The 72,089-nt window shown below is 41.8% G+C and overlaps 1 protein-coding gene across 1 annotated transcript; it reads left to right on the forward strand.

The window, feature by feature from the left end:
- Window positions 1-11,450: 11,450 nt before the first annotated feature.
- LOC121576014 (V-set and transmembrane domain-containing protein 2-like protein) lies at window positions 11,451-55,697 on the forward strand. Its single transcript, XM_041889313.2, has 4 exons — window positions 11,451-11,769; window positions 52,038-52,204; window positions 54,690-54,731; window positions 54,890-55,697. Exons 1-4 carry the CDS (start codon window positions 11,652-11,654, stop codon window positions 55,202-55,204), a joined length of 642 nt encoding a protein of 213 aa, XP_041745247.1. The 5' UTR covers window positions 11,451-11,651; the 3' UTR covers window positions 55,205-55,697.
- Window positions 55,698-72,089: the final 16,392 nt, after the last annotated feature.

Raw genomic sequence — 72,089 nt, forward strand, 5'->3', positions numbered from 1 at the left:
AGCTAGCTAGCAGGCTCAGATAAATACAATTTCCGCTAGGTACTTTACCACAGTATATCTCATAGCCACATCTCATAGCCACGTCATGAGATTTGGAAATGAAAGAGGACTAGGTTATTGCTATTGTTACGTTCCCACAAAACAAACTCAATATGCCGCTAATCTTTGATTTTTATTAGACATTTTTGTGCATAACAACACAGTGGAAAATCAGGTCCTGATGGTGAAAATCTAATATTGAAGGTGAATCTAGCTCAGAAACCATGTAGCTAGGTAGCTAGGTCTAGGCCTAATTGTTTTGTTATCTTATAAATGAAATGTATCAATTGCATTACATTTGTTGTTATTGCCTTGAGACGTAGAATATGAATTGCTTTGCATTAGCTGTCATTGCATTTGTTCTTATGTTATGTTTCCTTGACTCTTATCTCTGTTTAATAAGCTCTCCAGCTATCTGTTTAGTAAGCTCTCTTATCTTTGTACTGAAATGTGTGCGGCTGGTGGATGCTGCTGGGAGTGAATATGATGTAGGGGAATGAAAATGGAAATGTAAGACAAGTTGCTGAGGTGGAAACCATTAAGTAGAAACTTCAGGGGGAGGAAACTCCCGATTCAAGGTTGCTGTGTTTATGTTAGGGGAATGTAGTGTGGGTGATACCTCGGTACAACTACAAACGATTCAAGGTTGCTGCGGTCATGTTAGGGAAAGTAGTGGGAGTAATATTTCGGTGCAACTCCATATGATTCAAGGTTGCTGCATTCACGTTTGGGGAAAGTAGCGGGAGTGATACTTCAGTGCAACTCCAAACGATTCAAGAGATTACATGTTACCCCAGGAAACCCTTTACGGGTGGTAATTGTAATAAAGTCTATATTTTACCCCAGGATACCCATTGCTGGCGGTAACTATAGATGAAAAGGTAGCTTTATTTACAGCAACAAAGTAACTTTATTCATGTCAGGGGAATTTAGCAAAACAAGGTACAGTGCCTAGTGAAAGTCTACACACCCCTTGCACATTCTTCGCATTTTGCTGCCTTTCAAAGTGATAGATAGTTATAGAACAGTTTCCAACTTAATAATACATTTAAAAAACGAAGAGGTCTTGCGTATGTCTTCAGACCCCAGAGTTAATATTTGAATTTTCTCCATCTCCTTAGCTATCATACTCTAATTCCACCGGGCATTCCACTGATTTCAAAACTCGGTCCTCCAGCATGTGGAGAGCAACACTTTTGTAGTTCTACTACATGATATCTTTTTTAAAAATATGGGTTAGAAAGGATTACCTACACATACTGACCAGCTCATGTTGTAGACAGAAGCGTGCTACATAGCACCAATCCAAACTCATCTCTCGGCATGTCCAGCCCATCCATTATCTCAGCCAATCATGGCTAGCGGGAAGGTTCCTGTCTCTTATTTGTATTTACAGATGGCATACAAGTTTGATATTAAGCCACATGAAAGTTAAAATGTTCCAGAAGGCATTTCTGCCAAAAAAACGTATTTTGATTAGAAAAAAAGGTTTACGTTCAAATGCCTCTCCTGTGAAGTAGTGAAGTGCGACATACGCCTAGTTTCCTGAAACGTGTCACATATGTCCATTGCTTTTGTCAAAATTGCTCAAGCTCAGTAAATTTGTTTGGAAATCATTGATGGACAGCAATATTCAAACCTTGTCTCTGACTTTCAAACTAATTTAAGGACTGAGACTAGACCACTCAGGAACACTCAACATGTCTTGGAAATGCTGGTGTGTCTTTGGCATATAAATGTGTGTAATTGTCTCGCTGAAAAATAAAACTCTATCCCAGGGTTAGGTTTTCAGAAGACTGAGTCAGGTTTTCCTTTAACTTTACCTGGGCTTTACTCCTTTCATATTTATTTTGATCCTTACAAACTCCCCAGTGCCTGCCGATGACAAGCATATCCATAACATGATGCTGCCACCACAATACTTCAAAATACATGGTTGCTGTAATGGTTGCTGTGTTCACGTCAGCGGAACATGGCAGGACTGAAATTTAGGTGCAACTCCATACGATATGTGGTTCTGTTGACGCCAGGGAAACTAAGAAGGAGTTAACGACTTCGGTGAAATTCATAGCATTTTAATTTTCGGGTGTTGCAATTGCATTCAGTAGCATCTATGAGTCACATGATTATGAACTAAGGGCACAGATGGTTCCTGATTTTGTGAGATTCTCTCTGGTGTTTACAGAACAACTGGTGCAGTGAGATTAGGATATCAGGATTAAAGGATGCTGTGAGATTAGGATGTCAGGACCTGCTTAGACAAAGCAATTGTAACAGTAGAGCTTGAGATGTCCCCCTCCTCTACCTCATCCCAATCCTCAACAACTTCATCCCCAGACTAATGTAATGCACTGACTGCTGACATTGCTGACAGGTTAGGTCAGACAGAGACCTGTCATTTTTGGAGATTGTTAAGAAATATGTATCTTTGTGTTTCTCTAGGCCCCGTGTAGCTCAGTTGGTAGAGCATGGCGCTTGCAATGCCAGGGTTGTGGGTTCAATTCCCACGGGGGGCCAGTATGAAAAATGTATGCACTCACTTAACTGTAAGTCGCTCTGGACAAGAGCGTCTGCTAAATGACTAAAATGTAAAATGGGTGACCTGTGACGGAGTGTCACTGGACATGAGTCGTTGTCTTCCAGAGGAGGAGAAGAGTGACCTGGAAGAGAATGCTGAAACCCTTCTAATGGTAAGACAACGTGAAAATAGTAGACCTATCATAATTATGCTTTTGACGTCATACTTTATTAGTTAATTATGGAAATTTACATAACAATGTCCTGATCCAATATGTTTTCCTGATCTCATCAATAATTGTAGATTTGTTTATGTTGTTGTTTTCCCCAATAGACTCGATGATGTGGCCCTGAAGGTGGTTCCTGCCATTCTAACACCATCGTCATACAGAATAGATGGAAGGGAAATGATTTGCCCCTAATATACAACCTGTAAGTGTATAGGCTAAATAATAACACATAATATGACAATTTCTATAACGCAATCAACCTGACCTATTAGTGCAGTACAGAAATGCCCTTATCCAGGTGATGTGACAAATGCATTTCCTAGCAGACGTTCTTGTTACTTTTAAGGTTGGAACCAACATGCAGTACCTCCAGCAGACAGAGAGGCAAGAACCATTCATCCGCCAGCTCAGAGACACGCTACGATGTTCACAGCCCTGTGTAATGTTCAATGTAATTGCGTTGCTTTACTTTTTGAAACTTAACGTATTTGTATTGTTTTAACTTTTTAATTTGGCATCCCATGGGATAGGGAGGTTGATAAGTGGGGGTGGGGTATTAATGGGAAGGGGTTTCAAATGTACAGATAAAAGGAAATGTATGGTTTAATCTTTTTATTTGTTTTAGCTGTTAGTGATAATTCCTTAAGTGTTAATACTTTGTGTTTGCATCAGTAAGCCCTTATGTATGTGTAATGAATGACCAAAGGTGTCTGACTTTATAGTAAGTACAGTGTCATGCGATATAGAGTCTTTATGGATGTGTTATGAATGACAGAAGGTGTGTCACTTCAAACAAAGTATTACAGGACTCTACATATAGCGTCAATAAGTAGGTTATAAATGTTCTGCTAATTTATGAACGATTCCATGATCCACAGGTTACTGTAGGGTGTGAGAGGTATTTAGATGGGTTGATGGACCTGCAAAGCTTGTGTTTGTGTGTGTGTGTCTGTCAGAGCCAAGATGATTTGGAGTAGTCCAACCTGAGACTACCGTACCAGGTATTCCTCTTCTGTTCCCATGCTGGAGACCAGGGCTTGATTACAACCTGTTACAATGGTGGCAACATTTTGGGGCTGATCTTTCAGCGGGGAGAGGGTGAATGTGTCAAAGACCTGCACCGCATGGTATGGCTCGTTATATTGTTGTGTGCGTGTTTGTGTACTGAGGAACATATAACTTGGTTCTAGAAGAAAAATACTTTCAATTTCCTTATGTTGGGGGCTTTCATCAAGGTAAGTGTTGCCTGGTGTAATGTGACTAACATGACTTAACTTTAGAGCGTGTGTCATCCTGCAGCACAACATGTCAACCTTCATAAAGTACACATTTATGCCATAGTCGACATAGTGGGTTATGTCACATTTGTCATAGATGATTATGTGACACAGTTATGCCACATTTATGAACTTTTTATAAAGCTTGACATACGGTTATAGATGATTTGTGACACATGAGATTTCAAAAGGGTGATTCATCGATCATTGAGTCATATAGAGTCCATGTCAGCGCCTCCACTGAAATTGAATTAGCATAACAAATTATATTAATCTAAATCGGTCTGTTCTAGAAATATCTGTTTTTTGCACTGAATCTGCGGTAGAAGGTGGCAGCACTACAGCTGTGTTTGTCAGACCAGGAGATATCTCAAAAAGCGGTATTCTCACGAAAACGTCTGTAGCATCAGTACGGTTTGGCCTACAAACTAATGACCCCTCTATGGAAAGATGAGACTCTCACGAACACGATGGTGTTCTCCATTTTGTTACGACCCCCGGAAGCATCAGGGGACTCATCTGAAGTTGGTACCGCCAATCTGCCAACTTCTGTCTGTAGCGTCCAAACAGTTTGGGCTACACACTAAATGAACCCACCATCGAAAGGTGAGACTCTCACGAACATGTACATATATGTTGTTTTGCTCTAGGATGCCCCAAAGCCTCACAAGACTCATCTGAAGGTAGCCCTGTACCAGTTTTAAAAAATGAATGGAGGTATACGCTGAGTGTACAAAACATTAGGAACACCTTCCTGATATTGAGTTGCACTCCCTTTTGCCCTCAGAACAGACTCAATTCGTAGAGCGTGGACTCTACAATGTGTCGAAAGTGTTCCACAGGGATGCTGGCCCATGTTGACGCCAATGCTTCCCCCAGTTTTGTCAAGTTGGCAAGTTGGTGGCCCTTTCTTGATACACACAGGAAACTGTTGAGTGTGAAAAACCCAGCAGCGTTACAGTTCTTGACACAATCAAACTGGTGCGCTTGGCACCTACTACCATACCTCGTTCAAAGGCACTTAAATAAAAGGCTTAAACATATTTATTTTTACAGCACCTAATGTCTCCCCCCTTCATCACTGATTGAAGTGGATTTAACAAGTGACATCAATAAGGAATCATAGCTTTCACCTGGATTCACTTGGTCATGTTTTGTACACTTAGTGAGTATGGAAGTAATTTAGTGCCAGAAAAAATAGATTAATATGGGTAAAATGTCTCTCCGATATAGGACCGACACTTCAAAACGTACTTCTGTTTGATAAACTTTTTACTATATGTTTTGCCATGTATGAATATGTTATTCAATGTGTTTCTATGGGCTAATAGCAATAAGGCCAAATTCAATGTTTAATCTAATTTCTACATATTTTTTGTATACTTACAGGGTACTCAAATTCAAAATCAAATAGCTAAATGATCCTTGGTATGACCTTCTTAAAACAATTCCATATGTTAGCTTAGTAGAAACCCAGCCGCGGGTCCTTAGACCTTAGAGGAGTGTAAATGAGGTGCAGTAATCAAGCACAGCAGTGTCGGAACAACTAATTTACTTGTGGTATAGCCTATGTTGTAACTTCATAAACAGTTAACACTGTAATACACGTACTGTAACAAATGCATTTGTCTCTTGCTTGTCAAATACAAGTCTTGTAAGATTCTGTGTCCATCCAACTGCCAAATGTATAGGGATACACTGCCCAAGGGATGATCTGTGGCAAGGCTTCAATGGGGCCTAAAGTGTTTATAATTATTCATATATGGACAAACAAGACCATATATGTCTCCCCAATGCAGTTGATGTGATGGAATGTCAATTTTGATGCATAATGTTCCCGAACAGCCAGAGACATCATGCCGGATGCGTGTCATGTGTGGTGCATTCATCACAACCAGTGGCCTCTTTTCATAGCCGTATCCATATTAATTTCATGTCTCTGTCAAGCCACATTAGCCCCTGGGAGGAAGGCAGCGAACGCTAAAGTAAGTTAATGTTCAGAAACTCCAGCTGCTGGGTGGCTGGTTGACATCTCCTCTCTCTGAGGCAGCGGGTTGAAATTGCTCTGGAAATGAACAGCGAAATACCTACTGTTGTAGTCAGTGAACCAGGAAATGGCAGCAAGGTTTCACCCTCATATAATTTTTCTTGAACGGTCAGCCCGATGACAAGCGGAGACAGAGGAAGGGGATGACCAAAGCAGCTCCTGACTGGAAATTGATGGGTCTGTTGGGTTGTGAAAAAACATGTATTCCTTCTGTTGAGAATTCGTGTGAAAATATTACGTTATTTAGAGGTCATGTTGGCAAATGCATCACCGTAGCCAGGACAGCAATGCAGCAGTAGACACAGCCTATATGGTCTGTCAGTTGGATGGCCCTACAATACAAAATACATAGATTGTTTAGCATGTAGAGGATTTTAGACTACACAGCAATGGAGCCCTATAATCAAAACGACTGCGCAATGTTAAATCGTTGTTCTAGTTGACTATAGAATGATATCGCTATAACTGACATATTGTAAATGCTGAGTAATTAATACCGATTTAGTCATACAAGTGCTGTTTTAGTGCTATAAAAACAATGTACTGCCACTTTCCTTGAATTGCAATTCGTACTTCCCTCCCAGGTTCTAAAATAGAAAACCAGGCCTCCACACATTTACCCCTGTTTATGTTCCATTATGCTTTTCAGTCTCTCACTGACCCGAGATAAACTCTCCTCAAAGTGTAATCCCTGCACATCCTTACCTGTGCAAAGTTAAATTTCCCACTCCCTACATTTGACTGACAAAATAGTGTCCGTTTTGGAGGTGATACCCATGTCATTTACAGTGCCTTCAGAAATTATTCATACTCCTTGACTTATTCCACATTTTGTTGTGTTACAGCCTGAATTCAAAATGTATAAAAATGTACATCTACACACAATACCCCATAATGAAAAAGTGAAAACATGTTTTTAGAATTTTTTTACAAATGTATTGAAAATTAAATAGAGAAATATCTAATTTACATAAATATTCACACCCCTGAGTCAATACATGTTAGAATCACCTTTGGCAGCAATTACAACTGTGAGTCTTTCTGGGTAATTCTCTAAGATCGTTGCACACCTGGATTGTACAATATTGTCCATTATTATTTTCAAAATTCTTCAAGCTCTGTCAAATTTGTTGTTGATCATTGGTAGACAACCATTTTCAATTCTCTTCATAGATTTTCAAGCAGATTTAAGTCAAAACTGTAACTCGGTCACTCGTGAACATTCACTGTCTTTTTGCTAAGAAACTCCAGTGTAGATTTGGCCTTTTAGGTTTTAGGTTATTGTCCTTCTGAAAGGTGAATTTATCTCCCAGTGTCTGGTGGAAAGCAGACTAAACCAGGCTTTCCTGCTTAGCTCCATTCCATTAATTTTTTTATCCTGAAAATAGGTGCCACTTCTTTGGAAGGCATTGGAAAGCCTCCCTGGTCTTTATGGTTGAATCTGTGTTTGAAATTCACTGCTCGACTGAGGGACCTTACGGATAATTGTATGTGTGGGGTACAGAGATGTAGTCATTCAAAAATCATGTTAAACACTATTATTGCACACAGAGTCCATGCAACTTATTATGTGACACATTTTTACCACTGAACTTATTTAGGCTTGCCATAACAAAGGGGTTGAAGACTTATTGACACAAGACATTTCAGCTTTTCATTTTAAAGTAATTTGTCAACATTTCAAAAAGCATAATTTGACTTTGACATTATGGGGTATTACATTTTAAATTCAGGCTATAACACAACAAAATGTGGAAAAATTCAAGGGGTGTGAATACTTTCAGAAGCCACTGTACATGATTAAGAGAAGCCATTTTCAAGACAAACTGCAAATTCCCAAGCCTTTTTGGAATATCAACAAATGTAATATAACTTCAAAGCCATCAGAAGTCCCTCAGAAAATGCTTACTAGTTCCATTACTTAGCAGAAAGTCTAACATATAGCCAAACACATTTATGCCTACACATACTGACAACATGTCTTTGAGAAAGCGAACGATGTATTCCATCATGTGTACAATGCCTACAATCATATTTTTTTCAAGCCAGAGTACAAGTAGAAGAAGTATGCATGGTTGAGAGAATTCAAGAGAATAACCATTGTGTTCTACCTGTTGATGGTGCACTGGCCTTGAAAGTAAATTAGCCTCATAAATGTAAAACCTGTCCTGTACAATAAATATTGTATTCAAATGCAGCAGTAAAAAAGTCAACCTATAGTAATGTCTCAGAAACTCAATACATTCTGAGTTTAATGACCATGGAAAAGCCACAGCTTTGACATTCTTCCAGTTCTACACACAAACACGCACACGCACCTTTCACATCTCTGGATGGGCTGTCTCAAGCATTTAGTGCCAGGAGGTGTGGAGCTCAGGGCTGCCAGGCAGGTGTTTTGTCCTTCTCAGTGCCTCACGTCTGCATACATCAGCTTCACTTTCCCCCACAGCTCCCCCGGCTGCAGCCTGGAGCTGACACCTCCAGGAAGAGAGCAGAGAGGAGTGGAGCTCCTGGGGAGAAGAAAAGACATGGAGTATGAAACGTTTTTGGACCTGACACAAAGTCAAAATGAAAGAGTTTCTGCAAGACCCTAAAGGTGAACTGCTTTTCAAGGCCTTGACAGGATTTTTTACTTCTCTTCAAAGGGGATGTTCAAATCCTACTGTATGTCTTATTGAGAGAAACAAATATTTCCAGGTTTGATATAACATAGACTGCTGTATGTTAATTAAATGCTCAAATAGATGATATTCAAACTGAAAAATGTATATCATGTAATCAGATAAAGCTAAATATAGAATATACACTGAGTATACAAAACATTCTTTCCATGACATAGACTGACCAGGTGAATCCAGGTGAAAGCTATGATCCCTTATTGATGTCTCTTGTTAAATCAACTTCAATCAGTGTAGATGAAGGGGAGGAGACAGGTTAAAGAAGGATTTTTAAGCCTTGAGACAATTGAGACAATAATTGTGTATGTGTGTCATTCAGAGGGTGAATGGGCAAGACAAAATATTTAAGTGCCTTTGAACGTGGTATGGTAGAAGGTGCCAAGGCGCACCGGTTTGAGTGTGTCAAGAACTGCAACGCTGTTGGGTTTTTCACGCTCAACAGTTTCTTGTGTGTATCAAGAATGGTCCACCACCCAAAGGACATCCAGTCAACTTGACACAACTGTGGGAAGCATTGGAGTCAACATGGGCCAGCATCCCTGTGGAACACTGTAGACACCTTGTAGAGGCTGTTCTGAAGGCAAAAGGGGCTGCAACTCAATATTAGGAAGGTTCCTAATGTTTTGTACATTCAGTGTAAATAAAACCACTTCACTCTCATTGACAGGAATATCTTCATATTGCTGTCTGAAGTTCAACCTCATATAAAATCAGAAGTTCAATATTTGAAATTAGATTGGTAAAATTATGAATAATCTTAATCTGCAAATAATATTACTGACTCATAACTGCATAATTTTCAAAACTCTACAACAAGTGTTCCTAGCAGTTTGTCCCCCACATTGAACATTGTACCACAGATGGAGTTTTGTCAACAGGAGAAATAGTCCTACTTACTGCTAATGGTAATGAAATACACTCTCAAGCAAAACCAATAAGTGTGAGGTCTGCATATCAAGTTAGGCTGGATTACACTCTCCTGTAGGAACCAGAGACATAGCCAGCTATTAGTCTAATTATTTGTAAAAGTTGTTCATTTAATCAGCTGCAATATACTTCTTAGAAACGTATAGAGCTAAATAGGTTTAATGTCTTGTTAGGCCTACTAGCAGGTCGGTATGTTTAGTTTGTTGAATTGTTAACAAGAGAATGCTGATTCCTCAAGATACATTATCAATACATGTATTATTGTATCCAAGCCTTGGTAAGTATGTAAACTAGTCCAATAAGATAGCACGTTCTGTTTTCGTGCCTGCCTACTGAACACAAACCTGTTGACAATTGAAATGCTTTGAAGTAGATCTCCTTAATGAATTAGTATATTGAAACTGGACAATGAAAATGTATCTTTGCAATGTGCTGTAAAGCTTTCACAGATAGCACAGATCGTGAGAGACGGAATGAAGAGGGTAGGCCACTTATTAGGAGACTTTATGTTAACTAAGCCACTGTTGTTTCTGTGAGAGTTGGGACATTCAATGAATTCCAATTGTAAGTACACTTGAAGCTCAATCTTGTGTTGTGTGTGACTGTAACCAGAGAATCAGAAGGTCAGAACAAATTTTTGTTAGCTTGTGGCTTGGTGAGACCTCATGACTGTAGGAATTATGTTTGCTTGAGCAGTTCTGTCAGCCATAGGTTGCTAAACTAAAACGTTCACACACATACTAGGCTGTACAGTACAGTAAGCTGCAAAAACTCACCTTTTCTTTAAGAGAAAGGATTGATTTGCCTCTATAGGTGGGCAGAACCCTTATTCACTTCTGTAGAGACTAGCATTACCCAACGTAGCTCATTCAGTATGACGAACGAGGCTCGCATGGTGTTTTATTAATGCCCTGTGTAGGTGTTCAACTACACTATGTGTTCAACCACACTTGTCCATTAAAGAAGAGCCTGCGAGCTCACTGCATGCCATTATGAGCCCCATAGGAGGAAATGTACGGCCAGGCTAACAGCTGTAGTAGCGTTGTAGTAGGTTAATAATGCTGTAATGCCCTGTGTTAATTGTGATGACAGCTGGTTAGTTGATGTATTCCTCCAGTGGTTGGGAAAAGGACAGTCTCGCATAAAATACAATTTCTATGGGATCAATCTCTTTGCAGTAGACTGAGAATCATATGCCTAACCCAATATCACATTTGATCAAATATCCCAAATATATATATTATTTGGGGAGATTTGAAAACATATCATGGTCCTTCTTGAATAAACTGATGAATAGATAGATTGCTATGCCATGCTATGTATATGGAATGCAATACAGGCTAACTGCAATTGTAAACTTTGCCTGTCCTCAGACAAAATACACCTTAGGCTACTTTTTAGAGTTGCCTATATAACAAGTTAAAAAAGATTATACAGAGGTAAGAATAACAGTACAGGAGCTTTGAGCATTGAACATATAATATAATATAATATAATATGCCATTTAGCAGACGCTTTTATCCAAAGCGACTTACAGTCATGCGTGCATATATTTTTATAATGAATATTCTGAAAAAAAGGATGTTAAAACCTCAGATCCCAAAATATAACTTGTTAAAAAAGTTGTTAACAGTAGGCCTATCATTTTTCTAGATCCCCCGCCTAATTTACTTTCTCTGCAAGCCACTGCACTCTCCATGTATTTCTCTGTCCGCCTCTGCTGGAGGTGCTTGCTTGCAGAAGCACAGGGAACCAGTGCTTGTAATATCCCGCAGCCGACTAGGCTACACCTTGCGCGTCATAGCGCAATTGTTATCCGTCGCTATTTTGTATTTCGGAGGGGGCTGTCATCCAGGACGTATTTGGATACTATTTAGTGAGCGTGCTCTGCCTAATGTGAGTTTTTCGTCCTCGACTTCAAACAAGAACAAAAGAAATGGGAGCATTTGGAGTGATCATATGGATTTTACATTATATGGGACACTATATTCAACTTAACGCCGCTTACAAACCGGCTGTGCACACCGAGGTGGACAATCATATATCTGGAAATGGTAGGTTTAATGCTGTCGGTAATTATGTAACCTATACATTATGTTGCATATTTAAAACAAGTTATACATTGTGCCATGCACTCGCGACTAGTCTGATTGGGCGGGGTTGACTGATGTCAAGATGGTGATGATAACTGCGACTATTGTTTCGAATATTAAGTTATCTGGGACACATATTAATAGTGTCTTGTAAGCCCATGTGGGCTGGGCACTGGTAGCTAGGTGTATGACACTTAAATAAAATATATAATTCAATCATTAACATCTTTATGACAGAATATAATTTTGTCCATACAATAATGAATATCAGTAGGCTATGATAGAAAATGGGTTCATGAATTAAATGAGCTCAGAATTTTCTGTATTTAAAAATAAATAAATAAATACATGTGGCTCTTAAGATAACTTCCCTGGACTGTTTATCCTGTATCTGTGAAGATTGCTTTGTTATTATAATACATTAATGATGTGTGAAATTAATGAACACAACAGTCCTTTATATGGCAAGTTTGAGTATTGAAAATCAATGTTCATGTCCCAAAGCTATAAATCATCCATGTCATTTTAAGTTTGTTGGAGGATATATGTTCTATTTCAACGTTTGCTTAATTTGCCTGCTGTTAAATCAAGGATGGCAGGGGTGTGCATTGGTGGGATTTTTATGGGGAGGATTTTTGGAGGGAAGGTGTAGATTGGTGGAAGGTGATTCAGACCAATATATGGCAGGTGTGAGGACTCTAGGCATGGTATGTTGAGGGTTAATTTATGACTTACTCAGGAAGTTACTATGGGAATAACAGGTGAAAGGGGACTTCAATCACATAGGAGTGCAGTGTGCAGAGTCTAATTTCACCTGTTCAGAGACAATGGGTGTGTGTAATCGTTCCCTATTCTAAGGTACTATGGGAGACATAGTAATGGGTTAGACAGACAAAGCAATAGTTTAAAATCTTTATTAATCCATTTTGATCCATGTTATCTAGAAAATGTGTTTTCAATATGTTCATGAGTCACTACCCTGAGACCCTGGAGTTGAATAAACCAATGTATCTTATCAAGATTGATGGACTTTTTTAAATGATTAAATTATTTTTTAAAGATTTATTTCTGATCCCCATTAGCTGTTGCAGAAGCAGCAGCTATTCTTTCTGGGGTTCACACAAAACATAGAACATGACAAAATACATAACACTAATGGACAAGAACAGCAATGATCTGTTGATGCATTATTTTAATAGCAGTATCTTACCAGCAATGAGCTCAGTAGAAGCTTATTAATTGGTGTGGCACGGCATTTTTGCCATATTCCCTATCAACAAAATGTTTCTACAGTATTTGGGCTCTAACTGCAGGCTGCTATACGATTTTATTTGATTATGTGCAATAAACACTTTATCATTGTGTCTCCCCAGCCTGTCCCAGGAGCACTCTCTCTCTCCTTAGCGCATCAGCTTTAGCAAAATCAATATGAATGAGTGTGGCGTATACTGGCGCTGGATGAATTGACAATCTTGGATGGGTAGAAAAATCTATTACGCGCATCATTCCCAGAGGGAGTTAATTAAAATGGGGTTTAACTGCAATGTTCTCTCCCCAGTCTTATGTCAAACCACCTACAAAAGAGACTGGCTCAGGGTGGGAATTTCATAAAAGGGGAAAGCACATAATTTCAAAATAGGCTACTGTAGCGTAGCTATAACTCAGGTCCTACTATCTTCATTAGCTGTTCTCTGTTTGGTGACCTGGAAAAATAGCCTTTTGATTCACTCTTGGAGGAGACTGGCTCTCTCGACCCAAATGAGAGCTGCATCCCTTTGAGGTTAAGTCATCCCTCAACGTCATTTTTATTTCAAGTTAGTGTACTGTTAGCTAGCTAGCTGACGTTAGCTGGCTGGCTCGCTAGCTAGCGTTATTTGTATGAGATCTGTGTAGTCTCAGAGCCATTTGCATTGCTAGTTATAGCCTAATGTTAGCTAGCTAACATTGAACCTGGTTGGTTAGCTACCTGTAGATCCATGCAAGGTATTAACATTATGAGTTGGGATTATGGTTAATTGTTTAGCTAGCTAGCTACAGTGCCTTGCAAAAGTATTCATCCACCTTGGCATTTTTCCTATTTTGTTGCATTACAACCTGTAATGGACATACACAAAATAGTCAAAATTGGTGAAGTGAAATGAAAAAAATTACTTGTTTCAAAAAATTCTACAAAATAAATAACCGAAAAGTGGTGCGTGCATATGTATTCACCCCCTTTGCTATGAAGCCCCTAAATAAGATCTGGTGCAACCAATAACCTTCAGAAGTCACATAATTAGTTAAATAAAGTCCACCTGTGTGCAATCTAAGTGTCACATGATCTGTCACATGATCTCAGTATATATACACCTGTTCTGAAAGGCCCCAGAGTCTGCAACACCACTAAGCAAGGGGCACCACCAAGCAAGCAGCACTATGAAGATCAAGGAGCTCTCCAAACAGGTCAGGGACAAAGTTGTGGAGAAGTACAGATCAGGGTTGGGTTATAAAAAAATATCAGAAACTTTGAACATCCCACGGAGCACCATTAAATCCATTATAAAAAAAATTGAAATAACATGGCACCACAACAAACCTGCCAAGAGAGGGCCGCCCACCAAAACTCACGGACCAGGCAAGGAGGGCATTAATCAGAGACAACAAAGAGACCAAAGATAACCCTGACGGAGCTGCAATGCTCCACAGCGGAGATTGGAGTATCTGTCCATAGGACCACTTTAAGACGGAAGAGTGGCCAGAAAAAAGCCATTGCTTAAAGATGAACATGAGCAAACACGTTTGGTGTTCGCCAAAAGGCATGTGGGAGACTCCCCAAACATATGGAAGAAGGTACTCTGGTCAGATGAGACTAAAATTGAGCTTTTTGGCCATCAAGGAAAACGCTGTGTCTGGCGCAAACCCAACACCTCTCATCACCCCGAGAACACCATCATGCTGTGGGGATGTTTTTCATCGGCAGGGACTGGGAAACTGGTCAAAATTGAAGGAATGATGGATGGCGCTAAATACAGGGAAATTCTTGAGGGAAACCTGTTTCAGTTTTCCAGAGATTTGAGACTGGGACGGAGGTTCACCTTCCAGCAGGACAATGACCCTAAGCATACTGCTAAAGCAACACTTGAGTTGTTTAAGGGGAAACATTTAAATGTATTGGAATGGCCTAGTCAAAGCCCAGACCTCAATCCAACTGAGAATCTGTGGTATGACTTAAAAATTGCTGTACACCAGCAGAACCCATCCAACTTGAAGGAGCTGGAGCAGTTTTGCCTTGAAGAATGGGCAAAAATCCCAGTGGCTAGATGTACCAAGCTTATAGAGACATACACCAAGAGACTTGCAGCTGTAATTGCTGCAAAAGGTGGCTCTACAAAGTATAGACTTTGGGGGGGTGAATAGTTATGCACGCTCAAGTTCTATTTTTTTGACTTATTTCTTGTTTGTTTCACAATAAAAAATATTTAGCATCTTCAAAGTGGTAGGCGTGTTGTGTAACTGAAATGATATAAACCCCCCAAAAATCCATTTTAATTCCAGGTTGTAAGGCAACAAAATAGGAAAAATCCCAAGGGGGGTGAATACTTTCGCAAGCCACTGTACATGTCTAAACAAAAGACTCCATTATGCAAGTAACCATTTCAATAGAATGTTCATGATGTCACTGCGACAACTGTCGATAGACGTAACTGGTCAATTCGCTCTGGCTATTTACGCCGAATTCAGATTACTCTCGTCTGAGTGTGCCAGAGCGCAGAATAACTGACGAATTTACGAACGCTCAACACCCGTTGAATATGGCCGGTGTCAGTAAACTTTGGCAAAAAAGCGTAATTAAATTGTTGCCAGCAGCAGAGTTGGAGTCACCAACGCTCTGGACAACATAAAAACAGCCTAACCAGCTCTGCTAGGGCGAGTAAAATGGTCAGAGTGAGCTATTTTCTAATATGTGTCTGGAAGTAGCTAGCAAGCTAGCCAACGTTAGACAGTTAGCTTGGGTGCGTGAATGCTGTTGTTTGGTCAGAACACTCGTACCAACCTTACTCCTCGGCCAGAGCATCCAGTCCACGCTCTGAATGCTCAGAGATCGAAACGCTCTGAATTTACGAACGGACAATCTGACAACGCTCTGAGTTTACGAACTCTCAGAGCGCACTCAGAGCACACTCTGGCACTCCAGATTACATTTATGAATACAACCGTAGTATAAACCAGCCTTTAGTCTTGAAATCTTTGGTTGTTTAGGACATGGCCTCACATGTGAATCCTTAAAGCGATGGGTGGGGCTAAGGCTTACGAGGGTGTGAACGATGCTGAATGGGTGTAGACAAAGAAAAGCTCTCCAGTAGGTGTAACAAAACATTCAAGGCCATTTTTTTCAAAAGTGAGGTTACAAGTTTATTAACTTTCAAAGCAGAATTACTTTCCCACTGTTCCTCAACTGTAGTGTATGATATACAGTTGAAGTCGGAAGTTTACATACAGCTTAGCCAAATACATTTAAACTCAGTTTTTCACAATTCCTGACATTTAATCCTAGTAGAAATTCCATCTTAGGTCAGTTAGGATCACCACTTTATTTTAAGAATGTGAAATGTCAAAATAATAGTAGAGAGAATTATTTATTTAAGCTTTTATTTCTTTCATCACATTCCCAGTGGGTCAGAAGTTTGCATACACTCAATTAGTATTTGGTAGCATTGCCTTTAAATTGTTTAACTTGGGTCAAACGTTTCGGGTAGCCTTCCACAAGCTTCCCACAATAACTTGGGTGAATTTTGGCCCATTCCTCCTGACAGAGCTGGTGTAACTGACTCAGGTTGTAGGCCTCCTTGCTCGCACACGCTTTTTCAGTTCTGCCCACACATTTTCTATAGGCTTGAGGTCAGGGCTTTGTGATGGCCACTCCAATACCTTGACTTTGTTGTCCTTAAGCCATTTTGCCACAACTTTGGAAGTATGCTTGGGGTCATTGTGCATTTGGAAGACCCATTTGCGACCAAGCTTTAACTTCCTGATTGATGTCTTGAGATGTTGCTTCAATATATCCGCATCATTTTCCTTCCTCATGATGCCATCTATTTTGTGAAGTGCACCAGTCCCATGATGCTGCCACCCCGTGCTTCAAGGTTGGGATGGTGTTCTTCGGCTTGCAAGCCACCCCCTTTTCCTCTAAAGATAACGATGGTCATTATGGCCAAACAGTTCTATTTTTGTTTCATCAGACCAGAGGACATTTCTCCAAAAAGTACGATCTTTGTCCCCATGTGCAGTAGCAAACCGTAGCTTTTTTATGGTGGTTTTGGAGCAGTGGCTTCTTCCTTGCTGAGCTGCCTTTCAGGTTACGTCGATATAGGACTCGTTTTACTGTGGATATAGATACTTTTGTACCTGTTTCCTCCAGCATCATCACAAGTTCCTTTGCTGTTGTTCTGGGATTGATTTGCACTTTTCACACCTAAGTATGTTCATCTCTAGGAGACATAATGCATCTCCTTCCTGAGCGGTATGATGGCTGCGTGGTCCCATGGTGTTTATACTTGCGTATTATTGTTTGTACAGATGAACGTGGTACCTTCAGGCGTTTGGAAATTGCTCCCAAGGATGAACCGGACTTGTGGAGGTCTACAATATATTTTCCGAGGTCTTGGCTGATTTCTTTTGATTTTCCCATGATGTCAAGCAAAGAGGCACTAGGCCTTGAAATACATCCACAGGTACACCTCCAATTGACTCAAATTATGTCAATTAGCCTATCAGAAGCTTCTAAAGCCATGACATCATTTTCTGGAATTTTCCAAGCTGCTTAAAGACACAGTCAACTTAGTGTATGTAAACTTCTGACCCACTGGAATTGTGATACAGTGAATTATAAGTGAAATAATCTGTCTGTAAACAATTGTTGGAAAAATTACTTGTGTCATGCACAAAGTAGATGTCCTAACCGAGTTGCCAAAACTATAGTTTGTTAACAAGACATTTGTGGAGTGTTTGAAAAACAAGTTTTAATGACTCCAACCTAAGTGTATGTAAACTTCTTAAAAAAATTATTTAAGCTCTGTCAAGTTGGTTGCTTATCATTGCTAGACAGCCATTTTCATGTCTTGCCATAGATTTCCATCCGATTCAAGTCACAACTGTAACTAGGCCACTCACGAACATTCAGTGTCATCTGGTCAGCAACTCCAGTGTATATTTAGCCTTGTGTTTTAGGTATTGTCCTGCTGAAAGGTGGTTTTTTTCTCCCTGTGTCTGTTGGAAAGCAGACTGAACCAGGTTTTCCTCTAAGATGTTGCCTGTGCTTAGCTCTATTCCGTTTATTTTTATCCTAAAGAACTCCCTAGTCCTTGCCAATGACAAGCATACCCATAACATGATGCAACCACCACCACCACCATGCTTGAAAATATGAAAAGTGGTACTCAGTGATGTGTTGTGTTGGATTTGCCCCAAACATAATGCTTTGTATTCAGGACATTATGTTAATTTATTTGCCAAATGTTTTGCCTTAATGCAAACAGAATGCATGTTTTGGAATATTATTATGCTATACAGGCTTCCTTCTTTTCACTCTGTCATTTTGGTTAGTTTTGTGGAGCAACTACTATGTTGTTGATCCATCCTCAGTTTTCTCCTATCACAGCCATTCAAATCTGTAACTGTTTTAATGTCATCATTGCCCTCATGGTGAAATCCCTGAGCAGTTTCCTTCCTCTCCGATTATGAAGGATGCATGTATCTTTGGGGGATTCTAAGCTGACATATGGAATTGTTTTAAGATGGTCATACTATGGATCATTTACCTATTTGATTTTGAATTGTAGCCCCAAAATATATTAAACATTTATTTGATAAAATATTGAATTTAGCCTTTACTACTATAGCCCATAGAAACACATTGAATAACACATTCATAAATGGCAAAAAAGACCGTCCAAAAATAAATCATAAGAACAAGGTTAAGAAAGCTTACACATATTTAACACCTTTTTTGTGTAGACACAAAACTTCCTCTATACTTATATTACATTTTTAAAGCCGGTACCGGTTACCTTCAGACGAGTCCCGTGACACTCTTGAGAGTCTCCCCTTTCAATAGAGTGGTCATAATCGTTTTGTAGGCCAAACTGTTCGGATGCTATAGACGTTTTCATGAAAAGGCAGATTTTCAGGATATCTCATGGTCTGACAAACACCGCTGTACCTAGGCCACCTTCCACCGCAGATGCGGAAGGCCGCCACAGGTGGATGCGGTGGATTATTTAGAAGATATCTCTATCTTAAACTGATGGATTTTGATGGGGATATTTTTATTATGTTACTTAGATTGACGCACCAGTGCGTCAATTGACTCTTGAAGTTATTAATAACTTCACCATGCTCAAAGGGATATTCAATGACTGCTAAAAAAATATATAAACAGTGACAGTCAAAAGGTTGGACACACCTACTCATTCAAGGGTTTTTCTTTATTTTTACTATTTTCTACAATGTAGAATAATAGTGAAGACATCAAAACTATGAAATAACACATATGGAATCATGTAGTAACCAAAAAAGTGTTCAACAAATCAAAATATATTTTACATTTCAGATTCTTCAAAGTAGCCAACCTTTACCTTGATGACAGCTTTGCACACTCTTGGCATTAAATATTATGGAATTGTTTTAAGATGGTCATACTATGAATCATTTAGCTATTTGATTTTGAATTTTAGGACCCATTTAGGTATACCAAATAAATATATAACAAAAACGGTGCGTCAATCAACTATGGGGTTTTAATAACTTCACCATGCTCAAAGGGATATTCATTGTCTGCTTTTTGACATTTGTACCCATCTACCAATAGGTGCCCTTCTTTGCGAGGCATTGGAAAACCTCCCTGGTCTTTGTGGTTGAATCTGTGTTTGAAATTCACTGCTCAATTGAGGGACCTTACAGATAATTGTATGTGTGGGGTACAGAGATGAGGTAGTCATAAAAAAACATGATAAACACTATTATGGGGTATTGTGTGTAGGCCAGTGACACAAAATCTCAATTTGAAACTCAGGCTTTAACACAAGAAAATGTGGAAGAAGTCAAAGGGTGTGAATACTTTCTGAAGGCATGGTATATATATATATATATATATATATATATATATATATATATATACTCTGACATTGTTTGTTCTGATATTTCTTCATTTCTTTCTTTTTACTTTTTGGATTATGTGCGTATTGTTTTGTATTGCTAGGTATTATTACTGGACTGTTGGAGGTAGAAACACAATTTCGCTGCACCCGCGATAACATCTGCAAATCTGTGTACGCGACCAAATCTGTGGAGCACCGGCACTTATGTGTGGCTCAGTCGGTAGAGTACGGCGCTTGCTTATGCCAAGGGTTGTGGGTTTGATTCCCCGTGAGGCCACCAATACGTAAAATGTATGCACACATGACTGTAAGTTGCGTTGGATAAAAGCGTCTACTAGGAGGCATTTTATATTATATTATAGAACACAGCAGCCGATGCAGTGCTCCATAGAGCGCTTGTTAGATTTAGGCCAGGCTAATTTGTATCCAGCCCCAGATAAGTGCATTTGTCCGGGGTTTCGTGGCCTTGCATGGTCCCTGCTCAGCCGATGTGTACAGGTCTGTAGGTCTAACACCTGTGCAGCTAGGCGGAACATTGTATGGCATCGGAAGGGAAGGTGAAGAGGTCAGGTCTAACAACACCTGGCTCCTTTGACACGTGTGTGTCTGGGTCTGCCCAATCCTGTCAATCTCACAGAATCAGGTCTCGGAAGGTTGCACAGAGAAAAGACGAGGGAAGGGGGGGACAATGTTGAGTGTATGTCCATGTGTACCTGGAAGACCAATAATAAACACAGTACAAGATATGAGAATGCGACATGGGACGTCATAATTGTTTGGTTGTAAATTGGTTCCCTAATTGTAGAGGCGTCAGCTTATCACAAGGAAAATACGTATTTTGTTCACGACGACACCAAGGCGGCTAGCAAAGATGGCACATCATTGTCTGGTAAGATATCCAGGTAACAACCATCAGAACAAAAACACCAGACAACACCGGAAGATCCGGATCAACACAACATCAGATGTATTTTTCCTGGTCGCTAAAAAAGCATGAAAAAACAAACATCTGTAGGCCTATACAACCTGACCATGACCTCACAAAATATGTAATTGTAGTCAGAATAACGCCATTGAAATCCGTTTTCCCCAGGACTCTGTTTTGTTGAATATTCTGCTCTATGAAGGCACAGTCCAATTTGGCACCATTTGAAATCCCACCCAATAGAACATCATTGTACTCTGATTGTTTCACCATGTTATCAGTGTTCACACTAAATTTACCGTCTGGGCGTACTGTATAAATGCACTATGCGCAAAATGTATTTGAAATCCTCCTCCACTGTATTGTCAATACCAATACTGACAACAACAACAATCATCAATACTTAAGCACTACCAAGATCATGTAAAGGTTGGTGTGACCCAGGTGCGGTGCAGGATAGACAGTAGGCAGTAGGCAGAGATGGTGAAAGAAGGATCTTTACTGGTGGTCCCAAAACCAGGATACAAAATAACGGACTTGCCACGATAAAATAAAGGAGGAGCAAATTGGTCTCCAAAAACAGGCTGACAGCAAACATACGAAATACTAACTACGACTGAAAACAACAATGAAACAGGGAGAACACTTCAAGTACCTGTACGTCTCGCGATCAGACACTGATTAGTACTGTTTGGCATCGAGAAACTAGCAGAAAAAATTTAGCAAGGTAACACAGGGAAGTGAGGGCATAAATACACAGGTGAATAGGTAGACACAGGTGACACCAATAGGGTAATGATTAGTCCAGACTGTGAGTGAGGAGGTGCCTGAGGTTGTCGGAGGATGACACCTAGTGGATCGCTCTGGAACTGCGACCCCCTCCCGCAACAAGATCTTAGCTATTATTCCCTTGTTATCTTCACCAATTAAACAAAGTAAACGAAATATTAATCATAATATTGGTATTTATCATAAACACTGTCATATTAACAGCTATAATAAGCATAATAATAATAATAATAATAATAATAATAATAATAATAATAATAATAATAATAATAATAATAATAAAAATAATAATAACATCCACAACAATACAATCATCATCATCACTGTCATCATCAATAAGTCAATCGAAAAACTACTAGCCACACGCACAAACAGAAAAAACAAGAATGTGCAGATATCCATATACACTACCGGTCAAAACTTTTAGAACACCGTTCAAGGGTTTTTCTTACATTGTAGAATAATAGCGAAGACATCAAAACTATGAAATAACACATCATGTAGTAACCAAAAAAGTGTTAAACAAATTAAAATATATTTGATATTTGAAATTCTTCAAATAGCCACCCTTTGCCTTCAAATCAACTTATCCTCTGCAGCAGTGGTAACTCTGGGTCTTCCATTCCTGTGGCGGTCCTCATGAGAGCCAGTTTCATCATAGCGCGTGATGGTTTTGTGACTGGACTTGAAGAAACTTTCAAAGTTCTTGAAATGTTCCGTATTGACTGACCTTCATGTCTTAAAGTAATGATGGACTGTCATTTCTCTTTGCTTGTTTGAGCTGTTCTTGCCATAATATGGACTTCCACAAATTAACTTTTAAGAAGGCACACCTGTTAATTGAAATGCATTCCAGGTGACTACCTCATGAAGCTGGTTTAGAGAATGCCAAGAGTGTGCAAAGCTGTCATCAAGGGTGGCTACTTTGAAGAATGTATTACTTTTTTGGATACTACATGATTCCATATGTGTTATTTCATAGTTTTGATGTCTTCACTACTTTTCTGCAATGTAGAAAATAGTAAAAATAAAGAACAACCCTTGAATGAGTAGGTGTTCTAAAACTTTTGACCGGTAGTGTACACCAGCTCGTGGTCCTCTGTAGCTCAGCTGGTAGAGCACGGCGCTTGTAACGCCAAGGTAGTGGGTTCGATCCCCGGGACCACCCATACACAAAAAAATAAAATTATGTATGCACGCATGACTGTAAGTCGCTTTGGATAAAAGCGTCTGCTAAATGGCATATTATTATTATCTCACTTTGCAAGTTTGCAGTCTTCAATCACAACAGAAGGTATATCAGACAATTTCATCAGTTCATTTGCTCCCCTTGCCAATGAAAATGGAAGAAAAGTTTAGCAAAAACATCATAGGCTCACTTAGGCCTGGATCAAGCCTTAACCGGTCATAGCAGACAGCAGCATAGTAGATGTTTTGGTGGTGTTGGAGGTGGAAATGCTTTGTCAAATCGGTGAGCAGCTGCTTTTGCCATCATTGTCACAAAGCTACAAGTTCAGAACAAGAAAGTGTAGGCTATATAGAAATAATTACTCTCAAATAAAAAAAATAATTCAACTAAATAATGAGGATTTATACCATCCTAATTAATTTGTAGGTTACATCTCACATTCCAGTGTTCGAACTTGTAAACAAGGCTGCATGGGATTTATCTTAATGTGACTCCATGCAGCCACTGGCATGTCCGCTTTAGGTATAATGCTGGGAGCCGCTGGTGAATTTGACAGCTCTAACTCAGTTCCAACTCCATCACCGTCAAAACAACCACTATGTGGATGCCAGCTGAAGTGGATCTGATTGAGTAGAGCCCTTATTCGCATTCAGACAATCACAATAGAGGAAAGGCATATCAGCCCAGTTCGTTCAGTTCATTAGATCTGACTGTCAGTAAAACAAGAGAAATAAATTGAAAACAACAAGAACAGTTCTTAATGTCCATTACTCGCACGTTGCCTATTCGGCATTAAAAATAGTCATTTGAGGAACTGGCAATCACTGATGATGGGTATCCGCTTTACACATCACAACACCCTTGAAAGAACACATAATCCTAATTTATAATCGCCCTTGACACTAAAGGACAAGTAGGGCAAAATAATAATACATCACAGTATGCAGATCTGGTAATTAGAGCGATTATTATATATGTATATTTTAATTGTAGATCTATCTACATAAAATATTATTTCATTACACCTTTTTGCACCAGGGTCACTGTTCCATCGCTCGGGCTGTTTAACTAATGTGGAAAAGGGGTGGAGAGAGAAAGGTAGCGTAGACGAAACGAATAACATCAAAATGTCCTGCCCCATGGGAAAGTAGTGGTTTAAAATGTACTTTCTTAAACCAGTTACAATTGGCTTTACTAATTTCATTTAGGCTAACATTAGTTTGACCCAGTGTTAATTCACCACATCACTTTCCTCCATCAGAAGACCCAGGGGAACAAAGCTAACGTTGGACTTCATATCTTCATCTCAACACCCTGCCTCATAGAGGGTTTTTCTGGTACACCTTTTGAGGAGCTGTAATGGTTAGTGCAGTGCAGAATGGCTACACTTCTACTAATGTGATCAGCATTAAGGTTATGTCTGTCTCTATATCCTTTCCATTGCCTAAGATCACATGGTTGAGCTCAATTAGGGCTTGCTGTTCAGGAGTTATTCACAATTTGGATGCTATGGTTCATGTACCTGCAGTAAATACCACAGGTAGCAGAGAGTCAAATGTGAAGAATTCCATCTCATGGAACTAGTTTATACCACAGATGAAAGTTCAGAATTGCGAATTTGGAGTCTTCAATACACCTGTTTGAGTGAGTAATTCACCAGTTTTGCACAGCAAACCCTTTGAGTCTTGAACCTCACATGGGGGTATCCAGGCTTTCTACAGCCAAGAATAGATAAGGCCTTGCAGGCTTGCACAAAGCCCAATCCCCCAGGCTCCCTGCTAAGTGTCACGCTCTGTGGACCTATTTCTCGAAATGTTACACTGTCTGTGATCTTGATTGCCAAAGACTCCTCTCAACAGATCAAAGGCTCAGAGCATTTATTTTGATATTCCTTGCCATAATTTCAGTGCCATGTCTAGTCCCAAACTCCCCAGGAGCCTAATTATTATTACACCACATTCATGGTAGAGAAGCATCTGCCTATTTCAGAATCTGTGTATTGGTCCTACAAGACTCTTGGATGACAGTGATATTTTAGTATTTCCAACTTTCTGAGACTGAATGTGACAAAATGTGACATTAGTGACGTAGACTTATTTTTGGTGTCAGTCTAACACTTTGACAGTAAACATGCGATTTCCTAAAAACAGTATCATTCTACCACAGAAACTAATTCCCGGACTAATGTATCATACAGTCATAGAGTCTTAGAGAACTACTTTTGTGTAGCAATCTTGTGGATTGACCCTTCTTAGTTCAACCTTAACTACAAAGTGGAGCTCTCCTTTCCCTGGTGTCCTCCTCCGCCAAAACACACCACTGTGCATCACTTCATCCACGTCAGACCTGTCATTCCTCTTCACTCACTCACCAGGTCTCTGTCGTGACACTCTGCTGTGACAGTGTAAGTATCCAATCTGTTGGCCCCTCTCTCACAGCCAGAGCCACATTGAATTGAAAGCCAATGCAAACTGCCTGGGCAGACAAGACTCATTAAATAGACACCAAGCAGAGTGTGGTACTTTTTGTGTGTAATCAATTTATACAGTACGCCCAGACGCTAAATTTAGTGTGAACACTGATTACGTGGTGAAACAATCAGAGTACAATGACGTTCTGTTGGGTGGGATTTCAAATGGTGCCAAATTGGACTGTGCCTTCACAGTGCAGTATATTCAACAAAACAGTGTCCTGGGGAAAACGGATTTCAATGGCGTTATTCTGACTACAATTACATATTTTGTGAGGTCATGGTCAGGTTGTATAGGCCTACAGATGTTTGTTTTTTTTCATGCTTTTTTAGCGACCAGGAAAAATACATCTGATGTTGTGTTAATCCGGATCGTCCGGTGTTGTCTGGTGTTTTGTTCTGATGGTTGTTACCTGGATATCTTACCAGACAATGATGTGCCATCTTTGCTAGCCGCCTTGGTGTCGTCGTGAACAAAATACGTATTTTCCTTGTGATAAGCTGACGCCTCTACAATTAGGGAACCGATTTACAACCAGACAATTATGACGTCCCATGTCGCATTCTCATATCTTGTACTGTGTTCATTATTGGTCTTCCAGGTACACATGGACACACACTCAACATTGTCCCCCCCTTCCCTCGTCTTTTCTCTGTGCAACCTTCCGAGACCTGATTCTGTGAGATTGACAGGATTGGGCAGACCCAGACACACACGTGTCAAAGGAGCCAGGTGTTGTTAGACCTGACCTCTTCACCTTCCCTTCCGATGCCATACAATGTTCCGCCTAGCTGCACAGGTGTTAGACCTACAGACCTGTACACATCGGCTGAGCAGGGACCATGCAGGGCCACGAAACCCCGGACAAATTAACTTATCTGGGGCTGGATACAAATGAGCCTGGGCCAAATCTAACAATCATAATATATAATTATAATAATATACACTGTGTACAAAACATTAAGAACACCTGCTCTTTCCATGACATAGACTGACCATGTGAATCCAGGTGAAATCTCTGATCCCTTATTAATGTCACTTGTTAAATTGCTTCAGTCAGATGAATGGGATGAGACAGGTTAAAGAAGGATTTTTAAGCCTTAAGACAATTGAGACATGTATTGTGTATTTGTGCCATTCAAAGGGTGAATGGGCAAGACAAAATATTTAAGTGCCTTTGAACGGAGTATGGTAGTAGGTGCTAGCAGTGCTAAATTTGAGCAAGATCCTGCCAGAACAGGATCCGGCACCTCTCAGATTTGACCTTGTTCGTACTGGCACCTATTTGCCCAGCTACGGTACCTCTCACTGCATTATTTATACAATTTGTTCACTGTTTGCGCTGTATTTGTATAAAAGATTTGAAGCGATAAGAGTTAAATCAAGTTGCCTCCTGGTTATTTCTCCCGCCTCCCAGAGAAACCATCATGTAAAAGCGTGGTGATCCTTCTGTGCAATCATCCTATCATTCCAAACTAATTTCAGACCCGCTCTCTTATTTGTACATATAAGTTATGGGGTGGGCCGGCGAGGTAAATAACATATTTTTAAGCAGGTCTTGGCAGCTAGTGAAGAGTTTCCGACGTAATCACATCATGTAGTCTAGGCTAGTCGTCTCCCTAATGAATTTGAAATGTGGAAAAGCCCAACAAAAATTGATAAGCAAAGGCAAACAACTTTAATGACGTTTTTGAAGTCCAAAAATCCTGAAAAAGATGGTGAATCGAACCTGAAACGAGCCAGAGAACTGTCAGTGGCGGATGAGAGGAGTGAGGGGCAAGCTGTTCCTGATGGCGAAGCCTTAACTAGCAGCGCTGCTAATCCCGCCAGTTCAGCACCACCACCAGCATCTCCGCTAGCTAGTAGGCCTACTAGCAAGTCAGACTCGGCGGGAGAGGCAGACGGGGAGCAGCGGGGGGGACGGAGGCTCAATTTGGACGGAGGCTCAGTTCAAGAACAAGCAAACGTATAACCCTTGGCTTGTCAAGCAAAATTCAAAGCCGGGCTGTACAACATGCTAAAAGGCCCGGAAAAGACTGGAGGGATGAAACTAGCAAAAGAGTGGGTGGAATGTACAGTAACGTCCTCTGCCTTCGACGTAAAAAAGCAACAAAGAGCCTTCAGAAAAATGTTTTTTGAACATGCCCAAACCAAGGCCCAATTAGCGGCAGCAAGCGTTGTAGACAAGAACACAGTGGCCTCCGTCATTCTTAAATGGAAGAAGTTTAGAACCACCAAGACTCTTCCTAGAGCTGGCCACCCGGCCAAACTGAGCAATCGGTGGAGAAGGGCCTTGGTCAGGGAGGTGACCAAGAACCCGATGGTCACTCTGATAGAGCTCCAGAGTTCCTCTGTGGAGATGGGAGAACCATCCAGAAGGACAACCATCTCTACAGAACTCTACCAATCAGGCCTTTATGGTAGAGTGGCCAGACGGAAGCCAATCCTCAGTAGAATGCACATGACAGCCGTTTGGTTTTGCCAAAAGGCACCTAAAGGACTCTCAGACCATGAGAAACAATATTCTCTGGTCTGATGAAACCAACATTGAACTCATTGGCCTGAATGCCAAGCGTCACATCTGGAGGAAACCTGACAACAGCAGATTAATGCTGTGGGGATGTTTTTCAGCGGCAGGGACTGGGAGACTAGTCAGGATCGAGGCAAAGATGAACGGAGCAAAGTACAGAGAGATCCTTGATGAAAACCTGCTCCAGAGTGCTCAGGACCTCAGACTGTGGTGAAGGTTCATCCTCCAACAGGACAATGACTCTAAGCACACAGCCAAGACAACGCAGGAGTGGCTTCGGGACAAGTCTCTGAATGTCTTTGAGTGGCCCAGCCAGAGCCCGGACTTGAACCCGATGTAACATCTCTGGAAAGACCTGAAAATTGCTGTGCTGCGACGCTCCCCATCCAACCTGACAGAGCTTGTGAGGATCTGCAGAGAAGAATGGGAGAAACTCCCCAAATACAGGTGTGCGAAGCTTGTAGGCTGTAATCGCTGCCAAACGTGCTTCAACAAAGTACTGAGTAATTATGTAAATGTGATATTTCATTATTATTTTTTTTTATATTTGCAAACATTTCTAAAAACCTATTTTTGCTTTGTCATTATGGGGTATTATGTGTAGATTGATGAGGGGGAAAAATGGGGTCTGAATACTTTCCGAATGCACTGTATACAGTGCCTTCAAAAAGTATCCACAAATGGATTAAATTTAGATTTTGTGTCACTGATCTACACACAATACCCCATAATGTCAAAGTGGAATTTTGTTTTTAGAAATGTTTACAAATTAATAAAAAAATTAAATCTGAAATGTCTTGAGTCAATAAGAATTCAACCCTTTTCTTATGGCAAGCCTAAATAAATTCAGGAGTAAAAATGTGCTTAACAAGTCACATAATAAGTTGCATGGACTGACTCTGTGTGCAATAATGGTGTTTAACATGATTTTTAAATACTACCCCATCTCTGTACCCCACACATTCAATTATCTGTAAGTCCCTCAGACGAGTAGTGAATTTCAAGCACAGATTGAACCACAAAGACCAGGTAGGTTTTCCAATGGTTCGCAAAGAATGGCACCTATTGGTAGATGGGTAATTTTTTTTTATATATCCTTAAATATCCTTTTGAGCATGGTGAAGTTATTCATTATACTTTGGATGGTGTATCAATACACCCAGTCAGTACAAAGATACAGGCGCAGTTCCTAACTCCGTTGAAGGAAACCGCTCAGGGATTTCACCATGAAGCGAATTGTGATTTTAAAACATTTACAGAGTTGAATTGCTGTGATAGGCGATAACTGATGATGGATCAACACCTTTGTAGTTACTCCACAATACTAACATAATGACAGAGTGAAAAGAAGGAATCCTGTACAGAATAAAAATATTCCAAAACATGCATCCTGTTTGCAATAAGGCACTCAAGTGAAAATGTGGCAACGAAATTGACTTTTTTTCCTGAATACAAAGATGTGTTTGGGGCAAATCCATCATAACACATCACTGAGTACCTCTCTTCATATTTTCAAGCATGGTGGTGGCTGCATCATGTTATGGGTATGCTTGTCATCGACAAGGACTAGGGAGTTTGTTAGTATAAAAAGAAATGGAATAGAGCTAAGCACAGGCAAAATCCTAGAGGAAAACTTTGTTCAGTCTGCTTTCCAACAGACACTGGGAGACAAATTCAGCAGAACAATTACCTTAAACAGATATACACTGGAATTGCTTACCAACACGACACTGAATGTTCCTGAGTGGTTTAGTTACAGTTTTGACTTAAATCGGCTTGAAAATCTATGGCAAGACTTGAAAATGCCTGTCTATCAATGATCAACAACCAACTTGACGGAGATTGACAAATGTTTTAAAGAATAATGGGCAAATATTGTAGAATCCTGGTGTGCAAAGCTCTTAGAGGCGTACCCATAAAGACTCACAGCTGTAATCACTGCCAAAGATGATTCTAACATGTATTGACTCGGGGCTGAATACTTATCTAATCAAGATATATTAGTGTTTTATTTTCCATTATTTATTTGATTTATTTTGAATTTTTCTTCCACATTGACATTACGGAGTATTTTGTTTAGATCGTTGACAAAAAATGACAATTAAATCCATTTAATCCCACTTTCTGAAGGCACTGTAGAAGAAGGAGTGATGGGAGTGGTGCATTAAAAAGGTGCTTGTGCATTGATAAGCACACCAAATCACACCAAAGACAGCATTAACGATACATAATAAAATAAAGACGGCACTTCTAAAAGCCTATTTCACACACACACAAAACAAAATTATGTGGAGCTGCCGTATAGCTCTCAGCCACTCTTGTCAACACAGACGACTACATCTGAGCAGGAAAATGTAATAGCTTCTGGGCTACGTGTCCCCAGAGCTATGAAAAATTCACTCCCAAGGCCTGCGCATCGGCAACAACAAGCCGACAACTGCTTGGTTGATTACCGGCCCATTCTTATTTAACTCTTTTACCTTCCACCTTCAATGAAGATTGAAGGTCTCATCGAGCCATTATTTCCCCAAGGAGGTTACGCCTGCTCAACCTGATGGTGACTCTAAGCTGCCTTGGCAGTTATTGGCTTCTCAGCGAATTCCCAGACAAGATTTCTGTTTATAAGTATTATGACATTTTCTCATATTTGTTTATGAGACAGTAACTGTATTTCACTGAAATGCCTCAACACATTAGAGAAGGATGATAGCAAGGTTCCACAACTGTTCTTGCATAATGTGATATATTCTTCTTCTCTCCAACGGTTTATTCACAAACTATAGTGGACATTTTATTTTGGCCTTTCTTGTATCATGAACAAATACACAGTTATTGATTAAACTACTGCTACTACGGTGGGATCTTAATTTGATCACTGTTTTGTTGCTGAGAATTTTCCTGCACCGCAGAAAATGTAGATGAGCTTCATGAATTACATAAATTCACTGAAAACCCACACTAACACATGGTTATATATACAGTATTGCACATTTCATGTAGCCTACCTTTGACCAGCTAATAGCTTAACCACCGATCAAGCAACGTTATGGACTAAATGTTGAAATCCTGTTGCTGCAGGATTATTTTGCTGTGACACTATAGGTAAAATAGGTCCTACATCTCTAGCGTTCTGAAAGCTAATTGTTAAGCTACCAATACATTTCTTTACATGTCTTTGTTGTTGTGCACTGCATGCTATACTTTAAGCATAACTACATGTTTCAGAAATGGTCTTTCGTAGTATAAGGTGTGATCAGTGCAAAGCATTATGATCAACTATCCTACTTGTAGTGCAATAGTTGTAAATTACACCTCACAACATTACGCTACACTACACTACACTGAAAATGATAAACTAGCTATCTTTATACAAGAAGCAACAGTTTGTTACAGCAACTATTCCCTTCGGACTGCCCTAATTATTAAACTCATTAATCAATTTAGTGCACATTGTCTATTCCCAAATGGTCCTACTCAAGGGCTATATGCATTCACCTTGGTGGATGTTTACATGGATTTTCTTTATGCTGGGAATCCGGGATATACAGTATATCCCTTTTGTTATAGCACTATGTATCTTAGTTCTGTCTCTCACCCTCCGGATGTGACTCAAATGTAAGCGATGAGTCAATGACATCAAATACCTTACGCCATGTATCACTCAAAACCTCTCAGTATGTTTATGTGTGGGATGATGGTGCTCCTAAATTACTCTCTGCAGGTATAAGACTGACAACTGTGTAATATGTTATTATTGAGGTAGTTATTGTATCACTACAGGATCTGCATGCAATTTATGCAAAGTGATTTTCAACAAATTGTTCTTCAAGCTAGTATCTATTTGATAGTAAACAAAGTTACAAGCACAGTAACTACACACAAAGGCAAAGCGATCGGAACGTTCCAGTGACTACAATCCTTACTGCGGATGACCATTTAGGATTACTATTTAGGCCTGACAGAAAACAAGTGCAGGAAAGGAAGCAGGATGGATAGAGAGTGTTGAATGGATAGAGAGAATGAGCGATGACAACACATGACTTTGACAACACAGTGTTTTTTTGTTTTCTGTCACTGTTGTCCGTCTTTTGCCTGATCAGGCATCTGGTTCTCGGTTCCAGACCTAACCTATATGGCTCCAACCCATGGTAATTAGACTACTGTGATTTGGCCTAACTCATGCAACTCCCTTTAGAAAGACTGACAGAAAGAGAGAGAGGGAAGGGAGAGAGAGAGAGAAATAAAGAGAGATTGACAGATCGACCTCACGTTGGTACTCCCTAGCTGAATTAATCAGTCTAATTTAATGTCAGACCCCCAGGAGGATGTAGCGAATGTTACGGAGTGGGGTCTCTCGAGATTGAGCTATATATGTGAATTTGTTTAGATATTTATTTACCCACAGCACTTTCCGCTTTATTTCATTATTTCTACCCTTTTAATTTTTAATGAGGCTTCAGTCGGCAGCTGCCGGCTATCATAGCACTCCAAGTCATACAGTGAAAAATGCCATGCGTGTGTAGAGCATTTAAAAATGCATGTGCTGCATCTTCAAACGAGCATCGTCTGCCACTGCCGGGGGAGGATTATGACACCACTGCCTTTATGAGTTTTCTGCTTGGAATTGCACAAATGGTTGGGTAGCAAGGCTGACTGTACATAACAATATTAAAGTTAACTGAACAAGAATGGTTCAATTTAGACACTGCTCCCCTCTCCTGGAATTATTTTTGTTGTGGTACGAAATACCACAAAGGTGGCAGTTTTTTCCTTCAACAGTATTGAAATTCAAATGTTGCCAGTTGATTCCCACTCTCGTTCTCAGTGGCGAGTGGCCGTTGAAGCGCACTGGAGGTATGCAACATGTTGACAAGGTTAGAGGATTGATTTCCCACCACACTAATTTGATTTAAGTCACGAACCTGTCGGATGTTTGCTGAGCAGGCCTGTCAGGACCTGACGTTGGCACAAAGCACCCTGGGATGTGGCCTGTTTGTCAACAAGTCATGTTTTATACGCCGCTGGAAGAAGGCGCCTGCATACTGAGGTGGAAGGCAATTTGACAACTGTCAGATCAATAAGGCAGGGAGAGAGCGAGAGCGAGAGAGCGAGAGAGGAGAGCGAGAGAGCGAGAGCGAGAGAGCGAGAGAGAGAGATGCAGAGCCCTTTTCCAAGTATGATTTGCTGGTGGTGATGATGTGTTGTAGATAGAAGTGTGTGCTCAGAATGAAGTGTTGATGTGAGTGGGTGGATGGAGATGTGTGTGAGTGAGTGAGTGATTGAGTGAGTGAGTTTGTGGGTATACTGTATGTATTTATGTGTGAGTGTATAGGCAGCGCTATGATGATTTAAAAATATATATATACAGTGCCTTCAGAAAGTATTGATACCCCTTGACTTATTCCACATTTTGTTGTGTTACAGCCTGAATTCAAAATGGATTAAATAGATTTTTTTCTCACCCACCTACACAAAATGAAGTGAAAAAGCCACAAGAGGCCGCGCTGTGTGATGAACATAGTCACAGGTAAATGGCACTGTTCAGCCAGACGCGATAGCAGGAGGCCAGTCAACCCATTTTCCTGTGTCTGTATTCATAATACAGCACTGCCTTGTGTGCCTTATTGCTTTAATAAAACTGTTACCAACATATTAATATAACAATGAATTACATATTTTCAATAAAACTTTATTTTAATAAGTACATTCATAAAACGTCATTCTTCTACCAGAAGATATAGCCCGGACAAAAATCTGGTTGTTAGTTATTTTGGTGATGCTGCTACAGACGCGACCCAGTCAAAACAAAATGGTTGCTATGCAGGCTGGATAATGTTCTTGTTACTTGCTAGTTAGCTAGCTAGCCAACTTTTCACTAACTTATTCATGTCAAACATTGAACCTGGAATGACAGTACACTAGCTGCATTTTTGTTTGTTTGAATGCTTTTCCAACAGTCTTGAAGGAGTTCCCACATATGCTGAGCACTTGTTGGCTGCTTTTCCTTCACTCTGCCATCCGACTCATCCTAAACCATCTCAATTGGGTTGAGGTCGGGGGATTGAGAAGGCCAGGTCATCTGATGCAGCACTCCATCACTCTCCTTCTTGGTAAAATAGCCCTTACACAGCCTGGAGGTGTGTTGGATCATTGTCCTGTTGAAAAACAAATGATAGTCCCGATATGCTCAAACCAGATGGGATGGCGTATCGCTGCAGAATGCTGTGGTAGCCATGCTGGTTAAGTGTGCCTTGAATTCTAAATAAATCACAGACAGTGTCACCAGGAAAGCACCCCAACACCATAAGACCTCCTCCTCCATGCTTTATGGTGGGAACTACACATGCGGAGATCATCCGTTCACCCACACCGCGTGAGAGGTTGTAATCTGAATAAAGGGAAAAATACCATACCATTGGGTGAGCCATTCTTACTAATCTGCTAGAACTGGGTTTGGATTTAAATATAGCTTTTGTATGACTGAAGCCTTTAGTGAGAGGTCCAATGCTTTAGTATTTAATTATTTCTGCCCTCCGAATACATATTCATTATATAAATAGGCCTGTTTAATTTTATCTGGCTTCCTGTTCCAAATAAAGTATAATATTTTTTTTCTCATAGAATTAAGAACACAAGTCGTTAGGTGTAGGCAGGGCCATAAGTAAATAGGTAAACTGGGATATGACTAAAGAGTTAAACAGGGTAATTTTTTCCACAAATAGACAGGTATTGCCCTTTCCGTGGTAGCAAGATCTTATCTATTTTTGCTAACTTTCTATGAAAATGTATTGTAGTGAGATCATTTCTTTCATTTGGGATATGAATACCGATTGTAATCCAGAGCGGTTAGAAAAATTCTGTGTGGCTGTGCAGCGATCCAAATTGCGGATATAAAAACTAAACACGAATTGTCAGCTTACAATGACGCCTTTGTTTTTAAGCCCTGGATTTCTAGCCCCTTGATATTATTGTTGGATCTCATTTTAATAGCTATCATTTCGATAGCCAAAATAAATAGATATGCCGATAGTGGACAACCTTGTTTTACTCCTCTTGACAGTTTAATACTTTCTGAGAAGTAGCCATTATTAACTTTTTTACATTTGGGGTTACTATACATAACTTTAACCCATTGTATAAGAGATTCTCCAAAATTAAAATAGTCCAGGCATTTATATATAAATTCCATATGTACTTTATCAAAGGCCTTTTCAAAGTCAGCTATGGATACCAGGCCTTTTCACAGTATTCTTTTGTTTCCAGTACTTGTCTTATATTATCTCCAACGTGTCGTCCATGTAAAAAACCTGTCTGATTAGGATGAATATTTCTGACAATACCTTTTAATTTCTATGCGCTATGCATTTTGCTATAATTGTTGCGTCACAACACTGAAGTGTAAGGGGCCTCCAGTTTTTAAAATGGACTGGATCTTTATATTTACCACCTGGGTCCTGTTTCAGTAATAGTGAAATCAGACCTTCTTGCTGAGTATCTGATAGTCTACCATTTTTATAAGAGTGGTTAAAACATGCTAAAGAAAGACCCTCTGAGTATATCAAATAAGGTTAGATATACCTCAACTGGTATGCCATCCAGCCCTGAGTTTTCCCGGACTTAAAGGCTTTAATTGCATCAAGAAGTTTAGAAAATAATCAGATAGGATCATTCTGATCCACATACAACAATATCAAGTTCACAGAATCTGGATTTTCAGTGCTTTGAACAGGTGTACACCATGCCATCTACAGGACAGGTTGTGGTACTACTTCTACACTGTCATGGGGAAACAAAAAGTAAACTACATAAATTAAAGTAAGATCAAAAAGATTAGAGCTTTCATATCACTTATAAGTAAGTAGATGCATTTACTGTGGTCCTCTGAAGCTCAGCTGGTAGAGCATGGCGCTTGTAGACACGGCGGTTGGAACCAAAAATCTCAAATTTGGACTCCAGACGAAAGGACAAATTCCCACCGGTCTAATTTCTTGGCCCAAGCAGGTCTCTTCTTCTTATTGGTGTCCTTTAGTAGTGGTTTCTTTGCAGCAATTCGACCATGAAGGCCTGATTCACATAGTCCCCTCTGAACAGTTGATGTTGAGATGTGCCTGTGACTTGAACTCTGTGAAGCATATGTTTGGGCTGCAATTTCTGAGGCTGGTAACTCTAATAAACTTATCCTCTGCACCAGAGGTAACTCTGGGTCTTCCATTCCTGTGGTGGTCCTCATGAGAGCCAGTTTCATCATAGCGCTTGATGGTTTTTTCGACTGCACTTGAAGAAACTTTCAAAGTTCTTGACATTTTCCGGATTGACTGACTTTCGTGTCTTAAAGTTTTGATGAGGACTGTCATTTCTCTTTGCTTATTTGAGCTGTTCTTGCCATAACATGGACTTTTACCAAATAGGGCTACCCCCCCCCCACCTTGTCACAACACAGCTGATTGGCTCAAACGGATTAAGAAGGAAAGAAATTCCACAAATTAACTTTTAAGAAGGCACACCTGTTAATTGAAATGCATTCCAGGTGAATACCTCATGAAGCTGGTTGAGAGAATGCCAAGAGTGTGCAATGCTGTCATCAAGGCAAAGGGTGGCTATTTGAAGAATATATTTTGTTTTTGTTTAACACTTTTTTGGTTACTACATGATTCCATATGTGTTATTTCATAGTTTTGATGTCTTCACTATTATTCTACAATGTAAAAAATAGTAAAAAAATAAAGAAAAACCCTTAAATGAGTAGGTGTGTCCAAACTTTTGACTGGTAGTGTAGATTCTAAGGTTAACTTACAGGACAACGCATGAACAAAGAGATGAGAAGCCTAGGAAATGAGAATTGATCATACAACCTTCCTCCATGGACTGGATACAGGATAGGAGAGAGAGTACAAAGGCATTTAATTCCATTTATAACATCTATAACAAACGATACCAAGTTTACAGTGTAACCTGACCACCAAGGCCCAATCTGCACAGGCTGTCACAGCATTTAGAGGCTTGTGTGGGGGATGAGACCAATGTAGATAAGACAGAATTCCTGAGAGGACTATAAAACCTATTTGCATATAGTAATTCAGAGTTCACCCGTATACAGATACAAGCAACCACAGAGATCATACATACATATAGATAGCATCAGAGTTATCCTTAGTGAACAAGTTTCAGATAGAAACCATACATGGACGCTATAGTATTATTCTATCACATTCAATATTCAGTGCTCTGGATACTGTAACAGAGAGATATATTTTGGCCTCTCAGAGGGGGAAGGGCTGACTAGTCCTTGGGCATTGTCCTTTCCTTGTGTTCCTGGACCATTTGCCATTCAGCTCCAGGTGACAGAGAACACATGAATTAGGGCCGAGCCTACAAATCCTCCCTGAACAGAAGCTGTACATGGACAGCCTGTGTCCAATATAGGAAGAAACGGCCCACACCACATGAGAGTTCCTTCTTGAGTCTTTAGTCCAATTTATGAAACCCAACTTCAAGCCCTGGGCCCATGACATCAGGAGTGTTTCCATGGAATCGTTGACAATGTGCTTTTGACAATGTGCTTTTACAAAGGACATCCAGCCAACTTGACACAACTGTGGGAAGCATTGGAGTCAACATGGGCCAGCATCCCTGTGGAATGCTTTTGACACCTTGTAGAGTCCATGCCCCAACATATTGAGTCTGTTCTGAGCGCAAAAGGGGGGGTGCAACTCAATATTAGGAAGGTGTTCCTAATGTTTGGTATACTCAGTGTATGTCTAGACTGTTATTTACAGATGAATGCGGGTCATGTATTAACAGCACTATACTTCAAGTTGGGATCCTTAATAGTGAAACTGCCAAGTCCGTTTGCGAATTTACAACAACAAAGAAGTTACTGCAAACAACAAACCCTATTTTTTTCACTTGGACATCATTGCACGTGCGAATATAAAAAAAAAAAATACTGCAATTTTTTTGTCCGACGCTCCTCACCTCCGCTTCGCCAACAAAACAAAAACAATACCAACGGCAGTTGGGCAGACTGTGGCACTGTTTCCTCTACTGCAGATTCCATCTGTAAGGGATGGAAGCGGTGTGAGGATACAGGTTTTTGTTGTCTTCCAAATACTTTAGGTGCGCTTGATTTAGCTTACCTGCTGCAATTAAACCAATAGTCCTGTGTGCAAACCCTGCCCACACAAGCCAAATCAAGTGCACCTATAGTCACTGGAAGAAAAAGAATACTTTGACCCATGTTTGTTACCAACCATTGAGCCATATCTATCTATCTGTCTGTCATCGGCATGTGTCTGTGTGTCTGACTGTCTGTCTTTCTAGCTGGATACTCTTTATTTACACTATAAATTAGTGGATTCGGCTATTTTAAAATTGAACATTCAGCCATGCAATCTCCATAGACAAACATTGGCAGTAGAATGGCCCGTACTGAAGATCTCAGTGAATTTCAACGTGGCACCGTCATAGGAAGCCACCTTTCCAAAAAGTCAGTTGGTCAAATTTCTGCCCTGCTAGAGCTGCCCCGCTCAACTGTAAGTGCTGTTATTGTGAAGTGAAAACATCCAGGAGCAACAACGGCTCAGCCACGTAAAAATCGTCTGTCCTCGGTTGCAACACTCACTACCATGTTCCAAACTGCACTGGAAGCAACGTCAGCACAATAACTGTTTGTCGGGAGCTTCATGAAATGGGTTTCCATGGCGCACACAAGCCTTGGATCACCATGCGCAATGCCAAGCGTTGGCTTGAGTAGTGTAAAGCTCGCCGCCATTGGACTCTGGAGCAGTGGAAATGCGTTCTCTGGCTACCCGACGGACAAATCTGGGTTTGGTGGATGCCAGGAGAACACTACCTGCTCCAATGCATAGTGCCAACTGTAAAGGAGGAATAAAGGTCTGCGGCTGTTTTCATGGTTCTGGCTAGGCCCCTTAGTTCCAGTGAAGGGAAATCTTAACGCTACAGCATACAATGACATTCTAGACGATTCTGTGCTTCCAACTTTGTGGCAACAGTTTGGGGAAGGCCCATTCCTGTTTCAGCATGACAATGCCGCCGTGCACAAAGCGAGGTCCATACAGAAATGGTTTGTCCAGATCGGTGTGAAAGAACTTGACTGGCCTGCACAGAGCCCTGACCTCAACCCTATCGAACACCTTTGGGATGAATTGGAACACTGACTGCCAGGTCTTATCGCCCAACATCAGTGCCCGACCTCACGAATGCTCTTGTGCCTGAATGGAAGCAAGTCCCCACAGCAATGTTCCAACATCTAGTGGAAAGCCTTCCCAGAAGAGTGGAGGCTGTTATAGCAGCAAAGGAGGGACCAACTCGACGAGCAGGTGTCCACATACTTTTGGTCATGTAGTGAATCTTGCTCTGTATTTTTAAGCCTGAAGCATTACTGATATGAAACCAGTTATTTTCATGTTTCTAAAACAGGCATGAACAAGCATAAACAAGAAACACATACATGCTAATTTGATGAATTACAATAACATCACATCAACAACACTCTCTACCACTGCATGGTTAAGAAAAACAATAACTCAAATTAAGAACGTAACCATGTTGTTGATTTTGCGAAATAATTTACTGTTTTCCTTGCATGCAGTCAATGCATAGAGAATCACTCTTCCATGTAATTTTTTCTCAGATGCACTCTGTCCCTTTCTCTCTTCCTATGCACAGAGTATACAATTCTTGTTTTCATCTTTCATCTTTGAAATGGTTCTAATTCTCTGTAAATTGGTAGGGCCAAGGCTACATGCATCCTTCCTCTCTCGGAGTATCAAAGGACATCATGGATGGCAATTCCTACCTAGAGACTTCCTTCCCACTCTGCACTCACACACACCCACACACAGACACACACAAGCACACTTACACGCACACACAGTTAATTCTCCTACAGTTGTGAACAGCTGCCAGAGCCAGTGGGAGAGCCTCCAGGTGCTCTACTATGCCACTGATAGTGTGAGAGCATAACTGTATGCCAGACAGGAGGGAGTGAGTGAGAAAGAAAGAGAACAGAGATGCAGGGGGGTATAGAGAGGGAGGAAGGAGGGATAGAAAAAGAGGAGAGGCAACAGCTTGCAGTAGAGGGGAACAGAAAGCTGAGGGTTTGTTTGAGAGGAAGAGAGCAGCTCAGTGTGAAACTGTAGGTTTTGGAGAGAGAGAAGGAAGGAACAAACAATAAAGGGATACACACCACAGGAGGTTGGTGGCATATTAATTGGGGAGGACGGGCTCGTGGTAATGACTGGAGAGGAATAGGTGGAATGGTCTCAAATATGTCAAACAAATGGTTTGATGCCATTGCATTAGCTCCGTTTCAGCCATTAATATGAGCCGTCCTCCCCTCAGCAGCCTCCACTGATACACACATATGAGAGAGTGAAAGATAACAAGCGAGAGAGAGGGAGGGGAAATAGAGAGAAAACGCTTGAGTCTGCAGAATTAGTATGTTTAGTAAGTCTCTTTTGGGCTGGGGGAATTGAAATAACAGGGTCTACCTCAAAGCTATGAGGGGGCAATTCCACGGTAACAAATTTGGTTTGTATGGACTGGGCCAAATCTACACCAATCATAGATGTCTATTTTCAAGTTTGGACATCACAGTACAGCACAGTAGAGTATAGTTCAGTACATTATACTGTACTCTACTCTAGTGTGCACTACTGTACTGTACTAAACTCTACTATACAGTAATGTACTGTATTGTACTGACCTATACTCTACTTTGCTTTACTGTACTGTACTTTACTGTGCTGTCGTCTATGACGTCTATGATTGGTTCAGATTTGGACTGAACAAATTTCAACTACTTTCAATGACCATAGACGTCAGGTGTCGGTCTGAGCTCAGCAGGTGAGAGGGCTGGTTACAGTAAATGGAAAGAGAGGGGGCTCATGGGTAGGTGTCAGTAAGAGCTGGAAGAGGTGACATTAACTGGAGAGAGAGAGACAGGGAGATAGATAGGGAGGGAGAGAAGGAGGGGTTGTCCAGACTGTTTTCATACTCTTGCTTTGACCACCCCGCAACAGAAAGAGAAAGAAAACAGTTATGAGCTGAACATAACAATATGCCAGTGGAAGGGAGGACAGGAGCAGGTGACCCAACTGTGGGTTGTGACTACTATGAATTCTTATTGTAGCCAATTCAGTTGAAGTCATTCTGTTATAGATTTTTTGGTCATTCTGTTACAGATTTGGTAACAGAATGACGCGTTTGAATCACTTAAATCATATACCAAATTGTTATCAGTAAAACAAACACTATAACTAATTGCTAACTAAAAGTCTATCTTTACTTGTTACTTCTGTGAACTTTTATCTTCCCTCCTCATGAAGAAGAAAAATAAGAAAATATCTTAAAGATATATGTTTTTTTTGTAACAGAATGACAATTATTTCTTAAATTTACAGAAAGCAAATAACCTCTGCAAAACTAAACATAAATGTTGATATTATTTGGTAGGGTCTTTACTTCAACATTATTGTGTTTTGGTGTATTTCTAATACCTTTTAAGACTTTTTATGCTAGACGTTTTCTAAGACTGCTTTTCCATCTGTTGACCAGAAATCAAGGTCTTTGCTTATTCCATATTTTTAGGATGAAAATGTGTACACCTTAGCTTAGCTAGGCTTAGCTTTAATTTGATGTGCTCCGATGAACACGTTAGTGCTCATGAGGCTTTTTACATGGAAATGCCCAAGACCATCCTACTGTTGTGTGGAATCCCAAATCTAAGAATCATACATGGCTCCCTGCATAGTGCTGTCATTGAGATGACTTTGCTTTGCTTTAGGGTTTTATCTGTTAGGCTATACAGTGCATTCGGAAAGTATTCAGACCCCTTGACCTTTTTCACATTATTTTAAGTTACAGCCTTATTCTAAAATGGATTCAATTAATTATTTTCCTCATCAATCTACACACAGTACACCACAACGACAAAGCGAAAACAGGTTTTTAGACATTTCTGAAAATGTATTAAAAATGAACAACAGAAATAACTTATTTACATAAGTATTCAGACCCTTTGCTATGAGACTCAAAATTGTGCTAAGGTGCATCCTGTTTCCATTCATCATCCTTGAGATGTTTCTAAAACTTGATTGGAGTCCACCTGTGGTAAATACAATTGATTGGACAGGATTTGTAAAGGCACACACCTGTCTATATAAGGTCCCACAGTTGACAGTGCATGTCAGAGCAAAAACCAATCCATGAGGTCGAAGGAATTGTCCGTAGAGATCCGAGACAGGATTGTGTCAAGGCACAGATCTGGGGAACAGTATAAAAACATTTCTGCAGCATTGAAGGTCCCCAAGAACACAGTGGCAGCACCAAGACTATTCCTAGAGCTGGCCGCCCGGCCAAATTGAGCAATCGGGGGAGAAGGGCCTTGGTCAGGAAGGTGAACAAGAACCCGATGGTCACTCTGACAGAGCTCCAGAGTTCCTCTGTGGAGATGGGAGAATCTTCCAGAAGGACAGCCATCTCTGCAGCACTCCACCAATCAGGCCTTTATGGTAGAGTGGCCAGACGGAAGCCACTCCTCAGTAAAAGGCACATGACAGCCCACTTGGAGTTTGCCAAAAGGCACCTAATGACTCTCAGACAATGAGAAAGAAGATTCTCTGGTCTGATGAAACCAAGGTTGAACTCTTTGGCCTGAATGCCAAGCGTCACGTCTAGAGAAAACCCGGCACCATCCCTACGGTGAAGCATGGTGGTGGCAGCATCATGCTGTCGGGAAGACTGGGAGACTAATCAGGATCGAGGGAAAGATTAACGGAAAAAAGTACAGAGAGATCCTTGATGAAAACCTGCTCCAGAGCGCTCATGACCGCAGACTGTGATGAAGGTTCACCTTCCAGCAGGACAACGACCCTAAGCACACAGCCAAGACAACGCAGGAGTGGCTTTGGGGCAAGTCTCTGAATGTCCTTGAGTGACCCAGCCAGAGCCCGGACCTGAACGTGATTGAACATCTCTGGAGAGACCTGAAAATAACTGTGCAGCGACGCTCCCCATCCAAACTGACAGGGCTTGAGAGGATCTGCAGAGAAGAATGGGAGAAACTCCCCAAATACAGGTGTGCGAAGCTTGTAGCGTCATACCCAAGAAGACTGTAATTGCTGCCAAAGGTGCTTCAACAAAGTACTGAGTAAAGGGTCTAAATGCTTATGTAAATGCGATATTTCAATTTTTTATATTTAATACATTTGCAAAAACATCTTAAAACCTGTTTTTGCTTTGTCATTATGGGGCATTGTGTGTGGATTGATGTGGAAAAAACAATATAATCAATTTTTGAAGAAGGCTGTAACGTAACAAAATGTGGAAAAAGTCAAGGGGTCTGAATACTTTCCGAATGCACTGTAGATACAGAAGACCGTGGGCAGCAAAGGCTGGTTTGTCAAAATTAGACTTCACTGTCTGCTGACTCTCTTTCAATGCTCTTCCCAAGCCATAAGCCCATATGAAAGTGATCACTAACCAAAGTAGTTGTAGTTCATTGTTTAAAAAACATAATTTTAATAACTTCGCTATGATCCTTAATGTTCATTTTCTCTCTTTCTGTCAACCACCATCCTTCACCTATTTATTTTTGTTTGTGTTTAGCTTTTTTTAAGATATGCTGTTGTCAGTAGACTGCCACAAATGTACTGTTGCTATCTTGGGTATGCCACACTTGAATTTGGATGTTCCGATAAACCACTTTTATAAAACAAAGGGTGCATGCCTGCACACTGTTCATGATTCAAAAGACGGCAATGGTTAGTCAATGTTCGGGTCACTTTCTGTTCTGTGTAATGCACCCTTTGGACCATTTCCAGTGTGTAGGCACCCTTTAATTATGTGTGTGCAGTTTTCAGCCAGTTTTATACTGTAGCTTTGCCGCTATGTACAATGATCATTGCCTTCCATAAGTGTTGTTGGGTGCATCTCAGCAATATAAATCGAAGTATTGGTTTCCACATGTTGACTCCTTTCAGATAAGTGTGCAAATGAAGGAGATGAGACGAGGAAAGGCTGTCATCTCTATACTATTGAGATGCACACATGGTCTGTGATTGTCCGTGGTGTTGGTCCTTCAGTTCGTCTTGTGCAGGTGCACAAGACGGAAGTACATGCACGCGACGCATGCATCTAACCTTGTTCTTCTGTGGAGTTTTACGGCGGACTACATCCTATTATGGTGTATTGCGCCACCTACTTGATGGGGTGAAAACTGGAAAGCTTTTACACCAAAACATTTCAATTATTTTGATTGCCTCCACATAGGACCACCCTAACTTAAGCCACCTCAACCTTCTTCACCCTTACAGGGCACTCCAAAACTCTGGGTCATGTTCCCCACCACAATTGCAACACGGCCGTTCTTCACAATAATATGAATTTAATGTCCCCTGTAGCTCAGGTGGTAGAGCATGGCGCTTGCAACGCCAGGGTTGTGGGTTCATTTCCCACGGAGGGCCAGTATGAAAATGTATGCAATCACTAACTGTAAGTCGCTCTGGATAAGAGTGTCTGCTAAATGACCAAAAAAAATGTAACCAGGGCCAAGTTTCCCAAAATCATCTTAAGGCGAAGTTCATCGTTAGAACTTTCGTAGGAGCATCGTTAAATCTCCGAGCTGTTTCCCAAAACCATCGTTATTAACATTGCACTTGAATCTAATGCCTGCCTCAGACCACAGCTACTGTAAGTGCGTCCTTACATGTTTCTTTGCCCTCACGCGTCACTTTACACACAGAAGATCTCTGCTAAACATAGAATCACATGGTTTAGCCGTCTCTCTGTGGCCGCCGATAACTTCAGAACAAAGTTGACTACAAACACAAAGTGGCCAATGTCTTTGTAATTGATACAAACAAGCGACCTATAAAAAGAAACCGAGATGACTGCATTAAAATATAAACAGTAGGCTGTAGGCCTATTTCAATCATATTGAAATACATTTCATGTTCAATCAATTGAGTTCTATTTTGCTACTTGTAGGCTACTGTCTGTAATTTGTCTCAATATATTTCATGATGTGTAGCTTAACATGTGTGCAATAATGTGCCAAATCGGTGATTTAGTGCATATATATTGGGTAAGCATTAGAATAAGACGCCTTAATATTTGCAGCCGTAGGTGGTAATATCTCTCTAGGAGCTGATCCATCGTCAGTATTGTGAAGTAATTATAATGTTAAGGAAAGATTTGAATGGAGAAAGCTGATCCGAGAGCAGCGCTCCTTTTCTTTTGATCCTATTAGCATCGACACATGCGCCAACGATGCACTTAGCGATCGTTCTCTCTGCATGGTGTTTTGGGAAACGCATGTTACATCTTGGGCTGTTGTAAAAATGATGCATCGTTAAACCACTCGTATGCCTAAATTACATCGCTATTGGGAAACCAGGTCCAGGTCTGTCTTGTCAACGAGCACAATTTACTCCAACACTGGTCACTAGATAATCCAAAGAATCCAGGTAAACAACGCCCCCATCAGGCAGAAAATTTTATAATGAGAACTTTCTGGGACTTGTTGTTTCCCTGGCTGCTGATAATTAAGTCATGGATGAAATTCACTGCAATACACTTGTCTGAAATATATTAGCATAACTACACAGAACTACTGCGGACCATTGTAAAATGAGAGGCCAATCTGGCTTTCTCATAGTAAAATGTATCCCAGTAAACAAGCAACATGCCTCTGCCAACTGGGGTGTGGTTTACCGAGCGTTCTTTGCAATGTGCGTTTGGTGGCCATCTATTCTGGTTGTGAGTTATCTCATGACACCGGCACTCTAAAAAGTCTGGTAGTTTCCGGTGGATATTTTGAAGGACCAACCGGTAGATTAAGATAAAATGTAATTTTATGAAACATTCTGCTGTGTTTCAGACTGTATATCAAGTATTGGTATAAAAGTCTGATTTATAAGGTAACCTCTCTCTGTACCATTTCTTTATCTTTCTGTCTTTCTCTATATCCCCTCCCCATCCCTCTCTTACCCCTCATCCCCCCACTCTCTTAGTTTATCCCTCTCTTCCATTCCTGTTTCTCTGTCTCTGTCCCTTTCCCTCTCTCATCGACCTCTGTCCCTCTCTCTCTCCTTCTCACAAATGAGGCTGCTGCCTGGCCGCGAGCAGCGGAGCGTCGAGGGCAGACTCGTGGGAGCTCAGTCAGTCAGTCTGTGCTGAACCTCCCTCCCGAAAGAAAACGTATTTCAAAGAACATTTTCATTAGTTTATGTAACTGTAGGCTATATATACAAAATAAAAAAACACTAAAACAACAGAATTCAGGTTTAAAATCCATTAAATAAACACCATCACATAGATCATTTATTATTAATTTATTAAGGGCAGGTCTTAAGGAATTAATTTATGAATTTAAGAAAATGCATTTCAACAGAACAAAATGGCATATTTTGAGTTTAAATATATTACTGTGCTTTGGGTGCGGGGAGCGCATGTAATAGCAGTAATTCTGCCCCCAAAAGTTATATTTTGAAATAGAGCTCATTTGTAAGAGTTGTTTGGCAAGCATAGGTGATTTGGAAACCGCAGAATCTGCTCTTTCTGATACTATATAGACATCAAGATGTCTTACCTGCTTGTGACTCTGTAAGAGAATGAGCAAAAGTCACTTTTTGGCACTCCATTTCACTTCCCTGCCTCTGTTGTCAATTCCAAGCTGCGCTGTTCATCAGATTATTCATATACAATTTAACAATTGATAATATTCTCACCCATTAGACTATAGACAATCTAATCTTATCTTTTATCTTCTATTATTATTATATGTGTGAAATTAGTTTCGATATATAGTTTAGGTGTAGTTTCGATGGGCCATCATTAGCTGCAGACCCCTGACAGGCAGGGGGGAAAAATGAGTTTGTGATATTAAGATTCTAACAATGATAGTGTGTTAGACTTATTTAGCAAAAGTCAAGGATGGGAGGGACATAACTTAAAAAATGACAGAGTAATTACAAAAGTTAATGTGTTTTGAGTCAATATGACACTCACTGCTCTCCTAGTGTTAAATGGTTACATTTGTGGCCGCCTAGCCTGGTCCCTGAGCCTAGCATCTCCTGGTCCCTGAGCCTAGCCTACTATCTCCTGGTCACTGAGCCTACTATCTCCTGGTCCCTGAGGCTAGCCTAGCCTACTATCTCAAGGTCCCTGAGCCTAGCCTACTATCTCCTGGTCCCTGAGCCTAGCCTACTATCTCCTGGTCCCTGTGTCACAAACCGTGCTAGAACTCCGGTCTCAGATGTGGAGAGCTGGGGGTAATACCCCTTAGCCACAGAGGAGGTGTAGTAGGACCCAAATGAAACACCCAAGGCAATACTCCAGGCCAGTAGATTTAATGTAAAAACAAAGGTTCTTCGCCATTCACAAATAGTCCAACAAAAGTTCTTCTCAGAAAGAGGTATGTTAACAAAACAGGAGGCAAAACAAAATAACTCCACGAGGGGAGAAAAACAAACTAAAGATAACTTAGAAAACCTTACTTGGAAAGACACGGTGGAACAAAGCAGGAGACACATAGCCAGGACTCAATAACCAAGTGAGAAACAAGGGGAAAACACACAGCTAAAATACACAAGGGGAAACAAGGCACAGGTGACCTGGATCAAGCTAATTAGGACACACGAGGAAGAACTAAGGCAGAGGGGAACACAGATGACCTCTAGAGGCCCGGAGACAAACAGGAGGCAGGAAGCTGACACCCTGAGCCTAGTCTAGCCTACTATCTCCTGGTCCCTGAGCCTAGTCTAGCCTACTATCTCCTGGTCCCTGAGCCTAGTCTACTATCTCCTGATCCCTGAGCCTACTATCTCCTGGTCCCTGAGCCTAGCCTAGTCTACTATCTCCTGATCCTTGAGCCTAGCCTACTATCTCCTGGTCGCTGAGCCTAGCCTAGTCTACTATCTCCTGATCCCTGAGCCGAGCCTACTATCTCCTGGTCCCTGAGCCTAGCCTAGTCTACTATCTCCTGATCCCTGAGCCTACTATCTCCTGGTCGCTGAGCCTAGCCTAGCCTAGACTACTATCTCCTGGTCGCTGAGCCAGTGAGAGGTTGCCAAGCCTATTGTGATTATTATTGTTATATCAGGGCATTATGTTCCAGTCTCATAGTCTATTAATTATAGGCCTATGGTTTACTATGTGTAGGTCTATGTGAGTTGCATGTTTAAATGCAAGAGTCATGGATTTACGTAGGCCTACTAAACTATTTGGTCTGTAATGCGAAATCACATGTTAGATGGTTTGTTGTGTGCAATCTATTACAGTAGGGTATACGGTAGGTTATGCTTTTATGATGATTTAATGATGATTTGAGTGCACAAATCTGGGCCCTTTTTGCATAGAAATCGATCTGTGGACACCATAGATCGAAATGGCTTGCATTGAGCAATAGCTCTGGTTCCCACGGACAGAGTTGTATATTTTCTGAGTCTCTGTGACATAGGATGTGAAACCCCCCCCGCTCGCTCCAAAAAAGGAAAACAATCTGCATGTATTTCACTTTTAGCTTAAACCACAGCCTTACCTTATCTCCCCGAGTTTGTTGCATACAGACTCATCTCGGATTATCCATTCTGTCTTGAAACGGGGATCTATCACTGATGCTAAAATGAGATGTTTATCAGTATAGTATATTCCATAGCGAATTGACACGTTGTTTGCCAATGTTTCTGCAAAAGCAGCGATGCCCATTGGAAATGCAGTGTCATCGGTGAGCAGGGATTTGATTTCTGTGACAGCAGGGAGGATCCTCCCCAGGTTCCCCAGCTCCTTCTGCATTTTGTCTGTGAGGTCTGCCAGTGGTGTCAGCACACTGACAAGGTGCGTCAGCTGCCGTACTTGATTCAGGGTGATGTTAGCAACATTAGACTTGAGTTTTGTTTTGCCATAACAGGTATTTTTGGAACAACTGGATGAACGACTGAATCATCCGCAGCTGGCTGCTCCATCGAGTGGCGCAGGCATTTGTGGGGCGGACACCTAATTGGTCGGTTTCCTCTGTGTTCAGGGTGCTCTTGCGTACACTTTTCACCAGCTGCCCGACTTTCACTAACAGCCTATTCATGTTGTCGTGCTCGTTAACAGCGTCTTTGATCGCCAGCTGAAGCATGTGAATGGGGCATCTCAGATGTAAATTTGACACAGTAAAGTACTGATTTATCATAGTTTCTACATTAGTGGTTATCACTTCCACATGGACTTGCGAGGGCGCAGGTGGTCCCTCATCCTTCTCTTCATGTTCTGCGCTGCTGCTGGCATCCGCGGTCACTTCACCCTCCGCCTCCTCTTCAGTGGAGGCTTCACCCTCCGCCTCCCGTATCACACGTCGTTGCACGTTCAAAACCCAACAAAACCGTGTGCCCCCGGAACGTCCCATCAATGAAACTGGCCACGATGCCAAGGAAGCTGTGCCCTCTTCTACTGGTCCAAATGTCTGCTGACAGAACGAGCTCATCACCATTTTGCAGTAGGTCTTGCAGTTTGGCTTCCATCTCTTCCAGGGCATGTGGCATGAGCGTGTCCCGTACGGTGTTGTAGCATGGGGGGGGTGTAGCCCTGTTGAGCTGCGCTGGCGAAGTGTTGCATCCCTTCGCGTTCTCCTTTACTCAGCGGTTCAGAGTCCATGTAAATCATTTTTAAAAATGCTACATCCAGCTCTATTTTTCTCTCCCTTGTTATGGTTGGGCCTTTGTGTGCAGTGAAGAAACTTTTGAATTCCTCAACCCTTTTCTCTTGTGCTGCTGCTCCTCTCGCTCTATAAAATACAAATTCATGGACGACACAAATTAAATTAAACAGATGGATTCTGGGTCAGGCTTGAGCATGCTTCAGACTCGTGGTGTGACCGAGCGAAATTGGAGCGGCACATAGGGTGACGCTCCGTCCTTTTAAAAATGCCGCTCTGCGCTGCGCTCTGTCCAAAATCCGCCCGCTCGCGCTCCACGCTCGCTCCCGCTCCACTCCGCTCACATGCTCTGCCTCCTACCATTTCATTCGCTCGTCTGACTGTCCATCAACTCCTGGCTGAACCCTACATCACAGACACTGACAAAGCACATGCCTGCAATCCATACATCGTAGTGCAGCAGGAGAGAGTGATGTCATCACTGTAGCATGTTCAGAGATGGATTTATAGCCATTCATCTAAAATAATTAATAGATTTTAAACAGAAAAACACTCATTCATATGAGATGAAAGGCGAGTTCCTAACGAGTTCAGGAAGCCAAGCTAAATCTCTGTGAGAGATTCACAGTGATGGGGGCAGGCATTTTTATCAAGACATACCTTTAGAAAATATGCACATTTTCTCTAACACTAAACATACAAATATGTATTTGAGAGAGAGAGAGAGAGAGAGAGAGAGAGAGAGAGAGAGAGAGAGAGAGAGAGAGAGAGAGAGAGAGAGAGAGAGAGAGAGAGAGAGAGAGAGAGAGAGAGAGAGAGAGAGAGAGAGAGAGAGAGAGAGAGAGAGAGAGAGAGAGAGAGAGACCTTTATAGTAAAAAATGTGAGACTCAATGGGGTGTGATGAGTGTACAATCACACATGACCTCAGGCTTCTATGCTGTGTAGAGCAGGAACTGAATGTACTGAACATACATCTAGTTTCACCACACATTATTAACCACCATCATTAGTGTGATGATAGATCAAATGAAGATAGATCAAAATGATTGATGTGAACAAAATGAACCAGTTGTCATTGCATGAGATTGAATAGACCAGGGATCTCCAAGTCCGGTCCTGGAGAGCTACTGGGGGTGCAGGCTTTCGTTCAAGCCCAGCACTACCACACCTGATTTACCTTAGCATGGTCCAGATTGAAGATCATGATTAGGTTATTCTTTAAAACAGGGGTGTTAATGCTAGGCTGAAGCAAAAGCCTGCACACCCTGGATGGGATTTGGAGACCCCTGGAATAGACCTTGATTTGATAGGCATGATACGGTGATAATGTGTATTGTGTTCTCTAAGCTTTTGTCATGCAGTTGTGTTGGGACAATATGTTATCACAAAACAAGACAAAAGGCTGCTGTATGACAGGTGTAATGTTTCCTTAATGTTTCTTTGCATGTTCTATACACAAGGGGTCGCTGCAGGAGAGATGGGAAAACAATATGCCGTCAGGAAGGATTGTGAAATGTAATGGACACAGGAATGCCTACAACACTTTGAATGCTTTTCCATAGGGGTATATCTTTTCAGGGGTAAATCCCTTAGATAAGACACACATTTTCACAATCATACTATCCATATCTATTGAAGTAGTTATTTATTATGATACATTTTGTACTCATGCTTCTCATTACCTAAAGGACAATATCCTTAAGAAGCATGACTCAGAATGCAATTAGATTATCCAGTAAAGTTGCATTTGTCTGATACATCTGTAATGTCTTTAAGAATGTACTAAGACACACAAAACATCTCTCCCAGTCCCTGCTCCAAGACACATCTCCCAACAGCATACAAGAAAATCCCCTCCAAAATCCCCAAAGTGCCCTTCAACTTAATTATCTTCATCTGCCTGTTGTTTCTTGCTGAAGTTTTATCCTGATAACAGATGGTCCATCTTAAACAACAACACATTCTTAAACAGAATACAATTGACTACCTTATCTTTCATAGACTTGTCTATAAGACTGAAGCTCTTGGTGGAGGAAGCCTCTGTGGTAGTGAAGTTATAAAGGATGATTAGTCCATGAATTAGCAATGTGTTTTAAGGGTGCAGTTAACAGGATTTAGAGATGGTGTAGTAGCTCGATGTGTTGGGATAGATAGGGGATATAGGGGAGTGATGTCTTTGTTGGAAAGATATCCCAGGCTACTTTAGCCCTCTGAAGGATCAAGAAAACAAAAAAGCCCACACATGACGTTGGCTGAGTCAGCAAAACTGGGTGCTATTCATTAAGTACCGAATGGAAGAAAACCGACTGAAACAGGGAGGGACTACCTGAATTTGTCCAATAAGAAACACTGTTTTTAGTTTTACTGTTATTTAACAATTATTTTGCAATGTTCCACAGACAGGGACTTTTTGACCCTTTGTGATTTAAAGGCACAAATATATAACTTTTATTTCCAGTGCTACTCCTGGGTGGTCACTTTTCGGGTGCATAAATGCTCACTCTCTTCACTCTTTCTCCACTCAGCTCTCTTCACGGAGGTCCCTCATGACATCACAACGCATAGTGGTCAGGATGTGGAGATGGCCTGTTCATTCCGGGGGGCGGGGCCATCCTACTCCCTGGAGATCCAGTGGTGGTACATGAAGAACCACAGAGACTGGCCAGAGAAACCCGCCTGGACCTCCAATCAGGTGAGCTGCTGAGAGGAACGTTTGGTTGGAGGGCGGGACTTGCCTTTTAAGTGGAGAATGTTATTGGCCGTTGGGTGTTTGAGTGACACCTGTGAGTCAATGATCCGAGTTACTGTTCTGTGATTCTGTTTGACATAGAGTAGCAGTGGTTGTGTTAACTTGATGAGCACAATTAATCAATGTAGATCCACCCACTAAATATTAGTAACTGTCAACCCTGGTTTGTCTATTGAAAGGTTACAAATGGAGCCCCGAATCCTTCCTTGAGATACGTGTGTCGGCATGTGTATAACATCCTCCCAACCTGCATTAACCTGACCATGCATTATTCACTTGCATTATGTTCTTGTTTCTTAAAAGAGTAGCCCTTTATCTGATTATAATTATAATTATTAGAATATTTTATTAATTATTAGCTAAGATATTTATTATCTTTTAAATGTATTCTAAATGTACATCAGTCGGGTTTTAGACCAGATCATAGCAGTACCAGATCATAGCACTACCCTCTTTGATGTCACATAGGTTGATACATTGCTATGTTTTAATTCATAAAGCCCTTTTACAAAAAGTCCCACTGTACCTAACATCATTACAACATTTTAGCCATACGAGTTACCACATCCGGTCTCAAGGATAGCTAATTCTGGAAATTCCTTTAGTCTCTACTGAGTTAGGTAAAATCAGCTCTTAGTTTTCTTGCACCTTATTTGTGGAACAGTTTTCAAAATGTTCTTAAATTTGATGTTCTGGTGCCTATAGGGCAATTCAGAAAGCTGATTGAGGACCTTATTACTGATGAATGTGTTAGTTTTTTATGACCATGTTTTTCTTTCTGCTTGCATTTTGTATTTATATTTTGATATGTGTATTTTCTGTCATTTATGTAATTCATGGTCATCTGTAAAATAAACATTGGTCTCAGTATGACTCCCTAATCAAATAAAGGTTAAATTAAATAAATAAATGCAAAAAACGTTAATTAAGCCCACATGGACTTTGTTAACACACTATTACCATACAAAGAGATAATGTATATTACTGTGGACAGAACTGAATCGACTGAATCCACATTAGCCTACAATACAGCAGGCAGAGGAAATACATTAGCCACAGCCCTTGGCACTGGAAATAATAGATAATTGCTGATTAGCATTTTACTAGCGCTGTGGGAGGAGGTTGACTTCTCTAACCCCCTGCTGTGGTGCTAGACACTATAATTGGCATTAAGGAAGGAATAGATTTTCCAAATCTCTGTTCGATGCATAATGCATACCTATGCCCATAAGAACATTAACAACTTCATAGTTAAGAACACTATAATAATATTGAATAAAATAAAACTTATTCTACAAGAACCAATATCAATTCCTATAAACACAACCTTATGGAACAATCCTTGGATAGCTTTTCAGAATTCACTGATAAATTGGTCCAAATGGAAAACTAAAGGCAAATATACACCTTAAATGACTTGGTAACAGGAAATACATTTATTTCCATGACAGAATAAAAAAAATATTTGGACTGACCAATGTAGATAGTTTCAAATACATGCAATTTAAAAGTTACATATCACAAAATGTCGATTTCAAATCCTTTGGACATCAGAGCAACCTTGAGGGAATCTTATTTGAGTCAGAAAAGGATGTTCATATGATAGGGAAGATATACTGTACAAAACATTGCAGAGAGCATATCCAACTGACAATCTCTCAGAAAAAAAAACAAAAAAACAATTGGAACCAAGACATAAAAATAACTGATGTTGGCACAAGATGGAGGGAAAGTTGGGAGAATAACTAACAAAATTACAGTTAACTAAAATGTACGCTTAATCCAGTATTAGCTAATGTATAGAATGTATTATACAAGAGACAAAATTATACAGCACAACAGCAGAGTCATGTCTTAAGTGTAAAACGAATAATGACTCAATAATCCATGCTTACTGGGAATGCTATGAAGTCCAAAAGTTATGGGTGGAGCTAGAAAGGTGGCTGTCAGAATGTAAACTTATTTTAATCTGTCTGTCTGCATATTTCAAGACATACCCAATGGGCTGGACGATTCTCTTCTCAACACTGATCTTGAAAAAATGTATACTAAAAATGTGGAAATCAATACGCCATCATTAACCCAATGGAAAAATCAAATGGTTTATTATTGAAATATTGAAATAGCATGGGCGACTGAGAAAAACGAATTGGTACAATTTAAGGCCAAGTGCCAAACAATAATGTAGGCACTAGGGATGGGGTTGTGAGCATGCGGGTCTGGGCAGATTATATGTAGCCATTGTTTGTGTGCGTCTGTAAGTTCACATCAATATACACATCAATATTCACATCAATACACTAAAAGCAAAACAAAATCATTGAAAAACAAGTCAAGTCATTTTGATTCTATCTAAATTGATACTGTATGTCACTTGCTAATGTTATTTCAGCCATATGCCTGACTTATTTTAATCAATTCCTTATAGGTGGTGCCAATGGAGATGTCTAAGGATGCCACCAAAATAAGTGTGAGGAGACACATGCACAGTATACAGTACTGCACTGTAAACTAAATTGACTCTTAACTAAACATGATTAACTCATTACTAACTTAATTACCTGTGTTGAAACCCAGGAATATGATTCATATGCATATTACTTACAAATACATTATCTCCTGCCACAGGTGGTGAAAGTGGCCGGGAGCAACATCTCCCACAAGCTCCGCCTCTCCAGCGTCAAGCGGTCAGACGAGGGCATGTACGAGTGCCGCGTCATCGACTTCAGCGGCAGCGTGGCACAGCACCACCACATCCGGGCCTACCTCCAGGTGGAAGCCGAGAGAAGGCTGGGCCACGGGTCAGCAGACTCCCAGCCCAAGGAGCCCCGACAGAAGGGACAGGGGAGCCAGGTGCACCCCCACCAAACAGAGGGCCGGGAACTGAAGAGGCGATCGGCCGATGACAGCACCACGGACTGCACTGAGAGCTGTGTGCTCTAGAGTCTGGTTCAGATAGGAAGAACAGGAGTGCATGTTCCCAGTTATCTTAAGAAGGATGATTATTTATACACCTGGAGAGGCCTGGACAAAAACTGCGTAATTTATATGTTCATTTATGAATCGATTTGTTTAGTTGTTTGTTTATCTGAGATTTGTTTATGCTTGTTTGAATTCGGATTGTCACAGACCACCAGAGGGCATGATCGTGTTGTCTTGGTTCTTAATGTAATGATATTTCTCATCACCTTCGTTAAATGCTTTGTCCATGATTTCTGACTCTGGGGTTGTGATGGTTGAAGATGAGGGTGTCGTTGGGTGGAAAGGATGCAGGGAAGGCCTGTATCTCAATAGTCTGAAGTAGCTTCTTTCCTTTGTATCCATTCCTTAATAAACACTGATCTGAAATGAATGGAAAGGACACAGCAATATGTACTGAACAAAAATATAAACGCAACATGCAACAATGTCAAAGATTTTATTGAGTTACAGTTCCAAGAAGGAAATCAGTCATTTGAAATAAATTAATTATGCCTTAATCTATGGATTTCACATGACTGGTCAGGGGCACAGCCATGGGTGGGCCTAGGAGGGCATAGGCCCACCCACTTGGGAGCCAGGTCCACCCACTGGTGATTCAGGCCCAGCCAATTAGAATTCGTTTTTCCCCACAAAAGGGCTTTATTACAGACAGAAATACTCCTGAGTACCCCCCTCCTCAGACGATCCCGCAGGTGAAGAAGCCAGATGTGGAGGTCCTGGGATGGCATGTTTACACGTGGGCTGCGGTTTTGAGGCCAGTTGGATGTACTGCTAAATTCTCTAAAACGATGTTGGAGGCGGCTTATGGTAGAGAAATTAACATTCAATTCTCTGGCAACAGCTCTGTTGGACATTCCTGCAGTGACCAAGCCAATTGCACGCAAAAACTTGAGACATCTGTGGCATTGTGTTGTGTGACAAAACTACACATTCTAGAGTGGCCTTTTATTGTCCCCAGCACAAGGTGCACCTGTGTAATGATCATGCTGTTTAATCAGCTTCTTGATATACCACACCTGTCAGGTGGATGGATTCCTGCTCTTGGCAAAGGAGAAATGCCCTCTAACAGTGATTGAAACAAATTTGTGCACAACATTTGAGAGAAATAAGCTTTATGTGCATATGAAATATTTCTGGCCTTTTTTATTTCAGCTCATGAGAAATGGGACCAAAACTTTACATGTTATGTTTACATTTTTGTTCAGTATAGTAGGAACCAATCCAGGTATTTCTATATCTGAAGTTATGAAGTAAAGGAGACAATTAGAGGAAGTGATTCAGGAGTATTTAGACCCCATGGTTCATCAAAAGAGAGGTTTTGCTGTCTGTGACATACACTTTGAAATGCCTTGTTTCTTAATGGTCTTTAATGGCAACATATTCCAAAAAAAGCTGCAGTACTTACATGTAAACCACATTTTAATTTATCAAGCTCTGTGAAAGGACTTTGGAGGTTGTTCTTCGGTTTGTACTGACATTTTGCTTTGATGTTTTGTAAAAAAATATATATATATATACTCTACCGTTCAAAAGTTTGGGGTCACTTAGAAATGTCCTTGTTTTCGAAAGAAAAGCTATTTTGTTGTCCATTAAAATAACATCAAATTGATCAGAAATACAGTGAAGATATTGTTAATGTTGTAAATGGCTATTGTAGATAGAAACGGCTGATTTTTTATGGAATATCTACGTAGGCATACAGAGGCCCATTATCAGCAACCAGTGTTCCAATGGCACGTTGTGTTTGCTAATCTAAGTTTATCATTTTAAAATCCTAATTTATCATTAGAAAACCCTTTTGAGATTATGTTAGCACAGCTGAAAACTGTTATGCTGATTAAAGAAGCAATACAACTGGCCTTCTTGAGACTAGTTGAGTATCTGTAGCATCAGCAATTGTGGATTCGATTACATGATCAAAATGACCAGAAACAAATAACTTTCTTCTGAAACTCATCAGTCTATTCTTGTTCTGAGAAATGAAGGCTATTCCATGCGAGAAATTGCTAAGAAACTGAAGATCTCATACAACGCTGTGTACTACTCCCTTCACAGAACAGCGCAGAGTGTGAGGCCCCGGTGCACAACTGAGCAAGAGGACAAATACATTAGAGTGTCTAGTTTGAGAAACAGACGCCTCATAGGTCCTCATCTGGCTTCATTAAATAGTACCCATAAAACACCAGTATCAACGTCAACAGTGAAGAGGTGACTCCGGGATGCTGACCTTCTAGGCAGAGTTGCAAAGAAAAAGCCATATCTCAGACTGGCCAATAAAAATAAAAGATTAAGAAAGAACACAGACACTGGACAGAGGAAGATTGGGAAAAAGTGTTATGGACAGACGAATCGAAGTTTGGTGGAGGCAATGTGATGGTCTGGGGGTGCTTTGGTGGTGGTAAAGTGGGAGATTTGTACAGGGTAAAAGGGATCTTGAAGAAGGAAGGTGTCACTAAGCCGTCGTGGATGTGGTGGAGGAGTCAAGCGCAGGAAACAGAGGTTTAGTCCAACAAGACTTTTAATAGTCTCAATAACACGAGAACAAAACCCCGACCTCGAAAACACGAAGTGGCGAGGGAAAATTACGCACACGCGTAAAACACTAAACATGAAAAAATGACACGGAAAAACAAACACGTATCATAGACACAGTGGCAACAGAATAACAACACACAAATACCCTAGATCACAACACGGAACTTATAAGACACGTAATCAACTCCCAAACAGACACAGGTGTGACAGACAGACAAAAGCAATCAAACACAGAAACATAGAGCGGTGGCAGCTAGTACTCCGGGGATGGCGAACGCCGAAGCCTGCCCGAACCAGGAGGAGGAGCAGCCTCAGCCGAAACCGTGACAGTACCCCCCCCTTGACTCCAGGGGGGGGTACTCGGGGACGGCCAGGAGGACGCGGACCCGGGCGCGTGGGATGCCCATGGTGAAACTCAGTCAGGAGGGATGGATCGAGTATGTCCCTCCTGGGCACCCAGCACCGTTCCTCCGGACCGTACCCCTCCCACTCCACGAGATACTGGAGACCACTCCTCCGGCGCCTCGAGTCCAAGATGGTCCGGACCCTGTACGCCGGGACCCCCTCGATGTCCAAAGGGGGCGGAGGGGTCTCTCCTATCTCATCTTCTTGGAGTGGGCCAGCTACCACCGGCCTGAGAAGAGACACATGGAACGAGGGGTTAATATTTTTATACTCAATTGGCAGTTGTAACCTGTAACACACCTCGTTCAATCTTCTCAGGACTTTGAAGGGCCCCACAAACTGCCGACCCAGCTTCCGGCAGCACAGGCGGAGGGGCAGGTTTCGAGTCGAGAGCCAGACTCGATCTCCCGGTGCGTACACCGGTCCCTCACTGCGGTGGCGATCGGCGCTCGCCTTTTGTTGACGGATGGCACGCTGCAGATGGACATGGGCAGCGTCCCACGTCTCTTCCGAGCGCCGAATCCACTCGTCCACCGCAGGGGCCTCGATCTGGCTCTCGTGCCACGGTGCCAGGACCGGCTGATAACCTAAAACACACTGGAAAGGTGTTAAGTTGGTGGAGGAGTGGCGGAGAGAGTTCTGGGCCATCTCTGCCCAGGGGATGAACCTCGACCACTCCTCCGGCCGGTCCCGGCAATAGGACCTCAAAAACCTACCCACATCCTGGTTGACACGTTCCACCTGCCCATTACTCTCTGGGTGGTACCCCGAGGTAAGGCTTACCGAGACCCCCAACCGTTCCATGAACGCTCCCCAAACTCTGGAAGTGAACTGGGGACCTCGGTCAGACACAATATCCTCGGGGACCCCATAGTGCCGGAACACATGGGTAAATAGGGCCTCAGCGGTTTGTAGGGCAGTAGGTAGACCCGGCATGGGAAGGAGACGACAGGCCTTGGAAAACCGATCCACAACGACCAATATGGTGGTATTCCCCTGGGAGGGGGGTAGGTCTGTTACGAAATCCACCGATAGGTGGGACCATGGTCGTTGTGGAACGGGCAGGGGATGTAGCTTACCCCTGGGCAAATGTCTAGGCGCCTTACACTGGGCACACACCGAGCAGGAGGAGACATAAACCCTCACATCCCTAGCTAACGTTGGCCACCAGTATTTCATGCTAAGACAGTGCACGGTCTGGCCAATACCTGGATGTCTAGAGGAGGGTGATGTATGAGCCCAATAAATAAGACGATCACGGACCTCGAGCGGAACGTACGTCCGCCCCACAGGACACTCGGGGGGAGTAGGGTCGGTACGCAGTGCCCGCTCGAATTCCGTATCGACCTCCCATACTACCGGAGCCACCAAACAAGAATCCGGCAATATGGAAGTAGGCTCGTTGGACCTCTCCTCCGTGTCATACCGCCGGGACAGGGCGTCTGCCTTACCATTCTGGGACCCTGGGATGTATGTGATCTTAAAAACAAACCGGGTCAGGAACATATTCCACCTAGCCTGACGAGGGTTCAATCTCCTAGCTGCCCGGATGTACTCCAGGTTACGGTGATCAGTCAGAATGAGGAAAGGGTGTTGAGCCCCCTCAAGCCAATGCCTCAACACCTTTAGGGCTTGGACTACGGCTAACAGCTCCCTGTCCCCAACATCATAGTTGCGCTCCGCCGAGCTGAGCTTCTTCAAGTAGAAAGCACAGGGGCGGAGTTTAGGTGGCGCGCCGGACCGTTGTGACAGGACTGCCCCAATACCGGTCTCGGACGCGTCTACCTCAACCTGGAATGGTAAAGAGGGATCCGGATGCACCAGCACCGGAGCCGAGGTGAACAGGTTCTTAAGTTTGACAAATGCCCTGTCCGCCTCAGCCGACCACTGCAAACGAACCAGACCCCCCTTTAGCAGGGACGTAATGGGAGCTGCAACCTGTCCAAAACCCCGAATAAACCTCCGGTAGTAATTAGCAAAACCCAAGAACTGCTGCACCTCTTTTACAGTGGTTGGAGTTTGCCAATTACGCACGGCCGATACCCAGTCTACCTCTATCTCCACACCAGACGCGGACAACCGATAACCCAAAAAGGAGACGGACTCCTGGAAGAACAGGCATTTCTCTGCCTTGACATACAAGTCATGCTCCAACAGTCTTCTCAATACTCGGCGCACCTGGGCTACATGCTCGGCTCGAGTAGCAGAGTACACTAGGATGTCGTCGATGTAAACTACTACCCCCTGCCCATGCATGTCCCGGAAAATCTCGTCAACAAAGGATTGGAAGACTGACGGAGCATTCATTAACCCGTATGGCATGACGAGATACTCGTAATGACCCGAGGTGGTGCTAAATGCTGTCTTCCATTCATCCCCCTCCCTAATGCGCACCAGATTGTACGCGCTCCTGAGATCCAACTTTGTGAAGAACCGCGCTCGCGTAATGATTCCGTCATCGTCGCAATCAGTGGAAGTGGGTAGCTGTATTTAACTGTGATCTGATTGAGACTACGATAATCAATACACGGGCGCAATCCCCGTCCTTCTTCTTCACAAAGAAGAAACTCGAGGAGACTGGGGAAGTAGAGGACCGTATGTATCCCTGTGCCAAGGACTCGGCTATGTATGTCTCCATAGCCGCTGTCTCCTCTTGAGACAGGGGATACACATGACTCCGTGGAAGAGCCGCTCCTGTTTGGAGATTTATCGCACAGTCCCCCTGTCTATGAGGAGGTAGCCGTGTTGCCCTCGATTTGCTAAACACGAGTGCTAAATCCTCATACTCGGGGGAATGCGCAGTGCGGGCACTTGGTTCGGACTCTCTACCGAGGTCGCCCCTACGGAAACACCTAGACATCTCCCTACACACTGAGCAGACCACTCCATAAGAGCCCACTGTTGCCACGCTATGGTAGGATCATGGGTGCTTAACCAGGGAAGGCCCAACACCACGGGGTACGCAGGAGAGTCAATCAGATAAAACTGAATGATCTCCTCATGACCCCCTGCGTCGTCATCGTCAGTGGTGCTGTGACCTCCTGATCAGGCCCGACCCCAACGGCCGGCTGTCTAATGCGTGGACAGGAAATGGATTGTCTACCGGCCGAAGGGGGAATTCCTAACCTACTACAAAATGCCCGATCAATAAAGTTCCCAGCTGCGCCTGAATCTACTAGCGCCTTATGCTGGGAATGAGGTGCCACCTGTGGAAACCTCACAGGAATACTCATGTGACCAACAGAGAGCTCTGGGTGAGTGGGGCGCCTACTCACCTGAAATGACTCCCCAGTGCGTGGCCTGTTGTCACCTCTCCCAGGAGACCCTCCCCAGCACCTGGCCGCAGTGTGTCCTCCACGACCGCAGGTGGTGCAGGGGATGGCCCCCTCGGGTTCCCTCTCCTCCTCTCTCTAGCGCCAGCACCCCGAGCTCCATGGGAATCGGCTCGGGGTGCTGGAGGGTGGACTGGACGACCCCCACTCGGACGTTCGCGGGTAGCCAGCAGGGTATCCAGACGGATGGAAATGTCCACCAACTGGTCAAACGACAGGTTGGTGTCCCTGCAGGCCAGCTCCCGACGAACGTCCCCTCGTAGACTACACCGGTACTGGTCGATGAGGGCCCTCTCATTCCACCCCGCATCCGCCGCTAGTGTCCGGAACTCCAGTGCGAACTCCTGTGCGCTCCTCTTCCCCCTGTCGGAGGTGGAATAGACGCTCTCCCGCCGCTTTCCCTCAGGGGGATGATCGAAGACAGCCCTGAAGCGGCGGGAGAACTCCGCGTAGGTGATGGTTGCGGCGTCTATTCCCCTCCATTCGGCGTTGGCCCACTCCAACGCCTTGCCGGAGAGACAGGAGATGAGGGCGGAGACGCTCTCGTATCCCGAGGGCGCCGGGTGTGTGGTGGCAAGGTAAAGTTCTACCTGCAGGAGGAATCCCTGACACCCGGCTGCAGAACCGTCATATGCCCTCGGGAGTGAGAGCCGAATGCCACTGGGTTCCGGTGCTGAGAGAGGAGGACTGGCCGTTGGTGATGCGATGTTGTAAGGGTCCTTGGCCACCTCAGGGTTCACCAATCGGCGCAGAGTGTTGGACACCTCGTCCATGGCGGTCCCGAGTTGCCGGATCATGGCGTCCTGGAAGTTGATCCGGTCCAGCAGGGATTCGGGTGCCGCCGCTGTTCCTGCTGACTCCATGATGGTGTGTTGTTCTGTCACTAAGCCGTCGTGGATGTGGTGGAGGAGTCAAGCGCAGGAAACAGAGGTTTAGTCCAACAAGACTTTTAATAGTCTCAATAACACGAGAACAAAACCCCGACCTCGAAAACACGAAGTGGCGAGGGAAAATTACGCACACGCGTAAAACACTAAACATGAAAAAATGACACGGAAAAACAAACACGTATCATAGACACAGTGGCAACAGAATAACAACACACAAATACCCTAGATCACAACACGGAACTTATAAGACACGTAATCAACTCCCAAACAGACACAGGTGTGACAGACAGACAAAAGCAAACAAACACAGAAACATAGAGCGGTGGCAGCTAGTACTCCGGGGACGGTGAACGCCGAAGCCTGCCCGAACCAGGAGGAGGAGCAGCCTCGGCCGAAACCGTGACAGAAGGCTATCACTCCATTTTGCAATGCCATGCCCTGTGGACGGTGCTTGATTGGAGCCAATTCCCTCCTACAACAGGACAATGACTCAAAGCACAGCTCTAAACTATGCAATAACTATTTAGGGAAGAAGCAGTCAGCTGGTATTCTGTCTATAATGGAGTGGCCAGCACAGTCACCGGATCTCAACCCTATTGAGCTGTTGTGGGAGCAGCTTGACCGTATGGTACGTAAGAAGTGTCCATCAAGCCAATCCAACTTGTGGGAGGTGCTTCAGGAAGCATGGGGTGAAATCTCTTCAGATTACCTCAACAAATTGACAACTAGAATGCCAAAGGTCTGCAAGGCTGTAATTGCTGCAAATTGAGGATTCTTTGCTGAAAGCAAAGTTTGAAGGACACAATTATTATTTCTATAAAAATCATTATTTCTAACCTTGTCAATGACTACATTTCCTATGCAGGTTGCTATATTTCCTATTCAAACTCATTTCATGTATGTTTTCATGGAAAACAAGGACATTTCTAAGTGACCCCAAACTTTTGTACGGTAGTGTATATCTTGATCGAAATGGTGGAACTATCTAAACCACTTCTAGAATTTCCGACGAAAACCCAAACATACATGTATGCCTTCATCACATTTAATAAATTGTATATTGTCTCCACACTGTACACACACACTTTTCCTATCAGCACAACACAATGTATTAAGTGCTAATTAACCAAATGAATCATTGCACACTATGAGTCAGTTACCCGGCCCCAGATTATACCTAGTCCTGGAATAAAATGCACTGTCAATGAAAATTCTCCATTGAGAATGATTGTTAGTCCAGAACTACGCTTAATCTGTGTCTGGGAAACCTGCCCTTAGAGTATGTACTCTCAACTAGCGCAGGGTCTTTTTTTGTGCAATTATTTAATCAATGGAGTTAAAATGACAAGGTATGTTTTTCCTCTTCTTGACTGGGTTTCTTCTTCAATCAATCTAAGTGCGGCTGTTTGATAGCTATTCTGTTAAATACATTGATTTGATGGAGAAAAAAAAACGTTGGTCTTTGGAATTATTTTTTATTGTTCAGTTACAGGACTATGATACCTGCGTGATCTCATGTCAGAGAAAAATGTAATCACAAAAATCTAAACATTTCAACACGATAGTTGATTAAACAGTTGCAGTTCAATGGAGGTCATGGATGCTTCTGTTCTTTTACATCTACTTTGCTGTGATCAGGAATCCACCAGAAAATACTTTGTGAAGCATCTACAGTATCAATATACACTGAGTGTACAAAACATTAAGCATCTACAGTATCAATATTCACTGAGTGTACAAAACATTAAGCATCTACAGTATCAATATTCACTGAGTGTACAAAACATTAAGAACACCCCAGTCCAATCAAATCTACATGATTTTACGTCATTTTATCTGTGGCCAATGACCTTGAGCCTTCTTCGATGGGCACTTCTAATGTAAGTCTATGGCAGCACCCAAGGGGCATGAATTTTCAAGCTCTACCCGTAGATTTTGCGGTGACGTAGTGTCCCCATGAGTGACAAAACACTGAGCCAATCACGGTGCAACTAGATAACATTACCAACCCCTACGCTCCGTATTTTCCGCTGGCTGCTCCACCACCACAGAAAGCACTGAGCTAGGCTGAAACACCTGCATTTTGGAGCTGCCTTACTCAAGAAAGCAAAAAATAGACTATGTTTCTATGCGACTTTATTAACTCAATGATTTTTTTAAACATTGTTTGCAAACTGATATGTGACACGTATTACGAACCTCTGTCAGATGTTTATTTTTTTTGGTGACCAAGTTTTTATTAGTTTTTTAATGGGGGGGGGGGGTTACCGGTACAAAATTCATAACAATTCATATATTCAGTTTATATAACATGTACCCATGGGCTGCCACTAAAAAGAAAAACAAACGCAAGAAACACATCATATGATCACATAGGATTTTGTAATAGGTTGTTGGTTTTCTCAAGGGACTACATAGGCCAGCAAAGCTGACCTAAGTTGTAAATATAGGACTTGCCTGGTAGTGTGTACGTGTCTTTCAAAATCTTGGAATGTTCTCAAACCATTACTGTTCATGATATCAGCAAGGGTACAGATTCCAAATTTTGACCATTGGGGGAATGCAAAAGGCCGTCCTCCAGAACGCAAGGCATTGTGGTTAAATATTGGAGTATGGGCATGCCATTTTGAGTCCCAGTTACATTGTTTTAACATTTTGCGCCAAATACAAATTGTGTGAGCAATAATAGGACCAAAGCATAGTTTACATTGTTTAAGGGATATATCAGTGAAGACCACCTCTTCCTGGGCAATAGGAGACACCATATTTTTCTCTATACTCAGCCAGGGGGCAGAATAATCATGTCTAAACCAATTTAGGATGGGGTGAAATGCTAGTGCCTGGAAATACAATTTTTCTGGTACGTATAGTCCTCCTACGTCTTTCCCTCTTTGTTAGTGTGCTAATTTAATCCGGGATCGCTTACCTTGTCATATAAATGTTGAAACTGCACCATGAATTTTATCCCAATAGCCAGATGGGGGAGACATGGAAAGCATTGAACTACAGAAATTCAGCCATGGCAATATATTGATTTTGACAATAGATATTCTGCCGGTTAAAGCACCTGGGATGTTAGTCCATCTACTGAGGTCGGAATTAATTGACTTGAGCATTCTGTTAAAGTTTCTGGCAATGGTTTTACCAAAAGAAGGAAATATATTTACTCCAAAAAATGTTCTATGGGAAACCATTGGGATTCCATAAGTAGAGATCGAGTCCTCCATCGGGGTCTTGAAAGGCAGTAGGGCTGATTTGGTTAGATTCATTTTATAACTTGAGATCAAGTTACATTTATCTATGATCTTCAATGCGTTTGGGAGCATTTGAGATACATTGTCTAGATAAAGTAAAATATTGTCAGCGTATAATTAGGTTAAGTGATCAGTAGATTTTAGGGAAATTTGTGTTATTTCCTTCGATTGATGAATTGCCTGGCCCAGGGGTTCCATGGGTAATTAAAATAGCAAAGGAGAAATCGGATCGCCTTGTCTGCTGCTTCTAGTTATTCTGAATGGAGAAGAGCAGATATGACCTGTTCTAACTATGCCTGAGTGATTGGCATATGATATTTTAATCATATTAATGAAATTGGAGACAATTCCCATATGTTCCAAGACAGACCAGACATCTGACAATTCTAGTCTTTTCTGCATCGAGAGATAAAACAGCGGAGCTGTTGTTTCTGGTGAAGACTTTAAGATATGTAAAAGTCGACGGAGGTTATTCGAGGAGAAAAGTTTTTTAACAAACAAGCTTTGGTCCATGTGGACCAATTTGGATAAGTCAGTCTCGAGACGGAACAGCAACATTTTGGAAAACAGTTTAATATCTGGGTTTATCAAAGATAGGGGGCAATAGTGAGAACACTAGGTGGGAATTTCACCCTGGGGGAATCTGGGCTTGTTTTCGTCATGTCTGAGGCATTTCTAGGACAGTGAGATAGATGTGTTTCACACATAATTGCCCAGGAGGAAGGCAGGTCAGGGCTTCGCGCGCTGAATTATACACCCTATGGCCGCTTCAGGTATATTGTTGAATGTAGTCCTGCTTTGTGGCATTTAGCGAAGGCTCTATGTTATACTGATCGCACTATACATTTATGTGGGTGTAGATATGCTTGCCCTTGTTCGATAGAGCCATTGGACGTCTTTCAGCAATGTTCCTATTGGCGGATTCATTGCTAAATTTACAAGTAGACATGTTTTCCAGTCTCTGAAAGACTACAACTTGTGTTTGGCGGTGCTTCTTGCTCTGGCCCTCGTCCCTCCCCCAAGGCAGGCTTTTTTGAAAAGGAGGTGGACTCTAACAACAATATTTTGGGCAAAACTGAAAGAACTGACCAGACTACGTTAGCTAGCTTAAGAACTACTGGTAGCCATATCTATGACTAAAAATAGAAGAGGTTTTACAATCTGAGATCTTTTGTATCTCGATTGTAAAAAACGATTCTCTTTTTAGTCGTAGATATGGCTAGCTACTAAACAGCAAGCTACAACATTACAACCAGCCACCTAAAGCTAGGTTTACCAGCAAACGTTAGCGCATGGCTGGAGTTAGCTAGCTAGTTAGCCTGGCGCCTGCTAACTTGTTATGCACCATGCCTCGCATATGTAACTTGTTCACAAACATTTGTAACATCAGCAACTGTAAATAATTTTACTAGCTAGCTATGTAACATAATTGATGAGGGTTGACATTGGTTATGATGACCATGGATGCATTTCAATCTTACAAAATTATAGTCAAGATAGGATTAAAAAAAGGTGTAAATAACAAGTATTGCATATCCAAATCAAATCACATTTTATTTGTCACATGCCCCGAATACAACAGGTGTAGACGTTACAGTGAAATGCTTACTTACAAGCCCTTAACCAACAATGCAGTTTTCAGAAAGAATACCCTAAAAAATAAGAAATAAAAGTAAAAAAATAATTAAAGAGCAGCAGAAAAATAACAATAGTAAAATAACAATAGCGAGGCTATACACAGAGGTTACCGGCACAGAGTCAATGTGCGGGGGCACCGGTTAGTCGAGGTAATTGAGGTAATATGTACAAGTAGATAGAGTTATTAAAGTGACTATGCATAGATAATAAACAGAGAGTAACAGCAGCGTAGAAGGGGGGGCAATGCAAATAGTCTGGGTAGCCATTTGATTAGATGTTCAGGCTTGGGGGTAGAAAATGTTTAGAAGCCTCTTGGACCTAAACTTGGCGCTCCGGTACCACTTGACGTGCGGTAGCAGAGAGAACAGTCTATGACTAGGGTGGCTGGAGTCTTTGTCAATTCTTAGGACCTTCCTCTGACACCACCTGGTATAGAGGTCCTGGATGGCAGGAAGCTTGGCCCCAGTGATGTACTGGGCCGTCCACATTACCCTCTGTAGTGCCTTGTGGTCGGAGGCCATGCAGTTGCCATACCAGGCAGTGATGCAACCAGTCAGGATGCTCTTGGTGGTGCAGCTGTAGAACCTTTTGAGGATCTGAGGATAGGTTTTGTCGTGCCCTCTTCACGACTGTCTTGGTGTGCTTGGACCATGTTAGTTTGTTCGTGATGTGGACACCAAGGAACTAGATCCAGCAAGCCAGTTTACTTGCAAACAGTGAGGAGAAACAATAATATCACAATTTACTGTTGTAAATCTCTAAAACTGAAGCTGGTTTTACTATGAACATATTTGCCTAAGCATTCCTGATAGACATGGCTGTAGGTAGATACTGTCTGCCTACCTACCTAGGCTTATTTGTACGGTCTGGTCACTTTGCAAATGTTGAGGGTTATGCAATATTTCTTTCTATTAGGCTAGATATGGTTGTAAATGTAATCTCTTTGTCTGTGCACATGTATGCATGTTCAACTAGTCTACCCTAACGTTGATAAAATCACATGTGCCGAATACAAAAGGTGTAGACCTTACCGTGAAATGCTTACTTACAAGCCCTTAACCAACAATGCAGAGTAAGAAAATATTTGCTAAATAAAGTAAAGTAAAAAAAGTAACACAATAAAATAACAATAACGAGGCTATATACAGGGGTAAATAAACTAAAGTAAAAAAAATTAACACAATAAAATAACAATATTAAGGCTATATACAGGGGGTACTGGTACTGAGTCAATGTGCGGGGTTACGGGTTAGTTGAGGTAATGTAGGTAGGGGTAAAGTGACTATGGATAGATAATAAACAGCAAGTAGAAGCAGCATTAAAAAAAGGGGGGAGGGGGCGGGTCAATGCAAATAGTACTGTTAGCCATTTGATTTAACTGTTCAGCAGTCGTATGGATTGGGGGTAGAAGCTGTAAAGGAGCATTTTGGACCTGGACTTGGCGCTCCGGTACCACTTGCCGTGAGGTAGCAGAGACAACAGTCTATGCCTTGGGTGGCTGGAGTCTTTGATGTTATTCTGGCACGGTTCAAATATTGATCAAACTGTACAATCGAGTACAGAAAATACCTTGTGATGCCTGGACTTCTTCCTGGAGTGGATTCTAGATACAGAAACATGATTCCTTTGCCTGCGTGTGTCATTGTAGCAGAACTGTATTCCGTGAACTGTATCCCTCTCGAGGGATTAGACATTATGTTGGATTTCAAGCAGATGACTCACGAGGAGCTGAATGGCAGTTTGATCATGACAACACTCCTCCCACAGCGTTACAAGTATTCCCTGAACTTACTGTATGTTTCTTTGGAATGGCAATTTCTTCATGACCACCTTTCCCATCATCAACTGATCACCAGTTCTCTTAGCTACTGATTGTTGCACTAGATAATGTGATTTACCCAAAGATTGTTGGTATCCATTACTGGGAGTTACAGGATAGGTACAATTTGAATTTAGAAAATGCTCCGTTATTTAAAAAGTACTTATTTTGCTAAATTTATCCAACAATATGTGCGCCGCCATCGTGTCTATTTCAAGTCTTCTCACTCATTGATCGAGACAGGTCTCTGTCATCATGACATGCAGCACTTTGGGGTGGACACCCACCTGTCTTGATCAATGAGAGAAGACTTGAAATAGACAAGATGTCAGCAAAAATCTTTGGGTAAATCACATTATCTGGTGTAACAATCTGTAGCTACAATTCTCTGCACTTGTGTGTCTCTACCTGAGACACACTCGGACACACTGCACTACACTGTTCATACTATTTATTTTGTATGTTACTTTTACCATACAACAGTCTTGTTGAATACCCAGTTCGCTTGAGTTAGCATTAAACAAACATTCTTTGGCTATCTGAATGTCTAGCATTTGTTTGCTACTACAGAGGTCTGTACAGCTTATATAAATATATTCTGTGAATGCATAAGGGTGATTGATAGAAAATACCAAATCAGTGCTCTCCAACCCTGTTCCTGGAGCACTACTGTCCTGTAAGTTTTCACTCCAACCCTAATCTAGCACACCTGATTCTAATAATTAGCTGGTTGATAAGCTGAACCAGGTTAGTTACAACTGGGGTTGGAGCGAAAACCTACAGGATGGTAGCTCTTCAGGAACAGGGTTGGAGACCCCTGTTCTACCACAACAGGTTGGTGGCACCTTAATTGGGGAGGACGGGCTCGTGGTTATGGCTGGAGCGGAATTAGTGGAATGGTATTAAATACATCCCATTCCATTCGCTCCGTTCCGGCCATTTTATGAGCCGTCCTCCCCTCAGCAGCCTCCTGTGTGTTCAACATGGTTTACACAGGCAGCCCAATTCTGATATTTTTTCAAACAAATTGGTCTTAATCCCATCTGATTTTTTTCAGAACTGATCTGATTGGTCAAAAGACCAATTAGTGAAAAAAATATCCGAATTGGGCTGCATGTGGAAATGCAGCGATAGTCCTTTATCAGGCTTCAATACGCTGGCAATTTTATTCAGAATGGTGGGCTGGGGAAGTTGAGACTCTTTTTGCTTATGGCGATGGGCTTGTCCTGTCTGCGGTGAGTGGCCAGCTGGATAAGACTCTGACGAAAGTGGTGTACGGCTTCTTAACCACCAACTGTTTGGTCCTCTTGCAGAAGATTTGCTTGTACTGCACATCTCCTGGAAAGTGGAATGGACATAGGGCAACACGCCTTTGTTGGTAAAGGTGTCAATCGAATGGGACCGGCTAGCGTATTGTTTAGGGACAATGGGGAGACATTGGGAGCTGCTCTGAGAGGAAAGATCAGTCAACAAAGTGAATGGGCTGGGGGGGGCTAAAGAAGGTGTGACAAGTCTTAGGAAGGCAGTTTTTACACAGTTGTTGTGTCTGGGAGGTTGAGGAGAAATGACACCTCAATCCAGTATTGTACTGGCCTCGAGACCACATATTGAGTGTCTTGGTCTTGTCTCGGAGTCGGATATATTTTTACTCTGTCTCGGACAGTGAGGACTCGTAATTTATTCCAGAAACAAGCAGAGACCAGCGGAGAAAAAACTCATAATTATCAGTCAGCGCATAAAACCGCTTCGCCAGGCCAAATATATACACTCCTTTCTTGAAACATTAATATCTTAACAGCTTTTAAATCCAGGGGCGCAACTTTCCCTGGGGACGGGGGGGTATTCCTTCAATTTTTTAAATAATGGATTTTATGGTGCTCTGTGGGATGCTCAAAGTTATTTTTTTAGAACCCAATCCTGATCTGTACTTCTCCACAACTTTGTCCCTGACCTGTTTGGAGAGCTCCTTGGTCTTCATGGTAATAATAATAATAATAATAATAATATGCCATTTAGCAGACGCTTTTATCCAAAGCGACTTACAGTCATGTGCGCATACATTTTTACATATGGGTGGTCCCAGGGATCAAACCCACTACCCTGGCGTTACAAGCGCCATGCTCTACCATTTGAGCTACAGAGCACCACCTTGCTTGTTGGTGCCCCATGCTTAGTGGTGTTGCAGACTCTGGGGCCTTTCAGAACAGGTGTATATACAGTGGGGGAAAAAAGTATTTAGTCAGCCACCAATTGTGCAAGTTCTCCCACTTAAAAAGATGAGAGAGGCCTGTAATTTTCATCATAGGTACACGTCAACTATGACAGACAAAATGAGGAAAAAAAAATCCAGAAAATCACATTGTAGGATTTTTATGAATTTATTTGCAAATTATGGTGGAAAATAAGTATTTGGTCAATAACAAAAGTTTCTCAATACTTTGTTATATACCCTTTGTTGGCAATGACACAGGTCAAACGTTTTCTGTAAGTCTTCACAAGGTTTTCACACACTGTTGCTGGTATTTTGGCCCATTCCTCCATGCAGATCTCCTCTAGAGCTGTGATGTTTTGGGGCTGTCGCTGAGCAACACGGACTTTCAACTCCCTCCAAAGATTTTCTATGGGTTTGAGATCTGGAGACTGGCTAGGCCACTCCAGGACCTTGAAATGCTTCTTACGAAGCCACTCCTTCGTTGCCCGGGCAGTGTGTTTGGGATCATTGTCATGCTGAAAGACCCAGCCACGTTTCATCTTCAATGCCCTTGCTGATGGAAGGAGGTTTTCACTCAAAATCTCACGATACATGGCCCCATTCATTCTTTCCTTTACACGGATCAGTCGTCCTGGTCCCTTTGCAGAAAAACAGCCCCAAAGCATGATGTTTCCACCCCCATGCTTCACAGTAGGTATGGTGTTCTTTGGATGCAACTCAGCATTCTTTGTCCTCCAAACACGACGAGTTGAGTTTTTACC

The sequence above is a fragment of the Coregonus clupeaformis genome, chromosome 10 (genome assembly GCF_020615455.1).
Source record: "Coregonus clupeaformis isolate EN_2021a chromosome 10, ASM2061545v1, whole genome shotgun sequence".
Taxonomy (NCBI): Eukaryota; Metazoa; Chordata; class Actinopteri; order Salmoniformes; family Salmonidae; genus Coregonus; species Coregonus clupeaformis.

Excerpts from the sequence above, each read along its gene's own strand:
- LOC121576014 (XM_041889313.2), top strand. The coding sequence starts at position 11,652 with ATGGGAGCATTTGGAGTGATCATATGGATTTTACATTATATGGGACAC. Across the intron at positions 11,770-52,037 it reads CAATCATATATCTGGAAATG|CTCTCTTCACGGAGGTCCCT; the intron begins GTAGGTTTAATG and ends TTCTCCACTCAG. Across the intron at positions 54,732-54,889 it reads AGGATGCCACCAAAATAAGT|GTGGTGAAAGTGGCCGGGAG; the intron begins GTGAGGAGACAC and ends CTCCTGCCACAG.